Source organism: Eriocheir sinensis, chromosome 14 (assembly GCF_024679095.1).
Source record: "Eriocheir sinensis breed Jianghai 21 chromosome 14, ASM2467909v1, whole genome shotgun sequence".
In the NCBI taxonomy this organism is placed as follows: Eukaryota; Metazoa; Arthropoda; class Malacostraca; order Decapoda; family Varunidae; genus Eriocheir; species Eriocheir sinensis.
This window is the reverse complement of record NC_066522.1, coordinates 13259549-13330896: the sequence shown is the minus strand read 5'-3', so window position 1 is coordinate 13330896 and position 71348 is coordinate 13259549. Positions and strand designations below refer to the sequence as shown.

General features: G+C 43.8%; 3 protein-coding genes and 1 long non-coding RNA gene across 8 annotated transcripts in view; 3 read left to right on the top strand and 1 right to left on the bottom strand.

Annotated features, from left to right (window-relative positions):
* The window catches only part of LOC126998498 (galactose-3-O-sulfotransferase 4-like), an 18243-nt gene extending 2003 nt beyond the window's left edge, over positions 1-16240 (top strand). Inside the window, exons 2-11 of the mRNA XM_050860236.1 lie at positions 2959-3145; positions 3592-3710; positions 6039-6053; positions 6521-6821; positions 7329-7504; positions 8060-8186; positions 8928-9118; positions 10797-10875; positions 13404-13522; positions 14230-16240. Of these exons, the coding sequence (XP_050716193.1) occupies positions 3107-3145; positions 3592-3710; positions 6039-6053; positions 6521-6821; positions 7329-7504; positions 8060-8186; positions 8928-9118; positions 10797-10875; positions 13404-13522; positions 14230-14482 (1419 nt within the window). The 5' untranslated portion in view covers positions 2959-3106 and the 3' untranslated portion in view covers positions 14483-16240. The remainder of the gene's footprint in view (positions 1-2958; positions 3146-3591; positions 3711-6038; positions 6054-6520; positions 6822-7328; positions 7505-8059; positions 8187-8927; positions 9119-10796; positions 10876-13403; positions 13523-14229) is intronic.
* A 1990-nt stretch (positions 16241-18230) lies between these two features.
* LOC126998497 (uncharacterized) lies at positions 18231-35753 on the top strand. Its single transcript, XR_007752901.1, has 3 exons — positions 18231-18391; positions 29190-29342; positions 30138-35753. It is a non-coding gene; the product is annotated as an uncharacterized LOC126998497 (long non-coding RNA).
* On the bottom strand, positions 21070-26407 carry LOC126998496 (N-acetylneuraminate 9-O-acetyltransferase-like). Of its 2 annotated transcripts, XM_050860234.1 has the most exons (6): positions 26352-26407; positions 24011-24442; positions 23485-23749; positions 22753-22945; positions 21999-22171; positions 21070-21610 (listed from the first exon to the last, which is right to left on the bottom strand). In XM_050860234.1, the coding sequence occupies exons 2-6, from the start codon at positions 24307-24309 to the stop codon at positions 21314-21316; spliced, it is 1227 nt and encodes a 408-aa protein (XP_050716191.1). In that variant the 5' UTR covers positions 24310-24442; positions 26352-26407; the 3' UTR covers positions 21070-21313. The 2 variants fall into 2 exon arrangements, with proteins under 2 accessions (XP_050716191.1, XP_050716190.1); XM_050860233.1 differs by lacking the exon at positions 26352-26407 and having other exon boundaries at positions 24011-25284.
* A 6145-nt stretch (positions 35754-41898) lies between the features above and the next one.
* Positions 41899-60450, top strand: LOC126998494 (transcription factor SOX-8-like). Of its 4 annotated transcripts, none has more exons than XM_050860232.1 (9): positions 41899-42002; positions 44253-44382; positions 52860-53037; positions 54862-54949; positions 57158-57249; positions 57959-58087; positions 58780-58917; positions 59005-59368; positions 59955-60447. In XM_050860232.1, exons 2-9 carry the CDS (start codon positions 44265-44267, stop codon positions 60060-60062), a joined length of 1215 nt encoding a protein of 404 aa, XP_050716189.1. In that variant the 5' UTR covers positions 41899-42002; positions 44253-44264; the 3' UTR covers positions 60063-60447. The 4 variants fall into 4 exon arrangements, with proteins under 4 accessions (XP_050716189.1, XP_050716188.1, XP_050716186.1 ...); XM_050860231.1 differs by lacking the exon at positions 41899-42002 and adding an exon at positions 42011-42694 and having other exon boundaries at positions 44256-44382; positions 59955-60450; XM_050860229.1 differs by lacking the exon at positions 41899-42002 and adding an exon at positions 42011-42694 and having other exon boundaries at positions 59955-60450.
* The last annotated feature ends 10898 nt before the right edge of the window (positions 60451-71348 follow it).

Here is a 71348-nt window from a genome sequence, read left to right as displayed (position 1 = left end):
CATGACTGCTCTCTCTCTCTCTCTCTCTCTCTCTCTCTCTCTCAAGGTTAACTCCTCCTCCTTACTTATTTGATTCCGTGGACGTAGGAAGGGAGGGGATGACCATGGGGGGATCCAGTGTTCGGTGCCCTTCAGACTGTATGGGAATTATTGACCAGTCTTCGGGAGCTGTGGTCTTAGCCTCGTATCACCAGACGCTTCGGACTCCTGTGTGTTACGACTATTCTTAAAGGTCCAAAGAGGGGGGGAGGGGGATAGGAGTGCTTATGTCTTTCATGGCGTAGCATCCTTCCAAAACTACCGCTGGGGTCGTGGATTCGCCTATGAATACCCCTTTACAACTTTTGCGAGAGCCTTTTTAGAATATATGTCTACTAAGGTTTTGAAGCGTTTAGTAATGTGGGTCTTAACCTTTCCCGACCTCACCGCACCCTTATAGTCAGTTCCAGGCATTCCAACATTTCCTAACATCTCTCTTCTGTCTCTTTCTTGTAGTTAGTTTCAGGCATTTCAGCATTTTTTTTTACATTTTTCACCTGTCTCTTCCTTGTGGTCAGTTCCAGGCATTTCAACATTTCCTATCATCTCTTTTCTGTTTCTCCCTTGTAATCAGTACCAGGCATTTCAACATTTCCTGTCCTCTCTCACCTGTCTCTCCCTTGTAATCAGTACCAGGCATTTCAACATTTCCTAACATCTCTTTTCTGTCTCTTCCTTGTGGTCAGTTCCAGGCATTTCAACATTTCCTATCATCTCTTTTCTGTTTCTCCCTTGTAATCAGTTCCAGGCATTTCAACATTTCCTAACATCTCTTTTCTGTCTCTTCCTTGTGGTCAGTTCCAGGCATTTCAACATTTCCTAACATCTCTTTTCTGTCTCTCCCTTGTAATCAGTTCCAGGCAGTTCAACATTTCCTATCCTCTCTCACCTGTCTCTCCCTTGTAATCAGTTCCAGGCAGTTCAACATTTCCTATCCTCTCTCACCTGTCTCTCCCTTGTAATCAGTTCCAGGCAGTTCAACATTTCCTAACATCTCTCACCTGTCTCTCCCTTGTAATCAGTTCCAGGCAGTTCAACATTTCCTATCCTCTCTCACCTGTCTCTCCCTTGTAATCAGTTCCAGGCAGTTCAACATTTCCTAACATCTCTCATCTGTCTCTCCTTTGCGTTCAGTTCCAGGCTCTCGACCGTCTTACATCTGAAAAAAGACTCATCACTTGCGGTATGATACATTAGGCCCTGACGAATCGTAATGCAAGGGACAGATGCCTCTATCTCTCTCTAGTAGCCTGTCCGTATACCTGATTTCAGCATCCCCTTGAAAACCCTATTACAGCACCCCAGATCGCATGTTCCTAAGGTGTAGCAGTGTTTAACGCCCGGCCTGGTACTGGTTAGGTTAGTTATGGTTAGTTTATGTTGGGTTAGGTTAGATTAGGTGCGCTCAGGGTGATGACAAGTCAATACTAATTTTCATCGGGAAATGCAATAGAAAAAGGAGTATTTGGTTAGTTTGTGAGGTAAGACACTGTTGTACCATGAACGAGGGAAAAAAAGCACTCATGAGAACCCGATTAATCCCTCGTGTCGGCCTTGGAAATGGTTCATGTGAGAGCTGAAATCGTCTGAGAGTAAAGACCTTCATTTCGTTCCTTGCCTTTCATGTAAGTCTTAGGAGTTTGCGCCGCCTCTTTCATATACCGAGGGAAAAAAAAACCTTAAAATTTGCCGCGGGATTCATCTGTTCATAAGCTTTAGGAAGGTAATTAAGGGAACGTAGAGGGATGGCTTAGAGTTAAGTGAGGACGTGAGTATAGAGGTGAGGGAACAGACACCTGCTGGCCGTGATCTTACCTGTGTTACGAGGTGAAAAATGTGAATGGTTTTTTTTTGGTGTGTGTGCGTGTGTGTGTGTGTGTGTGTGTGTGTGTGTGTGTGTGTGCACGCTTATTAAAGACTTCTCAGGTAACTCACAGCAAACAGTTACTTCACAAGGAAAGGAAAAGCTGAAAATAAATAGATGAATGAATAAATAAATAAATAAAACTCAATTATTCCAAAGCCTACTAACAAAACTTCTGCAATCATTCGTGTCCCTGAAATAATAACAAGTGTTCCTTTTTTTGCGTTGAATTAATTATTGATGCTATTTGAGTAATGTAGTCTTCCTCCTCTTCCTCTTCACTCCTCTCTCTCTCTCTCTCTCGCACACACACACACACACACACACACACACACACAAACACACGCATCAATAAAACATCAAATTCTTCATCTTCACGAGCTAAAATAAGACACGCTATCGATGTTTTTACTTTTTTTTTATTTTCCAACATTTTTCTTCACATATCAAACTGAAAACAATACAGTATCATTTCACTCACGCCAACGGTGCCATGTCACTCACTCACTCACTGAGTCACTCACTCACGCACTCATTTTCACTCACTCACTCACTCACCCACCCACACTTTTATTCACTCACTCACTTGCCTTCACTCAGCCCCACACACTCTTTCACTCACCCACAGTCACTTTCACTCACTCACTCACTCACTCACTCACTATTTTTTTCCATTTTCCAACGTTATTTTTTCACACATCAAACTGAAAACAACACCAAAACAATACCATCTCGCTTTCGCGGCTGGCAGACACAAACAACAACAACAACAACAACACCGCCACCACCACCACCACCACCACCATTACCAAACTATCACACTCAGAACACGCTACACATTCATCATCGGCTTCACACCCAAAACCATCGCGTACTAAATATAGCCACAACCCACTCAAATAGCGACAGCCAATCAATGTTATCGTTCAAGACTATTAACTGCTGATGGTGATTCGGTATAGTTATGGATGAGAAACCGGGAAATGCAGCGTGATGACTATATAGTGTGTATGGTATAGTATGGCAACGCTAACCACCACCACCACCACCACCAGCGTGAGAACATGAGTGAGAGAGGCCGCGGCGGACGAGGCGACACGCGGGCAGGCGAGGAGAGGCGAGGTGCGTGAGACCCAGCGCGGGGGAGGAGGAGGGCGAGCTGATGACCTTGGCTACTCGTGAAGGTCAGGCCGGCAGGTCACGATGGCCCGATGGAAGGAAAGCAAGGCGTCCAGGAAGAAGGTAAGTGATGGAGGAGGAGGAGGAGGAAGATAGTGGTAATGAATGAAGGGAAAGAAGTAGTAGTAGTAGTAGTAGTAGTAGTAGTAGTAGTAGTAGTAGTAGTAGTGGCAGTAGTAGTAGTAGTAGTAGTAGTAGTAGTAGTAGTAGTAGTAGTAGTAGTAGTAGTAGTAGTAGTAGTAGTAGTAGTAGTAGGAGGAGGAGGAGGAGGAGTAGGAGGAGGAGGAGGAGGAAGAGAAAGATAATGGTAGTGTAAATAGTGAGAGAAGAAAATTACGTGACAGAAAATAATAGACAAATATAATAAAAAAAAAAGTGATTATAACTCTCTCTCTCTCTCTCTCTCTCTCTCTCTCTCTCTCTCTCTCTCTCTCTCTCTCTCTCTCTCTCTCTCTCTCTCTCTCTCTCTCTCCCTATCTATCTATCTACCTTTCTCTCTCTCCGTGTAGGATGGGGGCGGGGGCAGCACGTCGGTCATGCTGCGTCTGCTGGTGCTGCTGTGCGTGGTGAGCAGCATGGCCCTGGTGCTGCAGCTCAACCTCACCAACCAGCACAACCTCATGCTCAGGTGAGGCGAACTAACGGGATCACTAAACCGTACCGAACCTCACCTAACATACTCTAACCTACAGAGACTACATTCTTCATACTATTCTAACCTATCCTTAGCTAACGTATTCTAACCTTCGTACATACTTCATACTAACTTACCCTAACGTACTCTAACCTACATAGACTCCATTCTTCATACTATCCTAACCTAACCTTAGCTAACGTATTCTAACCTACGTACATACCTCATACTAATCTACCCTAACCTACTCTAACCTACATATACACACTTCATTCTTCATACTAAGCTACCCCAGCCTTATATACTTCATACTAACCTACCCTAACCTACTCTAACTTACATATACACACTTCATTCTTCATACTAACCTACCCCAACCTTCTCTAACCTACATGCATGCCTCATACTCCATACTAGCCTAAGTCAACCTGCTCTAACCTAAGCCAGCCTACTCTAACCTAACCCAGTCTAAGTTAACCTACTCGTATTTATACTGTCCTCTAACCTAAGCTAACCTACTCTATTCTAACCTAAGTCAACCTAACCTGACCTACATGCATGCCTCATACTTCATACTATCCTAAGTCAACCTGCTCTAACCTATGCCAGCCTACTCTAACCTAACCCAGTCTAAGTTAACCTACTCTGATTTATACTGTCCTCTAACCTAAGCTAACCTACCCTATTCTAACCTAAGTCAACCTAACCTGACTTACTCTAACCTAAGCTATCCTCTAACCTAAGTCAACCTAAGCTAACTTACTTTAACCTAAGCTAAACAAATCTAAGCTAATCTCTTCAAAACAAGAAGTAAATTATAATGAAACTCTTCAATATCTTCTAATTTATTTTATCTCGACTGCTTGTTTTCGTTATTCCTTTTTATCCATGTAATACACCTTCCTCTTTGTAATATTCCTCGATTACGCCTTCTCCTCCTTCTCCTCCTCCTCCTCTTCTTCTCCGTCGTTCCCCTCCTCCTCCTTCTTTTCCTATTTCCATCTATTCTCGCTTTCCCACCCTCCATTTTTATCTCTTCAGCATCTATTTTTTTCTTCTTTCTCTACTCTTTTGTTTTCTTATCTTCATCTCAATATTATCAAACATACATCACCTTCCAATCCTTTCATTATCTCTCACCTTTCTTTTCCTCTCTCCCAGCCTGCTCCTTCTGCTTTCTCCTCCTTCCTTCCTTCCTTCCTTCCTCCTCCTCCTCCTCCTCCTCCATAACCACCGCCTCCCATCTTCTCTCGTATCAGCTCTCTTTCGTCTTTCCTTCCTTCCCCTTTTTCCTATCTCCTTTATCGCCTCTCTCTCTCTCTCTCTCTCTCTCTCTCTCTCTCTCTCTCTCTCTCTCTCTCTCTCTCTCTCTCTCTCTCTCTCTCTCTCTCTCTCTCTCTCTCTCTCTCTCTCTCTCTCTCTCTCTCTCTCTCTCTCTCTCTCTCTCTCTCTCTCTCTCTCTCTCTCTCTCTCTCTCTCTCTCTCTCTCTCTCTCTCTCTCTCTCTCTCTCTCTCTCTCTCTCTCTCTAACCACTCTTCTTTATTTATATTTATAGAAGCAGGGCTAAGCGAGCTTTTTTGTTTTCATATGTTTTTGCCCTTGAGTTGCTTCCTTTGCAGTAAAACAATCTATCTATTTCCTATCTATCTATCTATTTATATATTCATTTATCTATCTGTGTATCTATCCATCTATCTAATTAGCTATCTATTTGTCTATCTACCTATATTTCTTTTAATGTATTTATGTGTGCATGTATGTATGTATGGATTTATGTATGTATGTATGTATGTATGTATGTATGTATGTATGTATGTATGTATGTATGTATGTATGTGCGCATATATGTACCTATATATGTATCTATCTATATATTTACCAATTTCTCAGCAGAACATTAAAAAGAAAATGTCACAATTTTAAAAGAAGCAACAACAACAACAACAACAACAACAACAACAACAACAACAACAACAACAACAACAACAACAACAACCATCACCACCACCACCACCACCACAACCACCACCACCACCACCAACAACAACAACAGCAACAACAAAATCCCAGCCCACACACACACACACACACACACACACACACACACACACACACACACACACACACACACACACACACACACACACACACACACACACACACACACACACACACACACTATTCCCCCCCCCCAAAAAAAAAAAAAACTTACCTGTAGCCAGTCCTAACCTAACCTAATAATATTAACCTGATGAATAAATAACTCCCAGTAATTATCTCACACCTTCTAACACAACTTCTCTCTCTCTCCCCTTCCACAGAAACATCAAGGGAGCGTAAGTATAAACTCTAGCCTATTATTATTATTTTTTTTTGGGGGGTGGGGTCAGGACGCCGCTATAACAGAAGGAATGCAACTAAACAACTGGAGCCAAGATTAAAACATTATTATCTTAACTTTGGACACAGTAGATGATACGATGGGCATGGCAGAGTGCTTGCCAGTGTTTTTTTTGTGGGGGGGGGAGGGGCGTATACCATGGAAGACGAGGAGGAGAAGGAGGATGCAGGGAGACAGGGGAAGTGTGTGTGTGTGTGTGTGTGTGTGTGTGTACGTTTCATTATCTAGCCTCTACCCCCCACCACACCCACTCCAACACACACCCACACACCCACACACCTACACACCAACACACCCACACAGCCACGCACCCACACACTTTACTTTTCCACTCCTCCCTTCCCAACCTCACCTCCCACCACACATCCCTTGTCACCTCTCACCTCCTCATCCCCGTCGCAGGGAGGAGCCTCGGGCATGGGCGGCGCAACCAGCTGATCCCTTCTGCCGCCCCCGCCGCCACCTCGTGTTCCTCAAGACTCACAAGTGCGGCTCGTCCACCCTCCAGAGCTTGTTCCTGCGCTACGCCGCCGCCAACAATCTCTCCGTTGCCGTGCCGTACTCCGGGGTATACCTGGACGCCGCGGCCACCGGGCAGTCCCTCAGGGTGAAGGAGCTCAAGGAATCGCCCTTCGCGCCGCCCTCCGGAAAGTATCATCTGCTGGTCCACCACACGAGGCTGAACGTCCGCGCCATGCAGCAGGTAAGGACGCAGCAGGGAGGGGAAGAGGGACAGAATAAAGGCGCAGAAGGGAGGCGAAGAGGGGCAGAATAAAGGCGCAGAAGGGAGGAGAAAAGGGGCAGAATGAAGGCGCAGAGGGGAGGAGAAAAGGATTGTCTGTGGTGGAAAGGACTGTGTAAGGACGTAGAAGAGAAGGGGTGAGGGAGGATATTTGTGGCGGAAAGGATGCATAAGGACATTGAAGGGAAAGGAAGAGGGATGTCCGTGGCGGTAAGGACAGTGGAAGGACGCAGGAGGGAGGGGCAGAGAGATGTCCGTGGCGGTAAGGACAGTTTATAAGGACGTAGAAAGGACAGGGAGAGGGACGCAGAAGGGAAGGAGAGAGCAGAGTATACCATCATAATAATCATCAAGGTTGTAACTGGATCACAATCACAATCACAACCTTCCTCCTCCTCATCATCATCATCTTCATCACCATTACGACCACAACGACACCCCCCCACAACCCCCCACCCCCTTTTTCAGATCACCTACAACGACTCGGTGTGGGTGACGATTCTTCGGGAGCCCGCCGCCGTCTTCGAGTCCATGTTCCACTATTACCGCCTCCACAAGTTCTACGGCGCCACCTTCGACCACCTCGTCTGGAAGCTCGGGGCCAGGGACGGGGGCAAGTTCTTTCTCAAGAATGCGGAAACTAGGTAAGGAGGGGGGGGTGAGGGGGTTACTACTACTACTACTACTACTACTACTACTACTACTACTACTGCTACTGCTACTACTACTACTACTACTACTACTATATACGTTTTCTGTAGGTATTTTTTATCTTATTCACACCATGTAGTGCCTAGACTTTATATTACTGTGTTTTTCCCTTATATTTCTCATCCTATTCTTCCTTTTCCTCCTGTTTTTCCTGCTCCCCCTTCTCTTCCTACTCCTGCTCTTACTCTTGATCCTTCTGTTCCTCCTCATCCTTCTGCTCCTCCTTCTCCTCCTCATTCTTCTTCTCTACCTATGATTATTCCTCTCCTTCCCCCTCCTTCTCCCTCCTCATCCTTCTGCTCCTCCTCCTCCTCCTCCTTCTTCTCAATTAACCTATTATTACTCCTCTCCTTTCCCCTCCTTTTCCCTCTTCTCATCTTCATTCTTCACCTTCTTCTTTATCCACGTCTTTGTTTTCATCGTCTTCATCGCCCTGTTCCTCCCAATCCTCCTCCTCATTCCACTGGTCGTCCACCTCTTGTCCTCAGGTATCAGGGCCGACTAGGGAGGAACCAGATGAGCTTCGATCTGGGGCTGGACGACCTCGACACCCACATGGAGTCTGTTCTTCGGGACGCCATCAAGATTCTCGACGACACCTTCCACTTGGTGCTGGTGAGGACGAACACACACACACACACACACACACACACACACACACACACACGGTACGGTAGGTGTATATATGTAATGAGAGTCAAAAGTTACGTTGTTGTTATTATTTTTTTTTTTACTTAATTTTTCAGTCTTTGTGTTTTGGCTTTGGTTCTCTCTCTCTCTCTCTCTCTCTCTCTCTCTCTCTCTCTCTCTCTCTCTCTCTCTCTCTCTCTCTCTCTCTCTCTCTCTCTCTCTCTCTCTCTCTCTCTCTCTCTCTCTCTCTCTCTCTCTCTCTCTCTCTCTCTCTCTGTTTATTTGTTTTTCTTTCATTTGGCGATATAGATTTCTTTTATGGGTCTCTATAACTCCTTTTCTCTCTGTTTATCCATCCATCTATCTATCTATTTATTTATCTATCTACCTTTCTATCTATCTATCTATCAACCACTCTATCTCCCCCCTACGTATACTAAACCCGGTATACTAAACCAAATCCATCCATCTATCTATCTATTTATTTATTTATCTACCTTTATCTGTCTATCTATCAACCACTCTATCTCTCCCCTACGTATACTAAACCCGGTATACTAAACCAAATCCATCCATCTATCTATCTATTTATTTATTGATCTACCTTTATCTATCTATCAACCTCTCTTATCTCCCCCCTACGTATACTAAACCCAGACCCAGACCAACGCACATCGCACATCTTCACCCTTTTGTACGGATCACCTCCTCCCTCTCTTCGCACAGATAGCGGAGCGCATGGACGAGTCGCTGGTCCTGCTCAGGCATCTCATGTGCTGGAGTGAGGACGACACGGTGGCCATGGCCCGCAACGTGAGGAAGGACCAGTACCGTAGTTACCTCAGCGAGCAGGCAGTGGCCACGCTGGAGCACTTCAACGCCGCGGATGTGAAGCTGTACGCGTTCTTCAAGGAAAAGTGAGTGAGTGTGTGTGTGTGAGTGTGTGTGTGTGTGTGTGTGTGTGTGTGTGTGTGTGTTTAAATGAAGGCTAGTCGCATTGTTTTGTTTTTTTCGTTTTTTTTATGGTTTGTTGTGTTAATGAGTAAAAAAAAATTATGGCTACCTGTGTCGATGTAACGATACTGATAGACAGATAGATAGATAGATAGATAGATAGATAGATAGATAGATAGATAGATAGATAGATAGATAGATAGACAGAGTGCTTGGTAAATAAATGATATAAATCGATTGCTATATAACTAGATAAATGAACATACGGTTGGATCGATTGTTGGATAAATATATAGATGGAATGATAGATAGATAGGTAGATAAATAGATAGATAGATAGATAGATAAACATGTACGAAAAATGATACAAAGTTAGTCGAAGAGGGAGGTTAGTATTTCGACGGTTATGTAATAAAATCAATAACCAATGGTGAAGAGAAAACGTTATTGACTGACAGAATGATTACAGAGGCTGATCACAAGGAAACAACATTAATTTATATAGATTTTTTTTTTTGCCTGACGTCTAAATATTCGTCACCTTCGTAAACAAACCGCCTAAGTCATTATTTTATACTTTACAGGAGATCAGAAAAGAACTGTCATCATCTCATTTGGCTTCAGATTTAGGCAGAAATGAAAAGGCCAATTCTAGAACACTCAAACCCTGAATGACGAAGGCAACTATACAAAAATGGGCGTCACGTTGAAAAATTGATGTAGACAAAAACCTGAAAATTGATGTACAAAAACCTGGAAATTGATGTAGACAAAAACCTGGAAATTGATGTAGACAAAAACCTGGAAATTGATGTAGACAAAAACCTGGAAATTGATGTAGACAAAAACCTAGAAATTGATGTAGACAAAAACCTGGAAATTGATGTAGACAAAAACCTGGAAATTGATGTAGACAAAAACCTGGAAGTTGATGTAGACAAAAACCTGGAAATTGATGTAGACAAAAACCTGGAAATTGATGTAGACAAAAACCTGGAAATTGATGTAGACAAAAACCTGGAAATTGATGTAGACAAAAACCTGGAAATTGATGTAGACAAAAACCTGGAAATTGATGTAGACAAAAACCTGGAAATTGATGTAGACAAAAACCTGGAAATTGATGTAGACAAAAACCTGGAAATCTCTGAAAAATGACTTAGGCGATTATTTTATGAGGGTGACGATATGCGTTTAAGTATTCTCTACACATCCATTTATCTGTTGTAATGGCGATGATAAAGATAAGAAGTTCAACAAACGTTTATATAATTTTGTACTGTTGTTGTTTTCTTATCTTTTTTTTTTCAAGGTTTAGTTATGTAACCGTAACCGTAGCCTAGTCATTTCTTTTCTTTCTTGTTTTGTAATTTAAGTATAAAGTCTCTCTCTCTCTCTCTCTCTCTCTCTCTCTCTCTCTCTCTCTCTCTCTCTCTCTCTCTCTCTCTCTCTCTCTCTCTCGTAATCACTGCCTTATCTATATTTGTTTCTAAGTTTAGCTACGTAACAAGTGCATTATCTTTTTCTCGTTATGTAATTTAGATATCAAAGTCTCTCTCTCTCTCTCTCTCTCTCTCTCTCTCTCTCTCTCTCTCTCTCTCTCTCTCTCTCTCTCTCACACCTCGTCATCGCCGCCTGCAGGTTCGACAAGCACGTGGAGGCCTTCGGGCGGGGGCGGATGGAGCGCGAAGTGGTGGCCTTGCGCGCGAAGAGAGACAAGGTGAGTGGCTACCCCTCTTCCCATGCTCTTTGAAGTGACCTCGCCTCCGTTTTCTTCACAGCCTCTTTTATCTTTTTATCTACTCCTTCTTCATTTTAATTATATAGGTCCGATCAGTTACATAAGCCACCAGAATGAGTTTACAAGTGTCTAAACAGAACGACTTGTGTTTATTTATTTATTTTATTTATTTTTGTATGAAGCACTGAAGATTGTTACAGAACTTTCATGAGGAGGAGTTGTCGTCTGCTTCTCTCTCTCTCTCTCTCTCTCTCTCTCTCTCTCTCTCTCTCTCTCTCTCTCTCTCTCTCTCTCTCTCTCTCTCTCTCTGCTATTACAGAAAATTAGGTGGCACGTTTTATTTCATTCTTTCCTTCCTTCCTTCCTTCCTTCCTTCCCTTCCTCTTTCTTTCTTTCCTGCCTTCTTTTCTTTCTTTCTTCCTTTCTTCCTTTTAATTCATTTATTTATTTTTTTATCTATATTTAACTGTCTATCTGTCTATCTATCTATCTATCTATCTATCTGTCTGTCTATCTATGCACCTATCTATCTATCTATATATCTGTCTATCTATCTACCACTATTACAGAAAAAGAAAAGTAGGGGACACTGTCTTCCTGCAACCAACAAGTATAAGTGGTGGTTGATAGATGTGCTGGTGGTGGTGGTGGTAGTGGTAGTAGTGGTGGTAGTGGTGGTGGTGGTGGTGGTGCCGTAACGTCTGCTTCCCAAACACCAACCAACAAACATCGTAGTAATAGCGAGGGGTCGGGCGGGACAAGGTAATGATGATGAAGTGATGGTCTGCCGGGCATTGAAGTGACGCCCATCCAGTTTATTGCAAATGATGGAGGGAAGATTATTATAGTGATGGTGGTGGGGGTGATGGTGGCTGTGGGGGTTATTACAGTGATGGTGATTGTGATAATGGAGAACGACGCATTGATGGTGATGGCAGAAGATGGGAAGAGAGACAGAGAGAGGAGATTAGAGGATAAAGTTGGGGTGAGAACGAGAAGGGTGAGAAAAGAAAGAGAGGTGAAGGAATAATACGAAAAGAAGAGAAAGGAAGGAAAGGGAAGGGAAATGGAAGATGAAGGGTGTCAAGGGAAGTTAGGGAGGGATCGAGATGGGAGAAGATGGGAGGGAATATGTGAAAAGAAAAGAAAGAAAGGGAATGGAAGAAAATAGAAGACTAAGGAAGGTATGGGAAGGGAGAAAATTACAGATAATGGGAAGAGGAGAGAGAGAAGAGAACTTGGGTATTGACAGGATGAAGGAAGGAAGGAAGGAAAACGTAAAGGAAGGGATGTGAAAAGAAAAGAAAGGGAATGGAAGAAAATAGAAGACAAAGGAAGGTATGAGAAGGGAGAAAATTGCAGATAATGGGAAGAGGAGAGAGAGAAGAGACCTTGGGTATTGACAGTATGAAGGAAGGAAGAAAGGAAAACGTAAGGGAAGGGATGTGAAAAGAAAAGAGGAAGAGGAGAGAGAAGAGACCTTGGGTATTGACAGTATGAAGGAAGGAAGAAAGGAAAACGTAAGGGAAGGGATGTGAAAAGAAAAGAAAGGGAATGGAAGAAAATAGAAGACAAAGGAAGGTATTGGACGGGAGAAAATTGCAGATAATGGGAAGAAGAGAGAGAGAAGAGAACTTGGGTATTGACAGGATGAAGGAAGGAAGGAAGGAAAACGTAAAGGAAGGGATGTGAAAAGAAAAGAAAGAAAGGGAATGGAAGAAAATAGAAGACAAAGGAAGGTATGGGAAGGGAGAAAATTGCAGATAATGGGAAGAAGAGAGAGAGAAGAGACCTTGGGTATTAACAGTATGAAGGAAGGAAAACGAAAGGGAAGGGAAGGATAAATACAATGATCGACAGAATATACGAAAAAAAGGGAATAGAAAATATCACGGGTGGCGATGAAGAGAGAGAAATGAGAGAAGGGGAAATGGAAGGGAGAGAAAGTGAAATGATAGGCTATAGCAAAAGAAGGAAAGGAAAATAGCTTGGATACCGATAGAAAAGTGAGGCTGCCTACAAAGACTTACTAAGGGTCATATTCTTAAGCACACATATTTGACAGGGTTTTCGTAGAGGTTGTGAGCATTTCCATGGGTAATTTTATGGCCCTGGTGGTAGTTTGACAAAGTTTCTGGACCATGAAGGTAAAGAAATACTCATTGGAACGCGTTTGACCTTATTATTAACCTTAAGAAACGATTTATATATGAGAAGGAAGCGTTTAAGTATACCGCCCTAACCTCCCGACCAGCGTTGCCAAATTGTCGTACTCTGAACATTGCATTTATCAATTTTAGACTCGAAGACTGCCGCAACCACACAAACAACTATAGAATATTAAAGTTAACGTTAAAACTGTGATTTATTGATGCTCTTTCTGTTTTTTGCTATAGTTACCGGTCAGAAACTACGACAATGCAATGCGATGAGTACGATAATTTGGCAACGCTGCGAGTCCCGACCCTCAACTGAACTAAAGTCGAGCCTCCTTTTTGTCGCGGCAGGTGTGGAAGCAGTGCGGCCTGAGGGAGTCACGGTCCTCGTCCTCCTCCAAGCACCGCCAGACCCCCGGCAAGGACCACCACGTCATCGAGTATCAGGTGCACGTCAACGGCTCCAGCAGGTGAGGACAGGAGGAGGGGGAGAGGGAGAGGAGGAAAAGAGGAGAGGGAGAAAAGGAAAAGAAGCGGAGGAGAAGCGAACCTACATCATACACTCCTACTGTTATATTCCTCCCTCCTTACCTTCTACACAGTGTTGCCAAATTATCGTACTCAGCGCATTGCATTTTCGTAGTTTCTGACCAATAAGTATACCAGAAAAAACGAAAACGATCAATATTTAACAGTTTTAACGATAACTTTAAATTTCTATCGTTAGTTGTGTGGTTACGACCGTCTTGGAGCCTAAAAATGATAGATGCAGTAGTCAGAGTACGACAATTTGGCAACGCTGCTTCTACATTAATTAACCCACTTCCCCTTCTGGCTATACCCTTGATATGATAAAAAGAAGGGCAGGAGGAGACGACGACGAGAAGGGAGGAGGAGTTGCTGTACTAGGAAATGGAGGAGATGAATAGGTTAGAGGAGGAGGAGAGTTAGGGGGTCTTTGGAATGGTGGAAATTGTGTAAATGATGGAACATAGGTCATGAGTGTTCTGTGCCATAAATCTTACAGTTGGATCATTTGAAGAGGAGGAGCAGCGTATTAGCGATATCCAGGAACTTTAAAGATGCAAGTTAGCAAAGGTTGTGATTGAATGACCGCAGGTGTCGTTTATGTGTGTTACATTGTTCATCTTTTAAGTTCGCAACATTGCCTTCACAGTTCGGCGCGCAAGCTGCGGAAATACTGCCAGGAACTGATCGAGTCGGGCACGGACCTGACGCAGATGCTACGCTGGAAGCAGTACACCCGCTACCATCAACGCGCCGCCCGCTCCTCCCTGGATTTGTCTTGGTCCCAGACTCTCAAGAAGAAAACAAAGAGGAAACCGCGGAGAGTCGCAGCGTTGGCAGGCCGTCGCACGCATCGCAAGGAGAGGCGTCCAGCCGCGGGCCACCGCCGCCCGCAGACTTAACGAATTTTAGAGGAACTTGTCGTCCGCTAGCTTACTGTTGATGTCTTTGATGGAGAAGAAAACTACAGTCTATCAAGCCGTGTCCATGTCACGTTCGCATATCAGCATGAATAGATATATATGGTGGCGGGTCGTGCCAGGGCCTTGGTCGTGCAGACTTGCGGAAAATACTCCTGAATGATCTCTGCGGCCCTGCTCGTCCACGTCCTTCCTTGTTGCCTGTAACCTGATGTATTTCTTGACTTTTGTAACCTTCTCGGCAGTAATTTCTCTTATACATGCATAGAGCGTCGAGCAGTCGTCGCCACTGCAGGACAAGCGTAAACACAGTCTGAACACGCAATGTATACATCGATCGGTGTTGTGCCTTACTGTGCGAGGGATGACGTGCATGCAGCCCAGCCAGGCCGACCAGCAGAGGGATACGAGAGGCTGAAAAGACGGCTGCCGCAGGTTGACGCTCACACCGACAGAGGCTGGCCATGGTGCTGGGTCTGTAGAAGTGAGAGATGAGGGTCGGACGTCATGCAAGGTTAGTATTCTTTTTACAGCAAGGGGGGCAGCTCAAGGGCAAAAAGCAAAACCAGCAACAAAAAAAGCCCGCTAAACTGCTCCAACAAAAGAAAAAAGAACAAGAGGAAGATAAATGACGCTTGTGAGACAGGGAAATAGGAAGAGGAGATAAACCAAATAAAGATGGGAAGAAGAACAGGGAATACTAATAGACAGGGTTTGTATAGGAATGAAGGATCAGCAAGTTATAAAACACAGGTCGCGTTCTTGGAAGAGTGATGATGAGGCGAAACGGCTGTATAGGTATAGCGAACTTGGTCTTGTTGTAATATACTCCGTCAGTGTCAGTCGTGATTGCTTTCCTTGGGTTATATTTGGATGGATGACCGCCAGCAAACCCACGCATTATTGATAGATGTGACTCATGATATGTCGCCAAACGTACCTGTATCTTCCACTCCACGTGAGCGATCGTGTTTATAGCTAAGAACATATATATATAGATGGCTTTATCATGGCGAAGTATGTTGATTGATAGATAAAGGCTGCATGGTTGGCACTCGTCACGCATTGGCAGTCGTTAATTACATATACCACCCCGATGAAGCACACTCTTGTTGTTCTTCAAGTCGTGATCTGCAGTTTGACGATTCCGTTGTATGCAAGCAAACTTTTGAAGCACGCAATGTCCATCTTGATATTATTATTGTGTCTGTCGTTATTATTTCCATCGACTTCTTGTGTGTTCAACTTTAGTGATGGTTGCTGTTTATGGTAATTTCCAACAAGGAATTAACGATCAGAAAGGCGTCAACACACAAGTGAAGAGAAAACGGAAACAGAGGATCCAAAACCAGGCGATAAGAGAGACGATCGATGTTTTGCAATGCACTGACGACCAAAATATTGAATAGTATATCTTGTCATGTGAACTCTGACTGATTTGTATGATTTCAGTTTGTTTTTATCAATGCAACATCGGAAAATGATAACACACACACACACACACACACACACACACACACACACACACACACACAGAGAGAGAGAGAGAGAGAGAGAGAGAGAGAGAGAGAGAGAGAGAGAGAGAGAGAGAGAGAGAGAGAGAGAGAGAGAGAGAGAGAGAGAGAGAGAGAGAGAGAGAGAGAGAGAGAGAGAGAGAGAAATATCATGTATCTGCAAATCTGATGTTTTCCAAGTCGTCTGTCATTCAAATACCATGTCAAATAAAAATAATTAAATGAATGAATCGTTTGTGTTTATTCTTTAACAAATGCGACGTTTTATTATTATTATTATTATTATTATTATTATTATTATTATTATTATTATTATTATTATTATTATTGTTATTATTATTATTTTTAGGCACAACATATAGCACCGGGAGGCGAATTTTATTTATAGTGGCTGCCGTGGTGTATGTCTCTTGCTTGGCCCATGCAGGATCAAAGGACACAAGAAACGCTACCTAAAGATGTGTGTACGTAATTTCTTTGTGTCTTAAATTCACTACAGAAACCTATAGAAGATACGATATTTGTCAATCACAGACAAAGACAATGAAAGCCTGTTTAGATTCTATTTGCGTTACCGCTCGACGTAAATACTTTCGATTTTATTTGCGTTACCGTTCGACGTGAATACTTTCGTTTTCTATTTCATCTCTCCTCGCTCCACCTGCTGACGTCATTTTCTGCGCCCCGGTTGACCCTGTGTCCTTTGATCCTGGGCCCATGCTGCCCCCCGGTGCTTCTCTTATCGAAGTCGCTGAAGTTAAGAGTTGATTGAAGATATGAGCATCATGTGGGCGATGGTTGAAAATTGTCAGCGTATATCGGTGGGTGTTGATCTTAAAGTTACAGGTGACTTGAGATTTCTCCCTGGTCAGAGTCTTGTAACGGCAGCCCATGAGAACCACTTGGCCACTGCCTCCCCGAACTTGATATCTAAGGTTGCAGGAGTGACTTTATATCTTTCAAGAATTTAGCAGGTATTTAGAATCCTGACCTGAATAAACGTGAAAGATTATTATTGCCACTGAATGCACCAAGGTTTGCAGCAGTAGAGGCTCTTAGGGGAGACATATGGGATGGAGCACTTTTAGGGAAAGACTAGTGAAGGCAACCTTGAGTTATAATTAAAGTGAGATTGGAGCAAATGGAGGATGCAAGATTTGCACGAAAAGTATACTTGTGGAATATAAGAGATGGCGAATGGGCGAATAGGCCTAAATGTGGGCGAATGATAGACAGTAATGTTATGCTAAGTAAGTGGGTGTACCGACCCTTTGAAGATACGCAGAATGTGCTTTAATGGAGAATAACAAACATAAATGGAGAGGGGTTTGAGTGGGATGTACTATAGTGGAAGAATGTGATAGATATGGCAGTTATCCAGTCTACTCATAAAACAAGCTATCGTCCCTGCACTAACTATGTGATTGCTGAGTCTATTCCATTCCCCCACCACCCTATTACTAAACCAATGCTTGCCTATATCTCTCCTAAATCTATACTTTTCTAATTTAAATCCATTACTGCGTGCTCTATCCTGCTGGCTAATTCTCAATACTTTACTTATATCGCCTTTGTTGCAACCCTTGACCCATTTGAATACTTTTATCAGATCTCCCCGCACTCTTCGTCTTTCTAGTGAATGTGAGTTTAGATGTTTCAGCCTATTTTGATATGGGAGGTTCCTCAGCCCCTGAATCAACTTGGTCATCCTCCTCTGAACTGATTCTAGCAAGTTGATGTCCATTCTGTAGTGTGGGCACCAAAACTGGACAGCATAATCTAAGTGTGGCCTAACTAACGCTAAATAGAGTCTGAGGATGACCTCTGCACTCCTGTTGGTTACCGTCCTGGAGAGCATGTGGCGTGCAAGATGTAGGCAATGATAGCTTGCCTCAAACAGTTGAACACCGACTTTTTGTATATATGTTTTGTTGTTCTTTCACAGGAGCTGCTGATACAAAGGCTGCTGGCTGGGGAGCAGCGTGCCAGATTGTCATACTCAGACTCCTATATTTGCCGATTTCCGACCACAAAACTGTTTCCTCCACTCCAATAACTGGATTCATTTATAGTTATCGTTGAAATGATTAATTATTGATGTTTTTTTGCAAGAGATAGGCGTAAAAAAACGGTAAATACAATATGGTGAATACGATAATCTGGCACCGATGCTGGGGAGAAAAAAAATAATCTCAAGCCACCTGTGACATCAAGATCAAGGTTAAGGTGGGGACGAGCTGCGCGGTGGTTCGATTTCAAGTAATTTCCCAAAAACTCCGTAAACCAGCGTGTCAAGTTCCTGTACCAGTCAGCTGGGTGAGGCGACTGGAGTGCCGGACCCAAGGAACAACCTGCCGGGAGCTGTAGGCAACGCAACGTGAGTAAATAATTTAAAACAGTTTGAAGTACACATGACTGGACCCCACACACCTCATCCTTATTTTTCTTATTTTTCTTCTTCAGTGTTTTAGGGGCTGGTCTACCATGCTTTGAGGCGAGCAGCAATGTAATAATATGTGTACACTTGCTTTGCTTATTATACTGGTCTGTGTGTGTGTGTGTGTGTGTGTGTGTGTGTGTGTGTGTGTGTGTGTGTGTGTGTGTAGCAGAAGTGAGTGGTGTCAGGGCGGGTTGTCACCTCTGTAATCGTGCAATAACTGTCAGTATCTTGAGCCCATCTGTCAGCCATCCCCGTCCTCGGTCTCTGGTGCAGCGGTAATATTTGTCTTTCTCTGCTCCTCGGGCGGTGCTGCAGGCTGTGAAGGCCGTCAGGGGGGGGCAGCACTGCACGAGTAGTAAAAGTGCTGCTGTTACTCCAGAATGTCACCCAACTCACTCTGGTGGTTGACACTCGTTTATGAGATTCAAACAGCTAATTAACCGTAGGATGAGAGGATACTGATTTATTGTCGTTAGTTTTCTACCCTTAATGACGATAAGTTAGTTTTATTGGCAGTAATTTTCTACATCTGAACAGTGATAAGATACTATTTTATTTGTGGTAGATTTGTACACCTTAGTGGCAATAGGATAACATTTTTGTAATTGTGGAAAGTCACTCCGTCCCTCCAAAATCTGGACACATGATGCACAGGGCACCCGTGCAGGTGCATAACACACATATACGATATTACGCTTTCATATTATAGTTAAGGGATGAAATACGTGTCCCTCAACCATAATATGAAGCCGCAAATACTTAAAAGTAAAAAAAAGGCCTAATCCCCTTCCCCTAACGATCTTGGGGGACCTGTGGGAAATCTGTTTTTTTGGGTGGGGGAGCATATTTAAAATACCCCAAAAGAACTTTACATAACTTAACCTCTAACAAGGGGGCTTCACCCCTCTCGCCCCCCCTCCTAACCAGGGGGGGGCTCACTTCGTGACATCCATCAAAATGGTGCTGCCCCACAGCGCCACCATCGGGGGATTTCTTTAGAAAATATATATTTTCACCATAAGTAGAGCACAGAAATGCTTAATTTCCTTCTTCAGAGGTTGTGTTTTATAGCATCCAGCCTTGAGTTGTGTAATTCTTGGTGATAAGGTCTTTTGCCAAATGTTCTGGAGTTATTGATGAGAGCCATTGGCTGTGCATCATTAATCAGAATCAGAATTTATCTCTCAAACATTGAATTCTACTGAGCACCTATGCATGGTGCTAAATTCAAAGAATAGCTTTGGTTGAGATGTGATGGCACATTTATTATTAAGTATACTCCAAAATTTATGATGGTGAGTTTGTCTCAAACTAAAAATATAAACTCAAGGAACCCATCTGTGTGACTTATATACATTGTCTATGAATTAATTTGACAGTTTTGGTCACATTCTTTCAATAGATGGAGGGGGATATTTCATTAGAGTGAGTATACCAATGCCATTGCAAAATTTGAAACAAAGGTGACTTGGGTTTACTGGTTTGCACATGTACCTGTATTCTTTATAAGTTATAATGGTATCTAATAATTGGGAGAACTGTGACATGTGACACTTCAGACTGTATAGTGTCACCAATATTCAGTGTAGAGATTCTAATTGGCTTTTTAATTAGGTAGTGTTAGGGGGTGTAGGCAACTAGCATCTCCGTCACCATTATCTTACACCTGTTAGCCCATGGGGAAAATAACTTCTTTCCTCATGTACATTATAAAAGAGGATATGAAATATGTTTGGCTAGAGCAGGGTTGGCAATGATTAAATCAAATTGATTTAATCAAATGATTAAATCATTGATTTTTTTACTTAAAAAAAATCATGATTTTTTTGATTTTTTTGATTTTTTTGATTTTTTTACTAAAAAGTATTCCATAAGTTAAATGATGTGCTCCAAGGATGGTAAAAATCAGCCTCCTTTAGTCTTTACTAACTTGGGATTCAATGTATCATAATAATAACCAAGGTTAGCAACCAAACAGTAACAGAATAAAAGTAGATATTCTTCTGTGTGGTAATAATATAAAATGCTGTCATGAAAATAACTTCAGGCAACTCTGTCTGTCCTAAACCTGGTCACCAACTACACAAGTATTGAACACATGTATCAGGATCCTTGACTGTGCTCACACACACGCCCTAAACTCAAACTTAAAGTAACCTATGGAGATTTTATAATTATATATATATATATATATATATATATATATATATATATATATATATATATATATATATATATATATATATATATATATATATATATATATATATATATATATATATATATATATATATATATATATATATATATATATATATATATATATATATATATATATATATATATATATATATATATATATATATATATATATATATATATATATATATATATATATATATATATATGATTGATTTTTTTAAAAAAATCAAAAAAATCACCAACCCTGGGCTAGAGTATCATAGGAGTGCATTATGTCATGTCCCTAGAACACATTAATTTCATAGCTACAGACTTTGCAATCGTTCACTTAATATGATGCTTGCTGGCTAAAATGCACAGAAACAGTTTGTACTTTGTAACACTTATAATGTAGTGTATTAGTTACTAAGTTTGTGGCAAGTGAGTGATCTTTTAGAATGTTACTGAAGCTCAGTACCTCCTCCTCAAAAGATCACCATTGCTTTTAAAACAATGAATTATCCTAAATTTAAAAATCTATTTGAAATGGATGAATCAAACATGAAATAATTTTTAAGGATAATTGCATAACTCCATATTTTTAATTTTTTATTCATTACACTCATTCAGAAAGCAAAAATGTACAGCTCCAAAGTCAGCACAACATTTACAATTTTACTAGCAGTAGCCAGCTTCCAGATCTAAAAATGGGTTACAAACGTCATTCATTAGCATGTCAACATACTTTTCCACAATTACGTACCCACTGTGCATCGGGTCGGCACAGTTCCAAGTCATGTCGTACGTTTTCCTGTGGTTGTGTTTGCACTGTTTGTGATACATGTCTGAGAAGGGAATGTTGCTGTCCCACAGTATGATGTCAGTGCCAGTGATGTAGAAGGAGAGGAAGGTGTTGTACTGGTCGATGTTGTTGTTGGAGTAAATGTTGTGGTACTCCTTGAAGATGTGGGATTCCTGGAGCAGAGAAATAAAAAGTACTCAGTTTATATGATACAAGAATGAAAGGGGAAACAAATTTATAATGATGGTGTGCCTGTTAAGACATGAATCTAATACATGTGGATTCAAAACCGATTCTGATTAGGGATACTGTGCAGGCATCAGAATTTCTCTCTCCTATGCCTGAGGCCATTTGCAGCTAAATGTATGCTGTCAACTTTACCTTTACTTTATCTGAATTTGTGGCTGTACAGCCCAAAAGGACAGTGCACATGAAAAAATGCAGACTAGCTAAACCATTACTGAAGAAGGAGCAAGTCAGTAGTCATGTGGAGGGACCCTACCTGTGCTTTCTAGGGTTCCCGTACCAATACCACTAAACCACACTACATGTTGTACTCACAAGCACATGATCTTGCAGAAGCAAGATGGTCTGTATTGTCTTTGCCTGCTGTGCCAGGAGGGGCAGGAAGGAGAGCATGTGCTGCCTGTACCTGCCAAGGGTGGGGACCGGCAATTGGGGGCTCTTGGGGGGTGAGGGTGAGATGGCTGACTTCATCCAGTGGAGGGCTGATCCTGAGGTAGGGGAGAAGAGCTTTACATTCATTTGTGGAATACAGATGAAAGCAATTATAGACTTGTTACAGCCAACACCACTGCCACCACTACATTGTGCTTTGGGTTTCCTATGATCATCATAGGTCTTCAAACTATTCTTGGTTTAAACATTACCCTCATGACCCTGTTTCAGTGGATGACTCCTACATTCAGTATTTATTTATCTTTCTTGGAGGTTACAACCCTCCCTTTGAATAACCATGGTCAAGCCCATTCATAAATAGGAGCCTTATCTTCATGGATGTCATTTGTCCATTCTAGGATTGTGAAGTCCCAATTATTATTGAGGCCCCTATGTGAACTAATGAAAGGTGCTGTGTCTATACTGTTATATTTACTTTCATCATGTATTATATTTTTCTTAAGTACTCTTTTTTGTAGTGCTAGTGGTAGAGTCCCTTTTCATAAAGTACCCAAATCTTTTAATTTATAGTACATAGTAATTGCACAGATAAGTCATTCTGTAATATTTCTTCACCTTACTGTGCAACGGTAGCTCTACATGTTGGCAGTGAATAATCAGTCACCAGGATACTTGCCTATCAGTAAGAGGGCTGGGCGGTGCTTAGTGTTGTCCTCCCACTGGCGGAGAAGCTGTGGCAGACGTGTCAGTAATGGATCCCAGTAGAACACGAGTCTCAGCGAGGCATCCAGATGGTACACCTCAATGTCCTCGTGGAGCTTCCCCGTTCGCAGACTCTCAGTCAGCTCGTGTATGCTGCGCCACTTACCCTGAGACACAAGACTCAAATTAGGACATCTTCATTGACATATTAAGGCTTTATATGTGATTGCAGTGATCTGCAGCTATTAATATTAAGTTATCAATGATCAGCTCCAGTTATTATAAACGTAGCTATTTTTTATGCTGTCGACTGGGTATTGCTAGTGGATATGAGAGTTTTAAGAAAAGGATGATGGTGGTACTATATTGTAGTGGTAGATGCACCCAGCTTTGCATGTCAATGTCTCAATCTAGACGGCGGGTGTCGAAGGGGGGGGGGGGGGCGAGGAGCGAAATACCCCGTAGGAGGTAGGGGCCAAGGTGGGCTGTCGGAGGTAAGCTTAGTTCAAACCATTTCCATCCTCATGTTTCTCAGGAGATGCAGGCGGGAGGGGCGGTGCGGTAATGCCTCGCCCCCATCCCCTCACACTTAAGAGGCAGTTATACGTATACGAGTAGGCGCTGTTGGGAAGGATAAAAAAAATCGTACGCCCCACCGCTGAGGCCTGCTTGTAAGCATCTTATGTAGGCGTGTAATGGGACTTACCAGCGTGGAGGGCTTCTTGTACCGGAGTCTGGGCGAGGCGAGTCTCGTCACCAGGCCGCTGAAGACTTGCCTCACGCGGGAGTCCCCCACCACCGCCCACGTAATGTTTGCTGGGGCCCTCGCGCTGTCCAGAGGGAGGGGCGAGCCGGGCGACGAAGAGCTGTTGGATGAGGCGCGGGAGGCGGCGCGGTAGAAGCTGATAAGGTACTCGTTAGGGCTGTGGATGCTGGTGCTGGGCGTGGCGGCGGACCGTGGGTGTCTGCCTCTGCCGGGGAGGAGCTTGTGCCTTGAAAAACTATTCTTAACAAAAGTCATGGAGTCATTGTAACATCTTGTGTATGATATATGTAACACAGAAAATCTCAACCTATTATTACATTCCGCGTGCCTTGTAAATCTATACATACTATGCTTATAATTTTTTCCTGCGTGTGTGTTTAGTAATTGCCACACCTTCGAAAACTTCATGCATATAGATCTGCTATAACTTATTGCCCGCATCGTGGCGTGTGTCTTGATCGCGTACCTTGGATTGTGGGCTGCGGCGGCGCGGATCCTCTCAGCACAAGTGGTCACGTTCTGGCCGGTGTAGTTATGCATGCGGCAGCAGGTGTTCGCGAGCTGCAGACCCCTACCGCCGCCCCCTGGGTAGCATTCCCGCGCCAGGGCCGGGTGGACGATGTACGGGCGTGTCTGCAGCACCACCACCTGAGTCGTCACCAGCAGCATCCAGGCCCCCAGCAGGCAGCACCATATAGTGCGGCCGCTCCAGCCCCCGCGCCTGCCCTGCCACCACAGCCACGCACTGAGCCGGGTGGACTGCATGGCCCTCCGCGATCTCCCCAGACGCCCCAGGGTGTTAAAGGATGTTTACGGCGCCCCGCCAGACACGTTGATCCATTCCCAGAATCGCCAGTTCATGCCTCACGTCTGCCTTGGGTCCTTATCTTAAACGACTCTATTAACATGAAAATTATTGTAGCTATTTACCATTACATTTTCAATGTATTCGATTACGATTACGATTACTTAAAAAAAAAGAGGGTAATCGATTACGATTATGATTACTTGAAAAACTGTAATCGATTGTACCTAATCGATTACAATTACCCCATGCCTGGTGTTAACTCTGCTCAGAGTACTGTGCGTTCATTTGTGAAAGTATCGCTTCGAAACACTAAGGTATATCAAAACGTAAGTGAAGAAAATGCCGATGTATACTAAATTGTTTTCACTTGAATTTCTTTCCTGTGTTTCAGCTCCAAAAGTTTATTTTTATTGACGCATCATTAAAGGCAAGCATCCCCGGGGCCACGGCTTTTTTCACACTTTATTTTCAGGCTTATTTATACCTTTGAAATTTGTCTGTATTGCACGTATGCCGACGATGTATAGTACTTACTGTCTTTGCAGTGGAAGGAAGCAATGTTGGGATACGACTGGATTCAGCAAGTGTAAGTCAGAAGTCGACTGCACGTTTATCGATTCGGGAGTGACGCTTTCTGTCTTAGCGACGTGACTTGAGCGTTCCCCAGATATCAGGCAGTTCAGAGCACCACTTTTTCTCTTCTTAAGTAAGCCACATTTCTCATAGGTATAAAAGTAAATGGTTCGTGATCTAAAACTATATCGGCGTATCGGGAGATTTTCATGCAGTAAACTTCCATTTACAACCATCTTGAGTCTGTGACGTTCCATAAAGGATTGTTTTCTCAGTTACCTTTCTCGTAGCGATGTTTTCTCACGAATAGAGTTGCTGTAGGATGCCTTTGCGTTTCAGTGTGTCGTTCGCAAGTAGCGCAGTGTTTGTTTGAACTTCACAGTCCACATCAAATATTTGTAACGTCGGTCTCGCTTGTCACTTGTTTATTCGCTTGTCACTTGTTTCTTCGTTGGTGTTCATGGCGCTGTATACCCGAGACTCATTCAGAGACCATTTTTTTTTTTTTTTGGTGTGGAGGGGGGGGGCGAGGGGAGGAATGGAAGAAGTAGACCATCCCTTAACACTACCGAATATGTCTGTCTCTCAATGAATAATGGGAAAGACACAGTTCACAGACCAACGAATATTCACCTACAAACTACGAATGGTGGACGTTGTGGTGTGTGTGGTGGGGGAAGGGAGGAGGAGGAGGCGAACAGAAAACTTATCACTTGAATGCAAACGACAACAGCTCACCAGACTAATAATTATCACATGTTCTTAGGTTGTAATGATCACATCTGGATGAGCACCGAGGCCACGCGCAGTTATAGCTTTAAGGGTTGTTCTCATTTGTTTCTTGTTCTTGTTGCTGATGATGGTGAGTAATACCGTCGTCCTTTGGTGAAATCTACCATAGCTCTGGAAGATCGTGGACACGTCAGAAAACCACGGAAATATGAGAACCACGCCAGCGGAAATCGTGGTTTGACTGAAGATCTACGAAAAATTTGCCCAGTGTAATTGCCCCTTTAGATGCCCCCAACTTTACCTTATCTTACACTTTGTTCTTTCGTCGGGTTGTGAGGGAGCAGCTCGGGGGTTGGACAATGATATGCCGAAGGATGGAGGTTTTTCTTTTGTTTAGTATTCCCCGTACTCGGTCGTGCGTGGTGAGATACAGGTATAGTTAGCTAATGAACCGTCGAGTACAAGGGAGGCTGGGTGTGGGCAGGATCTCTCGTATGGGTCCTGGGTGTGGGTGGTTCAACGGCCCTTATTCTCAGACGCATTCGATTCTCACAACAAATATTTCCAAAAGCCACACATAAGATTAGTTGGCTTCCCCATGAATGGTTTTCAAGTTCAAGGTGCAGAAGCATTGTCAAATCACCACTAGGCTCATAATATTACCCATGGAAATGCCCACAAGATCTACAAAAACCTTATCAAAATGTGGGTGTGTAAGCCCCGAAGTGTTTGAGAATACGGTCCCTGGGTGTGGGTGGGTGGGGGGGAGGGAAGGGGTGTTTTCAGTACCACCAGCTGCCTGTCACTGGCTGGCTGGCTGTACGTTCCGCTTATCCTGCCCCCGTCCCGTTATTTAGCCAGCTTTTCCTTGTACTATACCTTGTTACGTACTCGCGGCCGCCTCGTGAAGTTTTTCGGCACCTAATTCTCACTCACACTATCGTTTCATCTTTTATAGTGTTGCGATAATGTATAGTATAAAGGATCGTATAGTGTATTATGTGCCAATCAGACTAAATAATCCGCTATGTATATATGAAGTGACATGGCATACGTAGGCTATCATTGTATCGTAAATATAACAACAGCAAACCGATCGATATACATAAATGAGAAGTGTATGTTGGTAGTTGTGGAGTGAGGCCGGGTATAGCTAATAAGGCCTCAGATGTATGTCGCCAGCCGTGGTATTACCCAGAGGAAAAGAGGAACGAGAAAAGGCGCATCGACAGGAAAACCAAAGTATAATCATACCAAGTATGTACACGCGCAGGAGAGGCGTGGCAAAGAGGTGGCGTCATGGTGCCTCGGTGGGTCCAAGGCATGGAGGTAGAATTGGTGGAATCGACACGGCCCGCTAATTCCGTCTCATTCATTATGATGGTGTTTTTGAGTACTGTACATTTATTGTTGCGGTAGATTTATTTCATAAATACCTGACCTGACAACACCTGGCAGCTTGGTCGAGCCCATTAAGGGGCAGCCTTACCTGACACCTGGCAGGTGTCCACAACCTTGCGGCCCAAAAAATGACAGTTCGGCGGATTCACTTTTTAGGGCTGATGTCGACCACAAATTCTATCTCCATGGTCCGAGGACAGAAAACGGAGTAATTGATGGGTGACTTGTATTTTTTTGTCCACTGTACGAGTATACTACCTTTTCAGTCATTCTATTATTTCTTTATTAACTCCAAGTATACCATTCTTATTTAACTGTGAAAAACAATTCCACGTTTGTGTTTATAATTGGATGTGCAGTCACCTACAGCACATGTATTAGGCATCCTGATCCATGTCAACGCTGTACACCCGACCCCGTGTCGTTGCGAGCCCGACGAGATTTTCGCGGAAAGTGACCAGACTTATTATAATTAGATTTTGAGGAAAAGTAGGCGAGATGTGACGCGGCGGCTGAGCCCAAGAGCACGGTTGGTGTTGTCAGACGCTTCCACCCCTCACGTCAACTACTTCCAAAGACCAACACGGAGATTAATCGGATTCTAATGAGTGTTCTTTTAGGTTCGTGGTACAGAAGAAGGGCCAATCTAACACTAGGGTTATAAAAATGCCCCCAGAAATGCAATTAGCTCCTCCGAAAGCGTTGTCAAATATGTGTGTTTGGGCGCCGAAGTGTTTAAGAAAATGACTCCACGCATCTCCCAGCAGCCTCGCCCTGCCATGCGCCATACTAGATTATCGTACTCAGCGAATCGTATTTCCTTGTTTTGACCCATAATTAGTGCAAAAGACATCAATAATTAGCAGTTTTAGCACTAACTTCAATTGATTATCGCCATTTGTGTTTTGTGTTTTGGATCTGAAATCGTTAAATGCAATGTTGGTCACGTAACAAAATACTTTCCCCTGTTCGTAAAGTGTAGGTAACGTTCTGCATGCACCTGTTCTCCGTTTGGGAAAGTGTAGGACACATATCAAAACACATTTTCTCTGTTCGGTAAAGTGTAGGTAACTTTTTTCACCTTTTCTCTGTCCGGTAAAGTGCACAGGTCACGTTTTCCACATTTTCTCCGTTCGGTAAAGTGCACATGTCACGATTTGCACCTTTTCTCTATTCGGCAAAGTGCACATGTCACGATTTGCACCTTTTCTCTATTCGGCAAAGTGCACATGTCACGATTTGCACCTTTTCTCTATTCGGCAAAGTGCACATGTCACGATTTGCACCTTTTCTCTATTCGGCAAAGTGCACATGTCACGATTTGCACCTTTTCTCCGTTCGGCAAAGTGCACATGTCACGATTTGCACCTTTTCTCCGTTCGGCAAAGTGCACATGTCACGATTTGCACCTTTTCTCCGTTCGGTAAAGTGCACATGTCACGATTCTCACCTTTCTCTGTTTGGTAAAAGTGTACAGGTCGCGTCTTGGCCCTTCCTCGGCGCCACTAAGCTCCTTGACACTCCCGCAGCCTCTCCACCACCCGCTCCCTTGCGCAAATCTCAGCAGCTGCAGCTGTCATTAGGTCATCCATCTCAGACGTTATGATATTAATTAAAAGTTGATTGCACCTCTCTCTCTCTCTCTCTCTCTCCACTCTTCTTTATTTTTACAGGAGCAGGGCTTAGTGGAGTTTTTTTGTTTTCTTTTGTTTCTATTTTCTATCGATATTTTCATGCTAACTGCTCTTCTGAACTTGCTAATTGCATGCCTCCCCCACTCCCGCGGCCCCGCTGCACACGACTTTCTACTCATGCTCATCCCTATACTGTCCAAACCCCTTATGCAAGAGTTAACAAGCATCTCCATTCTTTCATCCCCTTCACTGGTAAACTCTGGAACAGCCTTCCTTCATCAGTATTTCCTCCTGCCTATGACTTAACCTCTTTCAAGAAGAGTGTATCAAGACGCCTCTCCACCCAAAATTGACCTCTCTTTTTCCCTACTCTTTACTATTATCTATTATGGGAGCGGCGAGTAGCGGGATTTTTTTGTTCTCTTTTTGTTGCCCTTGCGCAGTGTTCTTTGATGTTAAAAAAAAAATGTTAGCTTATGTTTATCTCATCCCAACAGACTGGCAGTGGAGACGCGGCTATGATTTCTGGGCAGCAAGATGAGACTAGAACACCATTCAGGAAATGAAAACAGTCTGACCTTGTGTACCTGAAGATGAGATGAGGCTGTGATGATGAGACTTAACACAGAATAAGGAAGGAGCATAACGTGGTATGTGTGTTATAGGTTGTTGAAGAAAAATCTCTCTCTCTCTCTCTCTCTCTCATTTATCTATCCGGTTCAGTTTATTTCTTTGATTATCATTCTGATCTAATATACTTCTCTCTCTCTGAAGATTTATGTTGTGAGCAGAAAATTTATTGATAAAAAAGAAATAATAGACTTCAAGGTGGCACACACACACAACCAAATTCGGTAAGTCCCTCCTCCACAACCCCCGTCATAGAGACCTACTCCCACCCGCCCTCCCTCCCCCCACTAGACACCACAATATTCTCGTCCCGGTCAAAACTCGCACGGACAGATATCGGCTTAGTGCGATACCGACACTTGTGAGGGTCATTAACACCTCCATGATCACATGACACACACACACTAGATCAGAATGATAATCAAAGAAATATACTGAACCGGATAGATAAATGAGAGAGAGAGAGAGAGAGAGAGAGAGAGAGAGAGAGAGTTTTAGTGACAACTCTTTCTGGATTACCAAATAGCTGGGCAGTATTCATTAAGGTCTGCATTAATTTCTTTAGTTATCCCTCTCAGACACAAGGTTGGGCAGATAGATAGACAGTTCATGCACAAATTTGTTTATTTCTTTACATTTTCACATAAGTAATAATTGTGGTAATAATACTAATAATGTCTTCTCAATTCGGTGATGTTGATCTCACTTTGGTTGAACAAAAATCTTACTCCGTTCAACAGATAGACAGTTCATGAACATATTTAAGTAGTAATATATGGCTTCTCAGTTTCCTAATGTTCATCCCACTTCAACAGACTGGCAGTGGAGATGAGGATTCCTGTCCAGCAAGATCAGACTAAGACGCCATCAAACAGGATATGAGGCAAGAAGTAACTCAGTGAAGGAGTGTAATGCAGTGTATACAAAAGGAAATATTTGTTGTGCATGATGCTATTTTGTACATGTTGTTTGTATTGGTTAGGTGGGTACTGATGAGCAGACTCTGCAGCCATTGCAAAAAGCCAAGAAATAACTGTGATAATTCAATCAATCAATCAGTGGGGTCATACGTCTGGGGGTGCATTGCCTTGCCCACCCTACGATGCCAAGCCTTGGGGTCCATCCAGGCGAGTCTCCATGGAGGCCCCCTTCCCAACCTGAGTACCTCCCGGCAGGATCTATTGACTTGCTCGAGCCATGAACTCCGTGGGTGTCCCCTTGGCCTCCTCCACTCAGGATTGTCTCTTACAGAGACAACTCGATGAGCAGGATCAGCTTCAGGGTAACGTGCCCGTATAGCCGGAGTTGGTGTTGACAGACTATGCAGGTAATGTAAGTCGAATTAGTCTCATGGAGTAGTTGCCGGTTTGACACAAAGTCATTCCAGCGATATCCCATGATTCTGCGTAGACATTTATTACCAAGGCATCAATCCGCCTCTCCAAGTCCCCAACCATAGAGTAAGATAGGGAGCACAAGGGACTTTAAGATCTATATCTTTGTCCTTCTGCACAGGTATTGACAACGCCATATACTCGTGTTGAGCGAGTCCATAACACTGTGGGCCAGGCCAATCTGCCGTAAGACTTCGCGGCCAGACTCACCGTTGTTATGAACCACACTACCAAGATACGTGAAACTTACCGAGATCTCACCGTCCTCGCCACAGGCATGAACAGACTGTACTGTTTCATCTAGCAAGCCTCCAAACACCTTTACCTTTGTCTTGGCCCAGGAGACCTGAAGTCCCAAGGGCTTCGCCTCCTCAGCAGTGCCTCGGGAGCCATCACCAAAACCTCCAGCAACTCTGCCAGGATTACTGCATCATCGGCAAAATCAAGGTCAGTGACCCTGGTATTGCCAATGGATGCTCCGCAATGACTTTGGTCCACAACTCTGCCCAGTACCCAGTCCATACAAGTGTTGAAAAGCGATGGGGCAAGGACACAGCCCTGCCTCACTCCCGCATTCATGGGAAAGACAATGAGTGTGTCCCTGGTCTAATACAGAGTCGAGTTTGGTGTAGAACATCTCCTCTTCAGTTTCACGCATCTCATCAACCGGAGCAACCTCAACCACAAATGGCAGCAGTTGGCTGGAGATGCCCATAGCTACCCCCTGACATGGAAGCCATTGCTCATGCCGGACAAGTAGAAGGTGTACCCCCCCTTGCTGATCTCGTCACTGCCAGGCCTCCTTGTCTCAGAAAGTGCCACTATGTCCACCCTCAGCCTTCTGAGCTCATTTGCTAGATAAGGCAGTCGATCATTGTTTGAGAGGCTAATAATTGTCCCTTTTTTTTTTCAGTTTCCACCGCCTTGATAAATTTTTCTGGCTGGTGGTATTTGGTGTCTTGACTCACCCACATTGCCTGGCTGGCTTCCTCATTGATTGTCCAGAGGCCATCAGGAAAGGTTTTGTGAGTGTCACTCCAACCCCGACCCCCCCAGTGCCCGGGATTAAGGAACTATCAATTTATTTGTTCATCAAACGTTAAATATGGACGGTGCACATCTCTTCAATGAGGAGAAGGCCCGTATTTTAGCGTGGAGGCAGGAAAGTGTCCCCATCAAGGAAATTTGTCATTGTTGTGGACGTGGGACGCGTAATATTTGCTGGCTGCTGCTTGTGTCCTTCCCCCAGACACCATTCCAGACAACAAAACCATCCCTGGCCGCCCCTGCAAGACGTCTACAGCCACAGATAACCTTCTGCAATGAGAAGTGACTGAAAATCTCTGAGTGACAGCCCCCCAGCTCCAAGAAAGCCACCCAAGTTTGCAAGAAAACGTCACTGTCCTTACAATTCAACACCAGCTCCAGAAAGATCTGCTGCTGTGCAGCCGCAGAATACTTAAAGAATCCAAGTCACAGCATGCTAAAACTGTACATATGTAGTGTGTGTTGTGATGTGGTCCCTCACTTTTTTTGCAGTGACTAACTATTGATACCCACCTAACTGACATGACATCAATCGGTTTCTCTCAAATTCTATTCCATTGACCCAAGAGTGTTTGATACTTTTTTTTATGACTGTCTCACTATCTCTCTGGGTGGACAGATACAGTTCATGCATCTAATATGTATATTTCTTGACAACAATAATACTAATAGCCTTCACAATTTGCCGATGTTTTTTTCATATCAGCAGATTGGCAGTGAGACAAAATGAAGATTCCCAGGCTGCAAGATGAGACTACAACACCACCCAACAGGAGAAGGAAACTGTCTGATTTCTTATACCGGATGAGAGGAGGCTCTGGGGATAAGATACAGTATGCGCGGAAAGTTTGGTCGCCAAAAGGCCAACATTTTTTTGGCGTTAAGTGAAGGCGGGTCATAACTCCATAAGATATCACCAACAAAGGTTAAGTTAGAGGCATACACTATTACTGTGTGGGGCCTCGGTGCTCATCTGACACATTTCCCCTTTTAAGCCCGTGATGGGTAAATTTGTACCTTAAGAACCCATTACTCTGGGACACAGAGCCAGTGTGACATATGGAGGGCCACAGTTTACCTTCCCCAGGTTTCCCCAATTACACATTTATTTACCAACCTGAAAAGGAGGATAAACAGCAGGTGAACTGCACGCTGACTACCCAGGCTGGGATTCAAACCTGAGCCTGCAGAGTCGTAGCTAGAGTGCTAACCATGGAGGTTATCACCAAGAACTACGTCAAATTTGCTTCTTCCTTCCAGTAATATGTCAATTATACTCAGGACCAAACATTATTGTTGAAACTTATGTCTATTCTACTACCATACTGCTAACGTCAAACATTTTCGGAAGTTAAATCACTAATAACTTCCCAATATGTTGTGACACTAGCAGCATGGTAGTAGAATAGATAATAAGTTTCTTCAATAATGTTTGGATTCTTGAGTATAGCCAATTTATTATTGGAAGAAAGCTGCAAACTTGACATAGTCCCCTGGTTGCAGCCAAGAATACATTTGTAAAGAGTGTCAGCCAGTGCCTCCCTGGTGTGGTGGCTGAGTCGACAGAGTGACGGCGCCGCGTTCAGGAGGACGCGAGTTCAATCCCCGCCCGGTACCACCAAACTGGGATTTTTCAGCCGCTGCCGAGTGGCTTAAAACTACCCACATGCTGTCCAGAAGACCACCTATCAACCCGGACTCTAGATTCAAGGATTAAAGATGAGCTCCGGGAGGGCAGCATGAGCCAATGCAAGATGGCGCCACTATAAACACTCGCCAGAACAGGCTCGGCCGACCATCAGGCCCCACCGGGAAGAAGCCTACCGGCGCAATAGGCCGTGACGTAAAAGAAAAAAAAGAAAAAAAAAAGTGGTTAGTGTCCCTAACTATGAATCTTCGGATCTGGGTTTAAATCCCGGCCTGGGTAGTCAGTATGCAGCCCACCCAGCTGTTTATTCTTCCTTTTTGGGATGGTCGATAAATGGGTACCTGGGGAAGGTAAACTGTGTATGCTGTATGTAATATGGTAAGACTGACACTGGACAAGAAAAGAACTGTTCTTGTCTCAGTGCTATTACAGCAACAAAGGGAACAGTAAGAAATATATGCTGTTGGTCTGCTTAAATTTGAAAATCAAAATAATGCCAGCAAGCTGGACTCGGCAGTGTTTACCTAGGAAAAATTTTGTTACTGGTTTGGAGGTGGATTGCTTTCCATAAATATATGTAATTCAATAGTGTTGGCACTGGACTAGGGGTTTGTGTGGCATGCAATAAGAGCTAGTTTTCAGGTATTTCATAAGGATAGGTGGAAGAAGGGATTACACTTTGTTAATGCTTTGTTAATAATTCAGTTCAAACAGACTCAACTTAGGTTTTGAGGGTGGGTGTGCTTAAAGGAAAAGATAAGTTGACACCAGTTGTTAAGTACGGGCTGCCTAACCTTAGGGCAAACAGGAGTAAAAATGTCTGCAAAATGGGAGAATCTAATTATAAACACAGATTGGGATAGTGTAGTGGATGCAACTAAGTTCACATAACTAAAAGGTATGAAATTAAAGCTAGCAACAAATACAGCTGAGCATATTATATCTCGATGTAATGAGAAAAATGTTTAATGACTACATCCTCAGTCCTAATAAGAAAATCTAGTGACTATTCCAGAAGGGGTCCAGGGTTATGCTGTCAACTATAACTGCTTTTAAGTTTCAAATGGTAATATGCATTATGTGTTTTTAACACCTATTGCTTTTCTTGGCAGATGGCAATGTCAGGACAATCTTATTATTTAACAAAATAATTTGAAACTCAAAATGGTTATAGTTGACTGTATTAATTATTATTTACCCAGGACACAGGGTCAGTGTGAAATCTGAATTACCACAGTTTACCTTCCCCAGTTACCCATTTATCAACCACTGAAAAGAAAGCTGGGTGAGCTGATTGCCCGGGCCAGGATTTGAACCTGGACCCGTGGATTCGTAGCTAGGCACGCTAACCACTTCGCCACGAAGAAATTCCCATGTGCTGGCTATCATATTATCCATGAAATTCAACAACTTGTGACTGCAGGTTGCCAGAGCACGTTAATGCACACCTCAGAATCGTGTGCTGAGAATACAGTCAGGAAGAGGTGCTAGTTATGGAGGGAGTGGCCATATGATAAGGACATCACCAGGGTTTGAAAGTTTAAATGGAGGGTGGGGGATGGTAGAGAGACCAGCAATAAAATGGGTCAACAGGATTGATGAATAACAGAAGTAGTGGGACTGGGTGTGTGAATGTTGCAAAAAGTGAGTGTGACCAGGGGGAACTTGATAGTATTCTGCCATGGGCAGCCCCTCGAGGGGACTTCCTGAGAGAACAGGTCATCAGAGCTAATCCTTTTACCTTTAATGATTCTCTTGATTGAACCTATGGCCTTTTACTTCAAAGTGCAGTCCGTAGTGCTGGTAAGCTTTCTTGAAAGGCTACGGTAGTTGGCCCCATCTTCCTAATGGCGTGGGTGAACTTTTTTTTATAGTGGCTGCCATGTAGTAGGGCTATCTTGGGCCAAGCTGCTCCTCTTGACCTAAGTCACTGAATTCAAGGTTGACTGATGGACAAACAGCATGTGGGTAACCTCATGCCACTCTGCAATGGGTGAAAATTGTTAGTCGGTTGTGACAGGAAGTGAACTCTTGTCTTTGGAACCATCACATTAACGTGCTGACCATTCTATTCTATCACTGCCAGTCCTCCCTTCACTGCCCTTACATTTGCTTCTCCCTCCACACTCTCACACCTAGAACTGTTCCTTGATATCAAAACCCCTCCACTTCCTTACCCACCCGAATTACCTCATCTTTTTACTCAGGCTAGCACTCAAGGATACTGAATTATGAATGTTGAGAACCAATATTCCAGAGTATCGTCTCAGCACCTTCCCAGTTTAGAAAGGTATGTATTTATAGTCAAGGGCTGAAACAAATAAAGCCTTGCTGAAGATTAACATGTGTATCATTAAACTTTTTCACATACGCAAAACAATGAACAAACATAACTGAAATCAGGATCATACAACAGGTGTAATAGATAATGTACTCTAGAAAAAAAAAAACGAAAAAAAAGATGTAAATGGAGAAAGTAATGTTAATGATGTTTGAAAATTCCCTTGTCAGTTATAGAAATCGGTAGCTCTCAAAATGTAGTTGAAGAATATAGTTAGTTTTCTAAATCAGTAGCTCTCAAATGTAGTTGAAGAATACGACTTTAGGAGGAATGGGCAGTCGAAAATAAGTAGGCTACGTGTGAAGGCGCAGGAAAACACTTCAGCCAGTCAGCTCGAAGCCCCAGTGCCCGAAGCTTGGATGAGGGAGTTAAAAAGTAGTTTTGTTTAGTTCAGCTGACGAGCCACGAGTCTTTCCTCCCCTGGCCACGCACCGCAGAGGGGGAGTTTACTTCTCGGTGATATTTCTATATGTGATCATCTGAATTAGACATTATGGAACTCGACTGCCTCACAGGTTGTAACAAGGAGATAAAATTATACTGTGTCCTTTCATGTGCTCCAGACAGTGTAGTTTTGGCGTCAGAAGGATGATTTAATGGGCTATTACACTGGGCAAATTTTCCTTGGATCTTCAGTCAAACCACGATTCCCGCTAGCGTTGTTCTCATTTGTTTCTTGTTATTGCTGCTGCTGATGGTGAGTAATATACCGTCGTCCTTGTTTGAAATCTATCGTAGCTTTGGCAGATCGTGGATTCGTCAAAAAAACACGGAAATATGAGAACCACACCAGCGGAAATCGTGGTTTGACTGAAGATCCACGGAAAATTTGCCCAGTGTAATAGCCCCCTTATATTATCAAGAAAGTCCGCAGTAAAAATAAAATAACGGCACAGTAGACAGAGGGCGTTTTTGTGCTACCAATAAGGCAAGCAAATGAAGTTATAGCTCGCAGGGCGGTGGAATCATCTCCCACGCACACCTCGTCAACCAGGATCTCATGTCGTCAACGCTCTACCCCGAACACCCACCGTGCCCTTTCCCGTGCGGCGTTGCGATGGGCGGACGGGGAGTGAAGGGGCGAGAGAGGAGGGAGAGCAGAAGAGGGGTAGGCGAGGAGGCAGGGGGAGAGGATGAGGGGAGCATTTAGCTTGGCAAGGCCGGCAGGGGAAGTGTAGAGGATGGACTTATTTTTTTATTATAGCTAAATTAAGTATTAAGAATAAAGGAAACAATAATATGCAAAATTAATAATAGAAAATAACTCTGTAATAGTATGGCGCAAAATTAATAATAGCAAATTACTTAACGTTTGAGTTTGTTTCCGCCTGCCCCTGATCTCATATAGATTAGTAGTAGGCTATTATCCACTTTTTTCTGTAATTGATTAAATGTATACTGGGAGTTGGCTTAATCTATGTGAGTATTACTAGTGGTTCATCAGTCTTCTGCCATGCCAGGAGTTATATTCTAATTCATATTGTTCCCTTATGAATATATTTGAAATTAGCTTTTCCTTTCACTTTTGTCCTTTTTTGTTCTTTCACATGAGACGCTCCGCGACAACTAACGGCTAACTTATGAAACCAAACCAAAATGCAAATCTGATCCAGTAAATTCACCTTGGATAGTGGTACAGTATAATAATCAAGGTGAGTACAGCAGGACCGGATGCTGACAACACTCCCCTCCGTGCACCGCTTGTTCACCTCTCGCTCTCCCGCCCCTCCCCCCTCACTCCCAGCCCAGCCGAGGCACATAGCCGCTTTGAATGTAGGGTGGACTGATACCATGCATACAACTGAACAGGAGTAATTGGAAAGGAAGGGAGGGGTCAGAGATATCTTAATAAACAAAAGTGATGAAGTAATCCCCCGAACTTGGTAGTTAAAACCATATAGTTAGACAAGAATTACAATAGAGCGCTGCCTCTTACCAAAACGTCAGCACAGGTTTGTGTCGATCACGGAAGGGAATAGTCGAAAAAAAATCTTCCTTTTTACATGCAGTAGAGGAAGCAGCTCAAGGAAAAAAGGACACGCTCAGCGGGTACTATACTTTAGGGCAGGAAGTAGGGACTGGTTAGCTTAAAAAGACCAGAGTCGGAACTGCGCCTGAAAACGATGCAGTTCTATTATCTACAACATAAAACTGCCTGTAACTCTTCCCTCCCCTTATACTTCCACCACAGCGTAAAACAACGATCATCAACGGAGGCGAGGGGTGGCATACCTTCCTAACAATCTCCTAGACAACCCAATACTAAGCGGAAAAAAAAAAAAAAAAAAAAAAAAGCACACTCACCGGACCAGCAGACGGCAGGGACGAAGGCTGTGAGGCAAATGGAGGTCCCCGCAGACATGACCCTGGACGGCCACTCCGCTGAGCCTTGCTTCGGAGCTTGGTCGAGCCTCCTGACCCGCCCAAACAACAGCTCGGCACGATGAACCGCTTCTTTACTGGGGAAAAACAAATACATTACGGTTATGGTAAAATACAACGTAAAATACAACTGAAAAAAAATGATCACTACACATTATCAACGCCCAAAACTGCCATCGTCAATTACATACGATCGTAATATTTAAGACTTGCCATGGACTACGTTTTTCCTCCACCCAAACTATGTAACAAGGTATAATATCCCAAAACAAGTACATGGTAGGTAACTCTTCCCCTCTGTGCTTCCCTTTCCACTATAGTTCCCCGTCTACAAGCCTCTTCCGTCTATAATATTTTAAAGACATACCACGACCTATTCTATCTTGCCACCCAAACTATGTAACAAGCTACATCCTAAAACAAGTGTTCATGCCACGTAACTCTTCCCCCCCTTGCCTATCCTTCCACTATAGTTCCCCGTCTCCAAACCTCTACCGTCTGTAATATTTTAAAGACTTACCATGAACTATACGCCTTTCCTCCACCAGTGCTACACATACTCGATCGTCTCCAGTATGCCCGACACTTGTATTAGTACCTATTAAGAGTCATGTGGCTAGTTTGGCTTTTTTACTTCATTTTTGGAACAGCTAGAAATGCTGGATATTCACAGAGCTAAGTCGAAATACTGAAAACTCGTGAAATGCCATAAAAAATGATACATAAATTCAACAAAACCAACTAACCACGCCTTGAAAATTGATAAAATATAAAAGACAAATCAGCCAAAATAACTTTAATAAAGACTAACTAATACGACGTTTAAAAAAATCAGGCGTTACCCTTCACGCACGAGCATTGGTCCTAAACAAGCATTTTCGTAGACATCAACCATCTAGAGAGGGAGTTCCATATCCCAGTGCGTGTATGCCTTTTACCAAGTCACAGATATAGCACGGGATCAAGCTGCTAACAGGCTCTTACAGGACGATCCCTTAAACACAACATACTTCGCTTTAAAGTCCATATTCTTAAAGGTAACGGACCCCTTATACGATTATTTTCCAAGCCCACATATATGATTAACCGGGTATTCATGAGTGATTTTAACCCGTCCGCTGCGATTGGCACAGCTTCGGCTTTCAGTGGTAGCCTGGTAACATATACTCCCAGGTCTTTCTCTGCCTCTCTGGTGGATAGTGGAGTGTTTCCCATGTGGTATTGGTATGCTATAGATATCTCCTCCCAAGGTACATGACTTTAAATTTTTCTTCATTGAATTGTAGCAGCCACTTTTTGTTCCATTCCTGTAGCTTGGTGAGGTCTTCTTGTATAGGAAATCCACAGTCAAGAGGTTAATAGTCATCGCTTAAATTTTTTGGTCCATATTCTTAAACATATCGAATTCCCATTAAGACTATTTTCCAAGACCACCGAGAGGATTAACCGGGTGGGTGATTTTCCTGGTCCTCGCTTAATTTTTTTGTCCATTTATCTGACTCCCATTACGACTGTTTTCCAAGGCCACAAAGATGATTAACCGAGTGTCCGTGGGTGATTTATCTTGTTCATGGTGCAGAAGTCGGGTAAAACTATCACTACGATCACGAAGCACTCCATGAAAATCTCAGCAATTTCTACGACAGGCTTTTCAGGTAGGCGAACACAACACAACGCAACACATTTCTGGTTCCTATGATTAACCGAGTTTCCCTGGGTGATTATCTTGTTCATGGTGCAGAAGTCGGGTAAAACTATCACTACGATCACAACGCACTCCATGAAAATCTCAGCAATTTCTACGACAGGCTTTTTAGACAACGGAACACATTTCTGGTTCCTATAGGCCGGTATTGTCAGACGCTTCCAACCCTCACATTACTATTCCACTGAGGTGCATGTCGATAAGTTTGAGAATGAGGCAAAGAATTTTTCAGTTTATCAGATGCCGCGGCACATTTCTGGTTCCTATAGGTCGATCGGTATTGTCAGACGCTTCCAACCTTCACATCAGCTATTTCCAAAGGACGAAAAGGAGATCAATCACGTTTTAATTAGTGTACTTGTAGGTTCATGGCACAAGAGAATGGTCATGCACACTATACCAGAAAGGCCATAAAACTGCCCCTGGATATGCCCAAAACTCCTACACGAAAGAAAGCCTTGTCAGATATGTGTGCTTGGGCGCTGAAATGTTTAATAATACGGCCGTTAAATTGAGTCGTGTGGTAGGTTATTACAGGTTTAAGTCTTTTTCTTCTACAACCACCTATAAGACTAATTTCGTGTGGTGGGTTATTACAGGTATGTCTTTTTCTTCTACAACCACCTAAAGGACTAATTTCAAGACGGGCACAGTACCTTGATGCCTTGGTGATGAATGGGCACACACAGGATCACGTAGACGACGCGGAGACTCCAGTGCACCAGTGTCATGGACTTCGACTAATGACATGACTCGTGTTGACCGTCTTCAAGAACCTTAGAAGCGGTGTCTCTGTTCTGCCACACGATCCAGAGACGCTTCTGCTTCCCACAACCACTCTTTCCCAAGGCCATGAAGGAGATTACTCGGGTCCTCATGAGTGTTTTCCACGTTCACAGTGCAGAAGCCTCGTCCTACTATCACTAGGCTTATAAAATTACCCGTGAAAATACCCACAACCCCTACGAAAGCCTTATCAAATGTGGGTGTGGAGGCCCCGAAGTGTTTGAGAGCATGGTCGGTATTATAAGACACTCGCTTTTCAAATCAGCTATTTCTAAAGGTTAAAGAAGGGATCAATCGGGTTCGAATGAGCGCTTCTTCAGGCTCATGGTACAGAAGAAGGATCAAAGTACCACCAGGGCCATAAAACTACTCCTGGAAATGCCCCAAACTCGCACGAGAGCCTTGTCAAATAGGTGAACTTGGGCGATGAAATGTTTAGTAATACGGCCCATCTAAGGGTTGTATTATAAGACATTTCGCCGCCCAAGAACACATATTTGACAAGGCTTTCGTAGGAGTTGTGGGCATTTCCAGGAGTAGTTTTATGACCCTGAAACACTTCGGCCCCACATTTGATAAGGCTTTCGTAGGGGTTGTGGGCATTTCCAGGAGTAGTTTTATGACCCTGGTGGAAGTTTGGCTCTTCTTCTGTACCGTGAACCTGAAGAAACACTCATTAGAACCCGACTGACCCCCTCTTTGACATTTAGGAATAGTTGATGTGAGAAGCGAAAGTCTTATAATACCGACATGAGTCCTGGAACACCAACCATTGCTGCAGTCCGTCTTCCAGCCTGCCTTCCCCTCAGCCGTCGCCGCAACATGGCCGCGCTGCCCTCCTCGCGGCCCTCACCACTCGTGCAGTCGTCGTGATAGCACTCGGGAGGACTTGCATACTCCCCCTCTTCTCCTGACAGGACAATGGAGGCGCCGCAAACCTGTGTGAAGCAGCGGGGAGCTTGCGGCGTCGCGGGGAGTCGCCTGGGCGTGGCCACGAGCCGTAACTCCTCCCACGGGCGCCCGGCTCCTCCCCCGCCATCTCCCCCACGTTCTTTTTGTCAGCCGATCCGCCACAGCCGCCTGCCAAGATCGGTCTCGTCCATATTTTGCGTCTCTTTCCTCTAATCTGGTGACAGCATCGGGGGCTTCAGCTTGATGCATCGCCCAGCAGGAGATAAACGTAGACATAACTCACCGCGGGGAACAATCAGCCTCACTTCGCGGGACACCTGGGCGTGAGGCGGGCACGGGAGGGCGGGGGAGGGATTGACGAGGGCGGCTGTTCCAGTGGGCGAGCGTGTCTGTGCCTTCCCCGCCCCTCCCCACCCCTGCGTCGCCCCCACAAGAGCGCGCCCCGTGTTCTCCCCACACAGTAAGGTATTCTCCGCCGTAATCAGCGCACACAACCTTGCCGTATTTACCCGACAGGCAGGTATATTGGGGCGCTGTTGTGGCGGGAGCGGCGTGCCCCTCGGCGACGCCACAAACCCCGCCATTGAGACAGCGCCACAAAGAAGCGTTTTACCCTCGGGGCGATAGAGATTTCCCCGATTTCCCAGTGAGAGAGAGACGCGCGAGATCTGGTGATAGATAAGTGCGGTGGGTGCGAGGAGGCTGTGTCTGTGGCGTGTGTGGTGTGATTGTCGGCGAAGATTGGTGGCCGCGGGGAAGATGGCTTATCACGAACATCACTTGTCGGATCACCTTGCTGGAGGCGCGCATTATGGTCCCAAAACCACATCAATAACCCGCCTGTGTGGCCCTTTGTCTCCCCCGGCGACCCGTTAAGTCCTCCCTCAAAACAAGGTTGGCCGCCGAGCAGTCAACACGCATACAGGCGCAGGAATGGAGAAAAAAATCAATGGGACGCCTTTCCACGACTATACGGGAGCCATGAGCCGTCCCGAGCATGTTCAGAAAAGAGTACAGTGCCGCGTCCAGCCGAGCCTCCGAGGGCCTAGTGTGTGTTGCAGTGACGGTGATGCGGGACGGTGTGGCGGTGAAACGTCCACTCGTCTGTATACCAAATGAAGCGACCGAGGAGTTTTGTAAAGTTGAGAATCGAGAAGGTAAAGTGAGTGGAAATCGGAGAAAATGTGTGAGTGAGAGAAGTGGAAGAAATACTCACGAAGAAAGGAAACTTGGAAATATGTATCACGTGAGAAAAATGTTTGTGTATGCATCCGACTTTTTTTTTTTTTTTTAAAGTCACATTAGATACAAAACACTGCAGAACAAACGACAAACTTTAGCCATGTGAGGCCAGACTGGCTTACATTAGTGACGTGTGTCTATGAAGTGTAATGTGGAATCCTGTAAATTTTTCAATGTGGAGAATGTGTGAGAAAAGCAACCTTATTGTGGCGTGCACACACACACACACACACACACACACACACACACACACACACACACACACACACACACACACACACACTTCTTCCGCATTATTTTAATTACCGCTACTACTACTACTACTACTACTACTACTACTACTACTACTACTACTACTAATAATAATAATAATAATAATAATAAAAATAATAATAATACGAAGAGGAATTTAAATAATAATAATCACAATAATTATACTACTTCCATTACTACCTGTATATTTCTGGTAACCCACATATATCACTCTTGCCCTGCGTTCCGGGGTAATGCGTTCTTACACACCACAAGCTCAAGAGCCAATGCGACGAAGATGAGCACCGAGGCCACGCGCAGCTGTAGCTTATGCCCTGATTTTTACTTATTTACTACTACTACTACTACTACTACTACTACTACTACTACTACTACTACTACTACTACTATTACTACTACTACTACTAACCATCAAAACTACACTACCACCAACAAAATTATGCAAGTGTTTCAATGATCCACCAACACGAGAAAAACACGAGAAACGAGAAACAAAACTAAGACGACGAGAAAACAACAACCGCACCATCAGCATAACAAAGGACCCAACCCTTCACCACCACCACCACCACCACTACTATACACCTCCACAAACACCACCAACACTAAACAGTAAACACCACCATAATCACCACCACCACCTCTTTATACACTCCACCAGGGCTTCTCAACCTTTCCTCCATAATTCACCCCCTCGGCCTGGTCTATCTCACTGTTCACCGCCTTACTCCCATACAAAAACTGCATTGCCATCATAAAGGTACAGAAAATTAGAAGAAAGGAAAGCATATCTATTATTTACCTTTTGCACACAATATACTAATATACTTTTACACAGAGAGAAATTATACAGGCCATTCATATCACACACACACACAAAAAAATAATTCTTTAACAATTATTGCAGTCATTTACCTCATGCCATTTAATTTTTTTCCGTAAATTTACCCCTGGTTGAGAATCACTGCACTACACCATCACCACTAGACAATAAACACCACCACCACCACCACCACTATACACACACCATCAACACTACCACAATCACCAACACCACTGAACACCAACACCAACGTCACCAACACTACGAAAGGAAAACAATGAAAAGCAACATTGATAGCGAACCCCAAGCCCCATCGCTACGTTAATTAATCTACCTGACGTTACCTTTTCTTCCCCTCTCGCCTTCCCTTCCCTCAGCAGCCGACGACCATGGCCAGCGATCCCGCCTCCTCCTCGGCCCCGCCCTCGTCCTCGTCCTCGTCCGTGCCCAGCCTCGGCCAGGGGAAGCACGGCGGCCTGGATGACGCTGTATCAAAACTTCTGGAGGGTGAGTCATCCAACCTTAACATCCACACACATACAGGAAGAGAGGGAGGGTAGGCAGAAGAGGAGAGAAGGGAGAGGGGAGAAGACGAAGAGGAGATAGAAGAATACATGAATGTACCGACGTACACATAATATTATACACACACACACACACACACACACACACACACACACACACACACACACACACACTCAAGTGTGTGTGTGTGTGGCCGGATTCTTTTCCGTTGACTAGGAGTGGTTACTGTCCCCCCTTGAGCAAGGGGGATGGGGTGTGTGGTGTGTGAGGTCCTGGCCCCTTTATTACCTCCATGGTCCTGGCAGTACCCAGAGATCGACGATAATGAGCATGCACTTGCTCGTGTCGGGAGGGTACCTGCTGGCGAAAGCGAGTCCAACTCGTGATAAGGCCGTGGTGAATTTCACACACACACACACACACACACACACACACACACACACACACACACATGACAGCTCCATTATTAACCTGCAATATGATCCTAGTGATTTGTTTGTTTGTTTGTTTATTTATTTATTTATATTTATTCATTTATTTATTTAGAGTAAAGGAGCTGAAAGTCATTTTGGTGAGGTGCATTTGAAGGAGTGGAGGAGTTTTCATCTTTATCTTGCAAACTTTAGTCCCATTTTTATGCCGTGTCGTTTTTTTTTTTTTTTATCAATTAAGAACGACAATTTTAGTTTTGCGATGTTTTTTTTAATTCTCCGCCAGATTTTTTTTCCTGCCGCCAAATCTTTCCCACTGAATTTTGTCCGAGCATTATATTTATTCTCTCCAATTCTTTACGTTTACGCAGCTTTTTACGGGAACATTTTTTTCCTCTTATTAATCACTCGTAACTCCTCCTGCCTTGTGTTTGTAGGACCAGTGCTTTGCTTTATTTTCTTGTCAGTTTGTTTTGCCCTCGAGCCGCTTTTGTTTGTTGTAAAAAAATCGCGTGTACCTCCTTGCTGTATATTCGTGGCGTTCTCCCTACATTCCTTGCTTAAAGTATAACAGCAGAACAGGCCTACCCGATACATACATCTGGCTCTTTTGTTTCCTGCTTTTGTTACTCTTGAACAATACATACATACACACATACATACACACATATACATACATATCTAAATAAATGGGTGTAAGTCGTATTCGTATATATGTGTGTGTGTGTTAAGGCTCGCGGAAGGCCGAATGAGAGCATGTTTTGCAGCATTGTGAAAGGGGCCTTATCTGTGAGGCGAGGGTCAGGCGTGATGCGAGTTAACCCTTAGTTCAATGTGGGAAGCGTCGTCACCAGCTTTTCTCATATAACAAGGCTGCTCAACTGGCGGCCCGCGGTGTGAATCCGAACCTTCTGAGAGGACAGGAATGTAAATGTCAAGCTCATGGAGGAGTAATTTGTGTGTGTTAAGACAGTTTATTTATTTTTTTTAACTTATCAAGAGTTTATTTTTTTTACTTAATTTTTACTTATCAAGACATCTATTTATTTCCTTATATTTACTTATCAAGACGGTTTATTTTTTACTTATTTTTTTACTTATCAAAACTTTTTTCTTTTTTTTTCATTCATTCACCGCTATTTTACTCATCATTGTGCGTTCGAAGATCGACTATTTTTTTCTGTCTTTTGTATATTTTTTTCTGTACTCCGCAATTTATACACCACAGAGATAACTTAAATAATAATTAGTCCTCCTTTTACGTCAATAGATTCACGATTATGTTGAGTATAACAAGTTGTGTAGATCCATCGTTAACCCAATATTAACACACAAAATTACTCCTCCATGAGCTTCACATTTATATTCCTGTCCACATTGTACTATTTTTTTTTATAATTTATCAGTCATCATAATTTATCAGTCCACCAATCACATGTATCAATTTATCAATCTATCTATCACATTAATCTTTCAATATATCCCACTAATCTATCCATCAATTACATCACCCAATCAAACACTCGCATCTATCACTATCAGTCAATCACTTGTTTTTTTTTTACACTTCACAATCTAATACCGTATATACACAGAGGCTTCCTGCAATATTATTTTTATGACTGGATCTTTTTCGCTTGCACTGACCGAAAGGACAGAGTCGGTCTTATATGACAGGGCTACTCAACTGTTATGAGCGAAGGTCCGGTTAGACAAGTTCAAATGTATGCAGAGATCCGGATTAGTATTATAATTGGACCCCATGCAGGCTCCGGGGATATAGAAAAATATAATTAAAAACATGAATTTCCTGGCGATGGATTCTTGCAAGTCTTTTTCCTCGACTGACTGTTGGCCCTATAAACAGTCAGTCGAGGAAATACACTTGAAGAATCCATCGCCAGGACCTTCATGTTTTCTAAATATATTTTTCTACTCATGGAGCCTCGGGTCGACTACTTTTTTCCTGTCTTTTGCCTATTTTTTTCTGTGCTCCACAAGTATACATCACAGAGATAACTTGAATAATAATTGGTCTTCCTTTGCGTCAATAGCATCGTTATTAGGTTGAGTAGAACAAGTTGTGTAGATTCTTCATTAACCCCATATTAAGTAAAAAGAAAATAAGCTGTCTTTATAAAGGTGTTTTGGTGCCAGTTCTGTTGTATGATGAAGCTTAGCGCTTTTTTTTTTTTTCGTTTTGTTTACATGTCCTTGAGCTGCTTCCATTGTTGTAAAGATAAAATATGGAGTGAATACGAAAGCTGAACATGTTGGGTCAGGTCAGGCCACGTCAGGTCATGTTAAGTCAGGTAGGCGGTGCGTTAATCAGTGTTGCATGAGAGGACTGGAAGAAAAAAAAAGATAAAGAGGTGACGGATAAATACAATTGGGCATGACTGAAGACCCAGGGCGACCAGAACAGGATTTTTTTTTTTACATCTTATCCGGATCTCTGCATACATTTGAACTTGTCTACCTGGACCTTTGCTCATAACAGTTGAGTAGCCCTGTCATATAAGACTGACTCTGTTCTTTCGGTCAGTGCAAGCGAAAAAGATCCAGTCATAAAAATAGCATTGCAGGAAGCCTCTGTATGGATTGTGAAAACGGCAAAAAAAAAAAAAAAAAAAAAAGCCAGTTACTCGCCGCCCCTCTAAAAGATAAAAGTAAAGAGTAGCCAAAAGAGAGGTCAGTTTCGGATGGATGATTAAAGAACATCGTCACCTTCATAAACAAACTATATATACCTATAATTTTTTTACTTTTGGGAGATCGAAAAAATATACACTATCTCAATTTTCAATGCGGCATAAATGTTTAGGATAATCTTAAACACTCACCCCCTTTTAAAAATGTGCGTCATATTATGGAAAAAGTGATTAAGCCAAAAAAACTGAAAATCGTCGAAATAATGATTAGCCAGTTATTTTATGATTAACGAATATGATGCGGAACTCAACTAATTAATTATCAATATATACTCAGCTACGTGGTAAGCTAGGATGGGAGTTGTCGCTAAACCTGAGAGTATATTAACCAAGACGGAAAGACACTCTGGTCGTATACTGCAGTCCTTGGGCGGGTTGTGAGACATCTTACATAGAGAACCAACCTGCGTATGTGTGAAATGAGCTATAGGTTCGAGTGATGATGATAATGATGATGGTGATGATGAGAGAGAGTGCGAGTATACCTATAACCTACTCTCACTAATTTGCGTTGGAAGTCAAGTGCTGCATCGCTAAATTTTCGGCCACCTCTTTGGATTCTTTTTAGGAGCAGCGAGTAGCGGGCTTTTTTTATTATTGTTTCCTTTTTTTGTGCCCTTGAGCTGTCTCCTTTGTTGTAAAAAAATGAATGATAATAATAATAATAATAATAATAATAATAATAATAATAATAATAATAATAATAATAATAATAATAATAAAATCGCTGTAATGGCTTCTCGATAACTGCTTCTGGACGCTCGAAAGCCCAACACACAACAACTAACATAACGGACGCCTAAATAACACCAACACGTAATACTCAGGCACTAACTCGAGCTGAACATTCATTTATTATACTCCTGGCGGTGTTTCATAAGTTTTCTGTACCTCTCTAAGTTAAGCGGTGCATGGCGGTAACGGAGGTGGAGGCAGCGGAGACAGTACACGTGTGGCCTAGTCAACAGCCAGGGAACGGACCACCGATGATTGCTCGTGACGATAGGAGGTGATTTGTGTGGTCCGTGTGACGTGCGGGGACGATAGAGGCGGCGGTGTGGCGGTGACAGCGGCGGGCGAGGCGGCGGGGCGGAGAAGGGGCGTCGGAGGGTAGGAGGCGCCAAGACCGGAGCTACGTGTTTGTTTGGGCTCCCGAGTTTGGTCACTGTTTAACTGCGGCTTAAACACCATCTATTAATATTCTTTTTCATCGCCAGCCGTCAAAGTGGGGCAGAGGGAGGGGAGGAGAGTGGTATGGCCCGCAATATTAACCCGGGGCGCAGAGTGAGGGTGACCGCGCCTTAAACACTTGTCACCCATCGCCGCAAAAACCCCGCCGTCACCGCGCCAACCCTCCCGCGGCCGCTGTGATCCTGACGGTGTTTATCCCGCCCCGCTGATGCCTCGCTCTCACTTCCTCCTCACTTTACACAAGCCCTTAAGTCACCTATTAACCCCGCGGCGCTGACCTCTGATCCGGCAGGGCGTGTGTTGTGTGCGGGACGGGGGCGGGAGAGGGCGGCTGAGGAGGGGCGGGGGTGGGTGGCAGGAGGAGGCTCGGGGCGGACAGGCGGACGTGTCTTCAAATAATTGCTGTCAGGCCTGTCGCTTCTGTCTACACCGAGGAGCGTCAGAGGCCGTTTTTACTCGCCCTTCCCTTGTGGCTCGTCTTCCTTTTGTTTAATACTTTCTTGGCGGACGTTTCAGTTTCTTTTTTTGTTGTTGTTGATTTGGTACTGCTTCTAATTTATCATCGTGTCTCAGGGTAACTTGTCTCTCTTGTCTTTCTTTCTTCCTTTTTTTTCTTTTCTTTTCCTTCTTTCTTTCCTTCTTGCCTTCTTTCTCCCTTTTTCCTTTCTTTCTTTCTTTCTTTCTTCTTTTCTTTTCCTTCTTTCTTTCCTTCTTGCCTTCTTTCTCCTTTTTTCTTTTCTTTTTTCTTTTCTTTTCCTTTTTTCTTTCCTTCTTGCCTTCTTTCTCCCTTTTTCCTTTCTTTCTTTCTTTCTTCTTTTCTTTTCCTTCTTTCTTTCCTTCTTGCCTTCTTTCTCCCTTTTTCCTTTCTTTCTTTTTTCTTCTTTTCTTTTCCTTCTTTCTTTCCTTCTTGCCTTCTTTCTCCCTTTTTCCTTCCTTTCTTTCTTTCTTTCTTCTTTTCTTTTCCTTCTTTCTTTCCTTCTTGCCTTCTTTCTCCTTTTCTCCTTTCTTTCATTCTTTCTTTCTCTTTCTTCCTCTCTTTCGTTCTTTCTCTCTCTTTCTCTCTCTGTCCCCACACCCAATAAAATTCAACCAAACATTACAATAAAGAAAACTACACTATCAAAAAAAAAATATATATATATCGAACTGGAATACGACAATTAACCATACGATTAAAAAAATATATAGAGAGAACATTAATTAACAGAGAGAGAGAGAGAGAGAGAGAGAGAGAGAGAGAGAGAGAGAGAGAGAGAGAGAGAGAGATTCAGGGTGGGCGTGCGGGCGGGCGGGCGTGTTCACATCCAAACAAATACCTCGCGGGGAATACCTAACAGAGTCCGTCCGCCCAAACTCCAGGTGTGGCCGCTGCGGGGAGGGAAGGGCGACTAAAAAAAGGCCTGACGGAGGGACTGACGGAGGGGCGGCGGGTCAGGGTATAAGGGACGATGACGGTGTTGGTTGGAACGATAACCCTTCGCTCTGTATCAATAAAACCAATACGTACAGTCTCTCTACGGATACACATTGCGTCTTCTCCGTATATCTTAAACGCTTTCGGCTCTCATAACACATATTCCCGAAGCCCACAACAAAGGAGATTACTCGGGTTATCATGAGTTTCTTTTTACGTTCATGGTGAAGGAGCCTTGTCAAATTATCACTATAGGCTCGTAAAACTATCAATAGAAATACTAACACAACCTCTACGAAAGTCTTCCTTGTCAAACTATAGGTAGGCTCATAAAATTACACACCATGGAAATGCCTACAACAACCTCTACAAAACCCTCTCCTTGTCAAACTATCACTATAGGTTCATAAGACTACCCCTGGAAATACTAACACAATCACTACGGTAGCCCTTGCTGTCAAAATATCACTAGGCTTATAAAACTACCCACCATGGAAATACAAACACAACAACCTCCAAGAAACCCTTCCTTGTCAAATAATCACTAGACTCGTTAAAATACCCATGGGAATACTAACACAACTTCTATTCAAAAAGACCCGAAATGTTTGAGGATAGTGACCTGAAGATACTACAACTTTTATATGATCGATTAGGTTTTAGGTTACGGCGTGTGTTGTTATGCATTGCCGATCGAAGGTAGTTGCGGGTGGCCGTGGGTGATGAAGGTGTTGGTGTCTGAATGCGCAGGTGGAGGTAATCAATTGAGGCTCAGGTGGTGGCGGGAGGAGTCGGCGGCCAGGTGGTATAGGTAAGAATGCGGTATCTACTAAGTTTATGGTTACTGAGTTTATAGTTACGCCGTCTATAGTTACTGAGGGTAAAAAAATAAGGTGCCCACTAAACAATCCCTACATCAGTACAGTTAACGAACCTCCATACAACATACAATTATACACTCCTACACTGCATTACCTTTTCCCCCAACTGTATCTTTTTCATTGCTCTCCTGTATACTGTCTTTTCCTCTTCCCCCAACTGTATCTTTTTCATTACTCTCCTGTATACTGTCTTTTCCTCTTCCCCCAACTGTATCTTTTTCATTACTCTCCTGTATACTGTCTTTTCCTCTTCCCCCAACTGTATCTTTTTCATTACTCTCCTCTACAGTCTTTCCTCTTCCCCCAACTGTATCTTTTTCATTACTCTCCTCTACAGTCTTTCCTCTTCCCCCAACTGTATCTTTTTCATTACTCTCCTGTATACTGTCTTTTCCTCTTCCCCCAACTGTATCTTTTTCATTGCTCTCCTGTATACTGTCTTTTCCTCTTCCCCCAACTGTATCTTTTTCATTACTCTCCTCTATGGTCTTTCCTCTTCCCCCAACTGTATCTTTTTCATTACTCTCCTCTACAGTCTTTCCTCTTCCCCCAACTGTATCTTTTTCATTACTCTCCTGTATACTGTCTTTTCCTCTTCCCCCAACTGTATCTTTTTCATTACTCTCCTCTACAGTCTTTCCTCTTCCCCTCTGTAGCACGTTTTCCATTACACTTCTATTGCCTTTCCTCCACCCCTAACTGTATACCTTTTCCTTTACACTCCTACTGTTTTTCCTTTCCCTCCCGTTGCTGTACCTTTTCCATTCATCCAATTCCTCTTCATGCTATTCCCTTGATTGGAAAAAAATTGCAACGCACATTCATATATAAATAATTAACGAAGCTATACCATACAACGGCACACTCCTATACTGTCTATGTTATCTTCTCCCTGCTGTTGTAGTGCCTTCCCCATTAAACCCTCTTCCACTTCTTGCTGTACCCTTAAAAAAATAAAAAAAGTCTGCACCACGTATGTATAGGAATTGTTTATCGGGCACCTTATTTTTATACCCTCAGTAACTATAGACGGCGTAACTATAAACTCAGTAACCATAAACTTAGTAGCTACACACATCAGAACAAGTAACGAACCTAAACCATACAATTGAACACTTCTAGAGACAATTGTATTACCTCTTTCCCTTGTTGCTATACCATTACCCATTATCCCACTTCGCTTTCTTCTTATATTCCTTTGACAAGAATGAGACTGTGGGGTCCTGCCTTCAATAACAATAGTGTGTGTTCGCTAAAGATCACTCACTATCGTTAAGCGAGCACGGACGATTCATGCGCTGGGTATCAATGTGACTCTCGATCGTTATGTCGGTGGCGCGGGGCATCGAGGGTAGGAGGAGACAGGCGAGCAAGAGAAAATACAAAATGGTAATATAATCTGATCGAGCCAGTATAGAGGGGAGGGGAAAGGGTGGCATCCAGGGCCTCTCTAGATTGTACGAGGGTAATGAGAGAGATGGATGAACGGCTGCTGGTGGATGAATGAAAGAACGGGTAGTGATGGTGATGGATGAATGGCTGAACGGGTGGTTGTGATGAACGAACGAACAGGTGATGAAGGAAGAGCAAACATACAAATGATACTGAATGAATGAATGAATGAATGATGCACGAATAATAATAAAAAAAAAACAGTTGGCAATTACACACACACACACACACACACACACACACACACACACACACACACACACACACACACACACAGGTGGCAATCACGTATATATCCAGGTGATAAATGACGGCTAATAAACCTCCAGGTGTGAACGCAATTAACTCCCCTCCCCCCTCCTGTATGACTCACAAGCAGGTTACGACTGGACGATGCTGCCCATGACGCAGAAGTCCTCGCTCAAGCACCGCGCACACATCAAGCGGCCCATGAACGCCTTTATGGTGTGGGCCCAGGCGGCGAGGCGGCGTCTGGCTGACCAGTACCCGCAGCTGCACAACGCCGAGCTCTCCAAGACGCTGGGCAAAGTGTGGAGGTGAGGCTGTGTGGAAGGGAGAGAGGGAGAGAGAAATTGTATTGGTAGTAGTTATGAAGTTACAAGGATATCTGGTGCTGTAGGAGTTTTAAAAGACGATGGACAAAGTGTGGACTGTGGAGGTGAGGCTGCGTCGAGGGGGGGGGGGGGGAGAGAGAGAGAGAGAGAGAGAGAGAGAGAGAGAGAGAGAGAGAGAGAGAGAGAGAGAGAGAGAGAGAGAGAGAGAGAGAAATTGTATGGGTGGTAGTTATGAAGTTACAGGGATATCTGGTGCTGTAGAAGTTTTAAAAGACGGGGGAGAAGGAATGCATGTTATGAGTTGGTTAGATATGACCAACTTTCACTTTCTACGGCTCTGGATGTTACGGAACTATATGGACGGTTGATGCTTTCTCTCTCTCTCTATGACCCTGGGTAAAGTGTGGAGGGGAGGGAGAATATGTGGTATGAGATGGTTATATATGCTTGTTACATGGTTATAAGGATATCTGGTGCATGCTTTATTCTCTAAGACCCTGCATGGGAAAAGTATAAAAGTATGGAGGTGATAAGGACTGGGTGTTGTGAGGTAGTTACGAGAGGGTTCGGAGGGTTGGCGTTCTCTGTAGGCTGAGGGTGAGAGATGGAAGAATAGGTATAAAGAGTGGAGATGAGAAACTCTATGAGGGAGAGAATGGGGGAGGTAAATATGCAGGTGCTGTTCCCAGTTGTTACAAGTTCTCCGTAAGCCATTCCCTGTGATATAAGTTTCAAGAGTATCCGTATATATATAAGCCAAATCCCGCTTCCAATACGAGCTCCCTATGACCGACTCTTGTGGGTTAATAATGGTATAGCGCAAACAGGTCAAAAAGTAATTGGAAGTAAAGTATAAGAATTTTCACAAAGATGAAAAACGTTTAGAAACTGTCGGTGGTTTTTGAGTTGGTAATAAATTACATATATATTGAAGAGCGTGGTATACCGCCTTTTTTTTTTTTTTTTTTTTTGAGGTGACTGCCTATAACGCCGGTAGGCTTTCTTCAGGGGTCTCTTCGACGACCCCAGCCCTTTCGTGGCGCAGGCGAATTTTATTTATAGTGGCTGCCGTGGTATATGACTCTTGCTTGGCCCATGCTGCCCCCCGGTGCTCCTCTTGAACGAAGTCGCTGAAGTTAGGGAAAGTTGGAAAGTTTCGTTTAGTCGGCGCAACATCTGTGGTCATATGCCAGAGAGAGACATGTGCAGGAGGGGAAGGAATTATAGAAGGGAACAGATCCCAGGAGACGGGACACAACCCCCGATTAATACCTGGTACCCATTCACTGCTGGGTGGACAGGGGAGTAGGGTATCGGAAAAGCCGCCCAAATTTTTCCACTCCGCCCGGGAGTCGAACCCGGGCTCTCTCGGTTGTGAGCCGAGTGTGCTAACCACTGCACCACGAAGCCCCCGCGCTGAAGTTAGGGTTGATTGAAAATCTGGGCAGCGTGTGGGTGATCTTTCGCCACTCGGCGATAGTTTGAAAAATCAGCCGATGGGATTCGATCCTGGGTCCACAGGATCACCACGCCCGCACGCTGACCACTCGGCGAAGGACAGTTTAGACACTTTTTTTTTTTGAGTTGGTAATAATAATGGACATATCTTAGTGAGGGAAAGCTTGGAATATAGCCAAGCGAGTGTTATACCATGCAGGGTGTTGGTTGGCGGGTGTGGATGTGGATGTACTATAAGCTTGGCGGGTGTGGGTGGATGCAGGTGTATGGTTATTTAGTTCCATGTCACCCTTCAAATTCGTCGCTTATTCCCGCCTTGTCTGTTATCCTTCCGCGCGTCACCTGTAGGGTTCTGAGCGAGGAGGAGAAGCAGCCCTTTGTGGAGGAAGCGGAGAGGCTGAGAACGCAACATAAGAGAGATCACCCGGACTACAAAGTGAGTTAGTTAGTTAGTTAGTTTCTTTCATATCACTCATTCACTCACTACTCACTCATTTCTCCCTCTCGCCTTTTCCATGACCATTTGCACCTTTTCTTTCGCATCTCTCACTCACTTATTAGCTCACTCACTCGCTCACCAACTTTCTTACAAAATCGTTTCTCCCTTAATCGTTTACATATTTTTTCTTCTATCACTCCATTTTTTTCTGTACTTATTTTCCTACCTCTCAAAACAATATACTATCTAACAACTTATATCTCTGTATCTCTCATTCACATCGCCCTCCTACCTATATATTTCTTAATCGTTTATATAATTTTTTTTTCTATCACTCCCTTTTTTTTGTACTTATTTTCCTACCTCTCAAAACAATATACTAACAAGTTATATCTCTGTATCTCTCCTTCACGTCGCCCGCCTACCTATATATTTCTTAATCGTTTACATAATACTTTTTTCTATCACTTTCTTTCTGTATTTATCTCTCCCTTCCACAAACAACGCATTGCTTTATTATAACTTATCCCTATGTATCTCACACACTCACTTCTCCTAATTCCTTCCTTCCTTCCTTCATTCATTCATTCATTCCTCAGTCCTATGCTCCTCCCACTTCTCATCTTGTTCGTATTAGCTTGTTTTTTTCAGCTTTCCAACCCTCCAACTTTCTTTCACTTCCTCCATGCACTCCTTTCACGCTCGCTGCTCCACCTTTCCACCTTTCACCGATTCCTCCAAGCAGTCACTCATTCTCACTTTTTCCGTCCTTCAGTTTCTCAACATACCATCTCTCCCTTCCTCGCTCCCTCCTGCCTCTTCCCTAGTTCCTCCTCTTCCTCTCTCTCTCTTCCTTCCTTCTTCCCTCCATGCAGTCTCTTCCCTAGTTCCTCCTCTTCCTCTCTCTCTATCTCCCTCCTGTCCCTCGTAATCCATGTTTTATTTCCTTCCTTTCTTCCTTCCTTCCTCTCTCTCTCTCCATTCAGCTTCTTTCACTCGTTTCTCGGCTCTTATTTCCCTCTCTGTACAATTAATTTACTCTATACATCAATCTATACATCTGTCAACCTATCTATCTTTCCCTCTCTCTGTTTATCTATCTTTATTCATCAACCAATCAACCCATCAATCTATCACCTATATTTCCTTATCTATACCTATATACTCATTCATCACTTTACCAATCTCTTTCTTTATATCAACAATCGGTCTATCTAGTAATATAATGCTTTCTCTTTTCTTAAATACCTGAAGCCTTCATAACCTATTTCCTCCAGGTAGTTGTGTTATTTCTTCATCTATCTGCTTCTTCAACAAAACATCTATCTTTTAATGCATTGTTTTCCTCTAGTTGTAATATGTGTGACCACCTGACACCATATATACAAATTTTCAGACCAAGAAGTAGTGTTATCTTTTTTATCTATCTATTTCTTTATCAAATGATCTACCTAATAATACAGAACAATCTATCCTCGATTTCCCGGACTAATAAGTGGGGAGCATATTTCCGAGAACCACAAAAGTCTGGGAAAGGGAAATTACTATAGTCCGGGAAAACGGCCCATTCCCGCGGCCCCGCTGCACACGACTTTCAACTCTGGCTCATCCCTATACTGTCCAAATCCCTTATGCAAGAGTTAACCAGCATCTTCACTCTTTCATCCCTCACGCTCGTAAACTTTGGAACAATCTTCCTTCATCCGTATTTCCTCCTGCCTATAACTTGAACTCTTTCAAGAGGAGCGTATCAGGACACCTCTCCTCCCGAAATTGACCTCTCTTTTGGCCACTCCTCTGAACTCTTTTTATAGGAGCAGTGATTTGCAGGCTTTTTTTTACATTATTGTTTCCTTTTTTTTTTTTTTGCCCTTTACTGTTAAAAAAATAATCACAGATGCTTACATTATTCGGTCCGGCAATAGCCAATATTCACATTTTTCCGGCATATTTAAGCAACACATCTAAGAGAATTATCAGAATAAGTTATCTAAAGACTTGCATTACATCTCAACAAAGGACGCAGCGGATATCAGATTTCCCGGACAAAATCATCATCGAAAAGCATCTCTCAGTGTTAGTATTACGAGGAACACAAACATGAACTGCATACCAACCACATCACTCACTCAACCACTCTTCTTCCGTCCCGTCTCTGCCCCCATCCCCTCCATCCTCCCTCTCCTCCTCTTTCCGCCCCTCCAGTATCAGCCCCGCCGCCGCAAGCCCCCCAAGACCCTCACGAGCCTGATGGAGGGAGACGCAGGGCCGCCCTCTCTGCCCTACCGCGTGCAAAGGTAAGTGAAAAAGATGAACAGGAGTTGTGAATGGGGAAGGAAGGATAGAAGGTGATGCAAGGGATGAAAACTGATGCTGTATTTATAGAAAACGATGTATGGGATGAAAACTGATTACGTATTTATAGAAAGCGATGTATGGGATGAAAGCTGATTATGTATTTATAGAGAGCGATGTATGGGATGAGAATTGATGATATTTTGCTGTTCTAGGGATAAGAAACGATTATATAGGAGTTAAAAGTTAGAGTTTAATAAGAAAAAAGTCAATACCACGAATTAAGGTAAAAGAGAAAACAGAATAGGAAAGCTTGTAAAGGGAGTGTGTGTAAACGAGAGGGGAAAACAGATAAATAAAACAAGGCAACATAAGTAAACAAGGAAATAAATGTACTGTTATGAAACGGGGAAGGAAACAGACTGAGATTAATCATTAGAAAAAAACAAGAAAAGCCAAAATCGATTATGAGAAAAAGGTGAAAAAATGGAAATGTGAAAAATAAGAGAAATTTGAACAGGAGAAACGAAAAAAAAAGAAAAAAATGTCAAGCTGTATAAAATAAAAAAAATTGAGAACAGTTAACTGGATGAAAAATTAAACAGACGAGAGAGAGAGAGAGAGAGAGAGAGAGAGAGAGAGAGAGAGAGAGAGAGAGAGAGAATGGAATAATATGGTTGTAATGATTCACCCCCTTGCCCCCACCCGCAGCGGCCTGATGGGTGGGGGCGGCGGCTACTGTGCGGGCGTGGGCATGGGCGTCACCCTCCCCCCGGCAGCCCACACCCACGCCGCGCCGCCCACACCACCCAAGACCCCGCAGCACCAACTCACTGCTAGGTACTGTGGTCTTACTGGTCTGTTTCTATGGTCTAAAGTCCGATACGTATATGAAGGGAGATTATGTAAATGTTAGGATGAACCACTCACGGCGGCTCCTGGGGGAAAATGTAATCGGTTGACGGTGGCGCCCCCAGACAGAAGTGTTGAAGATTCTCCCTTCCTCCTTTGTGAACATGAAAACTCCAACCCTCTCCATGCACTGATTACATTCTCTCCCCGTCTCCCCTTTTCTACTTTCCTTATTCAAACCTTTTCTTTCTTCCGTCCTAATTCCTTCTTTCCTTCCTTCCTTCCCTCTTTCCTTTTCCCTCCTCGCATACATTACAACATTCATTTACTAGGGAGCTTTTTCTTTTCTCTCACTCTCTCCCTTTTTTTACTTTCCTTATTCAAACCTTTTCTTTCTTCCTTCCTAATGCCTTCCTCCCCTCTTTCCTTTTCCCCCCGTCCATCCCTCCTTTCCCCTCCTCGCATACATTACAACATTCATTTATCGGGGAACTTTTTCAGCCGATTACAATGGGAAGCCTCGGGGCGATACATCTATACCATTTACAAGATCTCTGGTAATATATACATAGTGGTTGTATAGTAGTTAGAGCGGTTGATTTTATTGTTGCCGTTTGTTGTCTCACGCTTACCCCCTCTCTCCTCACTCCCCCCACCCCCCCCCGTTCGTCCACCTTCAGCAGAGGCGGGCCGTGTGGAGGGAGTGACGGAGGGCGGAGTGACTGCAGCTTCAAGGCCGCCTCATCCACCTACCCCCGGGAACCCCACCACCCTCACCACCCCCACCACCCCCATCACCACCACGCCCAGCTCTTCAGGTAGGTGGCAGGACACACTTACACACACACACACACACACACACACACACACACACACACATTAACGCTCCCATCTCCTCCTCACAGCCAGGGCACAAACAGCACCAGCAGTAGTACCAGCGGCGGCGGCGGCGGCGGGGGAGGCGGAGGCAGCGGCGGCGGCGGCAGCGGGGGCGGGGGCGCCGGGCCGATCGCGGGGGGCAGTCAGTTCATGGGAGAGACGATGGTGGGGGCGCGGATGGAGGCGGCCATGGCTCTCCAGGCGGCACGGGGGAACTTTCCTTCGTCCTCCTCCTCCTCCTCCTCTTCCCCCTCCGCCCCCTCAGTCGCCGCCTCCTTCCCCGCCTGCGCCGCCGCTCCAGGTGCCTCCTCCTCCTCCTCGTTCTTCCGCGACGAGTCCAATATGGCCGCCTCGCTCATGAGACCCAGCCTAGGACAGGACTTCTTCCAGGTGAGATAGACAGACAGATAGATAGAGAGATAGAGATGGATCGATAGAAAGATAATGAAAGAATGAATGCGTGAATGAATAAATGAATAAACGAATGGATAGATGGATAGATAGAAAGATAATGAAAGAATGAATGCGTGAATGAATAAATGAATAAGCGAATGGATAGATGGATAGATAGAAAGATAATGAAAGAATGAATGCATGAATGAATAAATGAATAAGCGAATGAATAGATGGATAGATAGAAAGATAAAGAAAGAATGAATGTGTGAATGAATAAATGAATAAGCGAATGAATAGATGGATAGATACAAAGATAATGAAAGAATGAATGCATGAATGAATAAATGAATAAACGTATGGGCCTCTTGCAGACTCTTTATGTATTTTTTCTCTTATGTGAAGAAAAAAAAACACTCCTGAAAGCCCAACTCATCTCCGTTGTGGCCTTTGGAATTTGTTAGTGAAAGCCGAAAGCGTTTGAGAATACTTATACGAAAGTTCATGGGTGACTAAATTAACTAATGAAAAAAAAAATGACGTGTAGGAGTTGCATTAGTGTTTGTGTGTTTGCGTGTTGCAGGGGCACATGTTCGGGGGGTCCCAGGGCGCTGTCAACCTGCAGGGCGCCCAGAGCTTCTACCACTACGGGGCTCAGGGCCTGCACCACTACTACATGACCCCGAGATAACTCACACTTCCCCGCCGCCACCACCGCCACCTTCACCGCCACCTTCACCTCGACACGAAACTCTGGATACCTATACCCCATTATTATTATGCTGCTGTTGTTACTACTACTACTACTACTACTACTACTACTACTACTACTACTACTACAAATACTATCCCCCCCTCTCTCTCTCTCTCTCTCTCTCTCTCTCTCTCCATATGTACAGAGTATAGGATTATGATGTTCTTGCGTGAGCCTTGCGTGAAGCGTGTACATAACGCGTTTTCCGTGTGTGTGTGTGTGTGTGTGTGTGTGTGTGTGTGTGTGTGTGTGTGTGAGAGAGAGAGAGAGAGAGAGAGAGAGAGAGAGAGAGAGAGAGAGAGAGAGAGAGAGAGAGAGAGAGAGAGAGAGAGAGAGAGAGAGAACGTTGTTTTTTTCACTTGCATGCTAAATTATAATCATTGAAATAATAAAGTATTTAATACCACGTGGTCTATACATCCTTCACCCTACACACACACACACACACACACACACACAAATCATTACCCGCTGACATCTCAAGTAAACAGTTAACACCAGTACCAGAGGAGGAGGAGGAGGAGGAGGAGGAGGAGGAGGAGGAGGAGGAGGAGGAGGAGGTTATAAGACTTAGTTTATTTACTTTGGTTCTAAGAGAGGTGAAGGAAGAGCAGAACTTGGAGGAGTGGATCGAGCAGAAAAATGTGGAGAGATGCTGAGAGGAAAACGAAGAGGAGAGGGGAGCGGAGGAAAACTGAGTAGAGGAAAAGAAGAGCAAGAAAGAAAAGAAAAGGGAGAATGGTGAAGAAAAGATCAGAGAAGCGTCGAGAGAAGGAAAATTAAGAGGAGGAAAAAAAAAGAGGAAAAAAGCCATAAAGAGGAGGAGGGACGGTGAGTAAGAGATAAGAAACGAGACGAGAAGAGGAAAACTGAGAGGAGGAAAAGAAGAGCAAAAAAGACAAGGGAAGGAGGGATGATGATAAACGAGTGGAAAAGAATAAATTAAGGAAGAGGAGAAAGGAAGAAGAGGAATGAAGTTGGAGAGAAGGAAAATGGGGAGATGAAAGGAGAGTAGAGAAAAAGAGGAGAAAGATGAGGAGATGAGAGAAGAGAGAGAAGGAAAATGGGGAGATGAAAGGAGAGTAGAGAAAAAGAGGAGAAAGATGAGGAGATGAGAGAAGAGAGAGAAGAAGGAAAATGGCGAAAGAAGAGTCGAGTAGCGGAAAGGAGGGGAAAGGGTGAAGATAATGATGATGATGATGATGATGACGGTGGATATCCATGAGGTATAAAAGTTGACGGGAGGAGGAGGAGGAGGAGGAGGAGGATGGAAGACTCGAGTAAGCGTCACGTCTCATAAACAACAGGGGAGGTGGAGGAGGAGGTGGAGGAGGTGGAGGAGGAAGAGGAGGTTAAAACGTGCAAAAACGGGGATGAGAGAGGAGGAGGAGGAGGAGGAGGAGTTGGAGAACGAGGAGAAGTTGGAGGAGGAGGAGGACGAGGGAAGAGGAGAGTTGGGCCTTAAGACAGGTGCGGTCCATCTCCTCCTCCTCCTACTTCTCCTCCTCCTCCTCCTCCTTCTCCTTCTCCTCCTCCTCCTCCTCCTCTTCCTCCTCCTCGACGACGAATGTGGCGCGACGACTCCGATAACATCACAAGCGTCAACGGCCATCAAGGGAGCGGTCTAAGTGGTGACTCTCTCTCTCTCTCTCTCTCTCTCTCTCTCTCTCTCTCTCATAAACATTAACGTTCTTCTTCTTTTCCACTCTCTCTCTCTCTCTCTCTCTCTCTCTCTCTCTCTCTCTCTCTCTCTCTCTCTCTCTCTCTCTCTCTCTCTTTCCATATTTTCTCTACATTTCCAAGTTAATTTTCAGACAGACAAATAGACAGACGGGTACTTTTCTCTCCCTCTCCCTTTTTTTACTTTCCTTATTCAAACCTTTTCTTTCTTCCTTCCTTCCTTCAGTCTTTCCTTTTTCCCCCATCCATCCCTCCTTTCCCCTCCTCGCATACATTACAACATTCATTTACTGGAGAGCTTTTTCAACTCCGCTTTTTTCTCCCTCTCCCTCTTATAGTTTTCCTCCCCTTGCCTGCCTCCTATTTTCCCTCTCTTTCTCTTTACCTTCCTCCCTTTCTCCATCAATCCCTTCTTTCCCTGCGCATACGTTAACATAATCATTTACCGGAGACCTTTTTCAACTTCACTTTTACCTCTCTCACTCTCTACATTTTCTTCTTCTTCTTCCTCCTCCTCCTCCTCCTGCTACTTCACTTCCTAAGCCCATTGGCACTTCCTACTCAAGATCTTTTACTAAACATAAACATGCATCCTCCCTTCCCTTCCCTTCCCTTCCCATCACTTCCCGTCCCTTCCTTTCCCTTCCCTTCCCTCCATTCTCTTCTCTTCCCTCCCCTTCCCTTCCTTTCCTTGCCCCCACGAGCTAGCCAGAAATAACTCACGTGGTCGAAGAAGTTGTTTTTATCACAGCTGACACGGGAAAGAAATGATTCACAGCAGGCAGGGACGAATTAAGCTTAAGCAGGTTTAGGTTGTGTGTGTGTGTTTCCGGAACTGAGATGAAGTGATGGTTGTTGTTGCTGTTGTTGTTGTTGTTGTTGATGATGATGATGTTGATGTTGTTGCTGATGTTGATGTTGATGTTTTTGTTTTTGTTTGTGTTGTTGTTGTTGTTCTTGTTCTCGTTGTTGTTCTTATCTTCTTTTTTTTTTGTCTTTCAGCTGCTTTCTTTACTACACAAATAAAAAAGATAAATAAAAACTCATGCATCACAGCGAGAACTAACCGGCCTATGAATGAGAATAATGAGGAAGATTCACTATACCCTACATCGGGGCTACTATTATGAGCAAAAGTCCAGTTAGACAAGTTCAAATAAATGCAGAGGTCCGGGTAAACACTGCAGCTGGGCACTGACTGGGCTCTAGGAGTAGAAAAATATAGTTAAATATACCATGAAGGTCCTGGCGATGAATTCTTGCAAGTGTATTTCGTCAGTCTAGGAAATACACTTGCAAGAATCCATCGTCAAGACATTCATGTTATTTAGTTATATTTTTTCCGGGGTCCAGCTACAATAATCAGAAGGTCAGGAATCGAACCCCGGGCCGCAAGTTGAGTAGCCCTGCCATAGAGCTTCAGCAACGTTTGTATATGGTGGGAACGTATGTGAAATATATAGGTCTTGTGTGTGTGTGTGTGTGTGTGTGTGTGTGTGTCAGCGTTGCCAAATTGTCGTACTCTGCATTTATCATATTTAGGCTCCAAGACCGTCGTAACCACACCAATAACGGTAGCAAATTAAAGTTAGCGCTAAAACTGTAAAATATTGATGGGTTTCGCTTTTTTTTTTTTGCTAGTTATCGGTCAGAAACTACGAAAATGCAATGCACTGAGTACGATAATTTGGCAACGCTGGCGTGTGTAGAGCGAGGCAAGATCCAGGCAAGGCAAGGCAGGCACGTCGCGTCACGGTGTGTGTTTGGCGGACGGCCGCGTGGCAAGACAAGCGGGGAGAGAGAGAGCGAGTGACAGAGTGCCTGGCAGCGGTGCTCTAGTGACGGGGGAAAGGGGGGGAGGGGGGAGGGGGTGGAGGGGACAGTGTTTACCCATTACATGCTACAGGACCTCTCTCATTTCCTCCCTCGCTCCATGACAAGGCGGGAGGGAGTTATGACACAGTTAATTGTTCGAGGGGAGGCGGGAGGGGAGGGGGGGGGGAGGGTACGCACAGACAGACAGACAGGAAGGAAGAAGGACGGACGGGGAGGAGAAGAAAGACGAGGAGGAGAAGGGAAGGAGGGAAGGACGAGGAAGACCTGGTGAAGAGCTTAGGATCGTGTGTGTGTGTGTGTGTGTGTGTGTGTGTGTGTGTGTGTGTGTGTGTGTGTGTGTACCCTCAACATACGGGTTCAGCCACATTTACATATAATTGGTGTATTTCACGCGTGTTGGGAAGGCAGGGTGGAATTACAGCATGAACGATTGCATTTTAATTAGTCTGCCTCTCCCTCTCTTGACGTCCGCAGCCATTATCACTGCAACATCTGTATCAACGAGTGAGGAGAGAATGGCTAGCAGCTGATTCGTTCGCAGCTACAACAGAACCTTTAAGAGCGAGAAGTGTGGGAGATACGGACATTATAACTCAATTGGTGTTCTGAAGTCATAGAAAATAGTGAATATACAACAGCAACAATGATGAGGACAACAACAACAGCAAGAACTACCACGATAAAGATATGGAAGACGAAAGATAACATACTTTTACTACAACAATAACAACAAAAACAACAACAAAACACTAACACGATGATGATGACGAAGACGAAAAATACCACAACATCAACAACAACAACAAGAACTACCACGATAAAGATATATAGACGAAAGATAATATACTTTTACTACAACAATAACAACAAAAACAACAACAAAACACTAACACGATGATGATGACGAAGACGAAAAATACCACACAACAACAACAACAACAACAACAACACTAATACCAGGATGATAACGAAAATGAAAAATAACATACAACAACAATTACTACTACTACTACTACTACTACTACCACGACTATATACTAATCTTCATACGATCTCCTCGGCCAGATAAGTATCACCCTTTGTTCCTCTTGACTTCTTTTTCACAAGGCTCTTTACACTTCCTCGCCCTTCTTACCTCCTCTTTCCGCTGTGCCTCTTATCGTGTTTCCTCTCCGGTTTCCTCTTTCCCTCCCTCTCTCTCCTCTTTATCCCCCGCCTTCTCTCCTCCTCTCTCCTTCTTTTCTTGCTGCACCTTCTTGCTTCGTTCTCGCCCTGTAAAAAAGGAGAGAGCGAAAAAATTAGCCCACCTCGTAAATCAGGAGGAAAAAACGCCCGGCAGCCGCGGCACCGCTAATTACAGGTCGTGCTGCTGTGCTTTTGTCACCGCCGCGCCGCCGCTGTCCACATGTGTTGCCCAGACCAGCCAGCCAGCCACTCAGCCAGCCACTCAGTCAGCCAGCCAGTCAGTCAGCCAGTCAGTCAGTCAAACCAGTCAGTCAATTACCCTGCCAACCATTCACTCAGCCGGCTATATAGTCACTCAGTCAACCAGCCAGTCATAGAGCTAGTTACTCAACCAGTCAGTCAGTTACCCGGCCAACCATTCACTCAGCCGGCTATATAGTCACTCAGTCAACCAGCCAGTCATGGAGGTAGTTACTCAGCCAGTCAGTCACTCGTTCAACCATCTATCCATCTAGCCAGTCAGTCACCCACTCAGCCAGTCACTTCGTCATTCATCAACAAGCCAGCCAGCTAGTCAATCAGCCAGCTAGTCAATCAGCCAGCTAGTCAATCAGCCAGCTAGTCAATCAGCCAGCTAGTCAATCAGCCAGTCAGTCAGTCAGGCTTGTCCCTTCATGCTTTCTTCCCTTCACCTGCACCTTCCCCCTTATTCTGTATAGTCATGACAAGGCAGCTTTCAGTAGTTTAGAAGTTGCATACGTTACTCTTTTCTCCCCTTCATGTGCATTTTTTTTCATTCCTAAGTATCCTGTGCAGTGTTAAGCCAAAATGTTTACAAGGCAGCGGATCAAGAGCTAATGCAACGGATATGAGCACTGAGGCCACGCGCAACTGTAGCTAAGGCCCCCAATCTTTAAGCGCAACTATAGCTAATGCCCCCAATCTTTATTCCCAACTATAGCTAATGCCCCAATCTTTATGCCCAACTATAGCTAATGCCCCCAATCTTTATGCGCAAATATAGCTAATGCCCCCAATCTTTATGCCCAACTATAGCTAATGCCCCCAATCTTTATTCCCAACTATAGCTAATGCCCCAATCTTTATGCCCAACTATAGCTAATGCCCCCAATCTTTATGCCCAACTATAGCTAATGCCCCCAATCTTTATGCCCAACTATAGCTAATGCCCCCAATCTTTATGCCCAACTATAGCTAATGCCCCCAATCTTTATGCCCAACTATAGCTAATGCCCCCAATCTTTATGCCCAACTATAGCTAATGCCCCCAATCTTTATGCCCAACTATAGCTAATGCCCCCAATCTTTATGCCCAACTATAGCTAATGCCCCCAATCTTTATGCCCAACTATAGCTAATGCCCCCAATCTTTATGCCCAACTATAGCTAATGCCCCCAATCTTTATGCCCAACTATAGCTAATGCCCCCAATCTTTATGCGCAACTATAGCTAATGCCCCCAATCTTTATGCCCAACTATAGCTAATGCCCCCAATCTTTATGCCCAACTATAGCTAACGTCCCCAATCTTTATGCCCAACTATAGCTAATGCCACCAATCTTTATGCCCAACTATAGCTAATGCCCCCAATCTTTATGCCCAACTATAGCTAATGCCCCCAATCTTTATGCCCAACTATAGCTAATGCCCCCAATCTTTATGCCCAACTATAGCTAATGCCCCAAAATTTATGCCCAACTATAGCTAACGTCCCAATCTTTATGTCCAACTATAGCTAATGCCCCCAATCTTTATGCCCAACTATAGCTAATGCCCCCAATCTTTAAGCCCAACTATAGCTAATGCCCCCAATCTTTAAGCCCAACTATAGCTAATGCCCCCAATCTTTATGCGCAACTATAGCTAATGCCCCCAATCTTTATGCCCAACTATAGCTAATGCCCCCAATCTTTATGCCCAACTATAGCTAATGCCCCCAATCTTTAAGCGCAACTATAGCTAATGCCCCCAATCTTTATGCCCAACTATAGCTAATGCCCCCAATCTTTATGCCCAACTATAGCTAATGCCCCCAATCTTTATGCCCAACTATAGCTAATGCCCCCAATCTTTATGCCCAACTATAGCTAATGCCCCCAATCTTTATGCCCAACTATAGCTAATGCCACCAATCTTTATTTCACTACTAAAGTTTTATCCTATCACCTTCAGTTTGCACCTTTTCTCACTGTATATGCATCGTTCTCCTTTAAATATATACACCTTTATACCTTTTCTTAATGTGCTCAGTAAAGGCATAAGGTTTACTAGGCAGTCTGAAATTGAGTTGTCAGCGCCCTATCGACTTTAGTTTGCACCTTTCCGCACTGCTCATCTCTCTTCCTTAATGTGTGCGCTTTTACCTTTCTTAATGTGCTCAGCAAAGACAAGGTTTACTAGGCAGCCTAAATTAAGCTGTCTCATCACCTTCGTTTTGCACCTTTCTACACTTGGCATCGTTCACCTTCTTAATGTATGCAACTTTCCCTCTCTTAATGTCTTCTGTAACACCATGAAACTAATTTTACGAGGCAGACTCAATTAATGTCCTATCGCCTTCAGAGTCCACCTTTTTATCTCTTAATGTCTTCTGTAACACCATGAAACTAATTTTACGAGGCAGACTCAATTAATGTCCTATCATCTTCAGAGTCCACCTTTCCTTAGTGTACACCGATCGCGTTTTTAATGTATGCAACTTTCCTTTTCTTAGCGTGCTCTGTAGACCATGACACTTACGAGACAGCCTCAACTAATGTCCTATCGCCTTCAGAGTCCACCTTTCCCTAGTGTATACCGATCGCTCTTTTAATGTATGTATCTTTCCTTTTCTTAGCGTGCTCTGTAAACCTTGGTACTTACGAGACAACCTCAATGTGTCTTTTATCACCCTCGGCTAGCATGGAAATTATACTCACGTGGGTTGGTGGTTGGCAAACGTACTAAGCATATGATAGTGAACGTTCTCTGACTTCAGTGGGCCGCATATCACCCAGTGTGAGCTTTTAACTTGCTTTCTGACGCTTAGAAGTAGCGGGCAATATGTCGCGGCTAATCTTTCGACAGACAGCTTAAAATAATAGCAGCCGAGCCGAAGCTTTGGTGATGCTTTCGTAGTGTTCGTTGTACAGGCACTCACTCTGAACGTGAAGGAAATGTAAAAATGAATAAATGAATAATCAAATCTCCGGTGGATCCCATAATGATTTCAGTTAGATGATGATGATGATTATTGGAGCGTTCATCTTGGCGCCACAACTGCTGGGTCACAGGCGCCGAAATTTACCCCAGAACTATTATACTCTAAAACAATAAAACCGGAAAACAACACCAATAAAACTATATAAAACCACTTAAAAAAAACACGCTGATTTCAGTCAGAGCTCCTAAGAATTTTCATGCTATTCCAACATTTTTTAGGTGAAAGATATTGTGTTCCTCAAAAGCTTAAGATATTGTACTTTATTTACGGGAAAGCTATGATACATGATCCTGAGCAGACTTATATTATTTACCATTTGTGTTTTTACTTGTTGTTAACCAGAGGATGAGACAACTGTAAACTCGTCCATCACTTCGCTTGCCTTCACTGCTTCCCAGAGAATAAAAGTACAACATCGGAGCTAAAAGTAAGAAGTCTGCACGTGCAAGAAATAAATAAATATAAAATAAAATAAATATATGAGTGAATAAAATAAATGAAAACGTGAAAGTGAAAAATGCCTGCATACTGTGAATAAGCAGTGATCACCTTTCTCTCTCAAATTTAGCTGCAGGAGGATAGTTAAGCCCTTAAATAATTAACAGAGTCTAGTTGCCAGTATCTCCGACTTAGCTATTCCGATGGACGCATGGTATGTACAAGTTTGCCTGGGTAGAGAATAATCCTAGTCTGATTTTGCGTAACTGGATGTAATCTCTTCGTATTCCGTAACATTTTAGGTGCAGACAATGGCGATGCTTCAAAGTTATCAAAGGAAATAGTAAGTTATTCCCCACAACATTACGGTCCCTGTTTCAATCGTTCATTTGAAATTTTTTGAGGTCAGAAACAGAATGAAATCGGCGCTCGGTGAAGGTGGTTATGGGTTAGTTGTGGCTTGTGGAGGATTGTGGGGAGAATGTGTGTTAAACCTTGGTGTGGTGAGAGAGTGTACTGAGGCGTTTGTGAGAGATTGTGTGTGTGTTGTATTGGCGTGGTGACGGAAGGGACACTTTGACGTAACTTGTGGAGAGATGTGTGTTATTTCTGTGAAGTGGAATCTGTAACTGTTCTTAACCCGGTAGCAGCGACGGGCCAAATTTGTGACTTTACCGTGTAGCAGCGACGGGCCAAATTTGTGCCATGATATAAACCCCCAAAATAGATGATGCATAAACCGATCACAAATGCGTTGATATATATATATAATGAAATGGTTTGCGTGAGTGATGATTTTTTCTCACTATTCTCGCGTAGAGGGGCCTTTAAGAAACATGATCCCCGCAGCTACCAGGTGAATTCTAAATAAGAAGATTAACACACTATCCTCACCTGCATTCAATTATACCATGCACTTGCTCACGAAACGAAGGGAAAAAACAAATAGAAAAAAACAACAACTAATAACAGCATCCCTTAGTAACGATCTATCACCACAAGAGGAATATCAAGTTTCCCTTCCACTACTACGAGCGTTGAGCGAGTGTTGATCTTGTGTGTGTGTGTTCTTCATCACCAACACACACACACACACACACACACACACACACACACACACACGATAATAAAGCTCACCAGTAATATTAATAACCCGCTAATGAGTCTTCAGCACAGCGCCGTGACAGCCGAACAGAGCGCGCGTTTTAGGGCACCAAAGACCGACCACGAAATTTGTTGATGTTTATGAAAGAAAATGGGACGCGAGGTTGAGAGAGGCGCCGCAGAGGAGGAGGAGGAGGAGGAGGAAAGGGGAAAGAGGGAAAAGGGGGGAGAAGGGAGACCGGAGGCGGCGAGGCGTGTGATCGTTGGGTGTGACTGAGGAGGAGGAGGAGGAGGAGGAGGAGGAGGAGGAGAAAAGGAGATGAGAGGAAACTAATAATGGATGGATATCAATGGGGGTCTCTCTCTCTCTCTCTCTCTCTCTCTCTCTCTCTCTCTCTCTCTCTCTCTCTCTCCACACATTCCCTCCTCTCCTCTTCAGTGTTCCGGGGCATGATCAGAGTTACCGCCCTCCTCCTCCTCCTCCTCCTCCTCCTCCTCCTCCTCCTCCTCCTCCTCCTTCCCATCCTCTTAATTTTCTACAACTCGTATTCTTCTATTTCTTCTTCTTCATTCTTTTCTTCTTGTTCTGCTTCTTCAACTATAATATCTTCCTTTCTTCATTTTATTCATCTTTTCTTTTCTTCTTTGTCTTTTTCATTTTCTTCTTCTTCTTCTTTTTCTTCTTCTTCTTCTTCTTCTTCTTCTTCTTCTTCTTCTCCTTCTTCTTCTTCTTTTTTTTCACTTTCCTCTTCTTTGTTTCCCTCTCCTCCTCCTCCTCCTCGTCCTCCTCCTCCTCCTCCTCCTCCTACTCCTCCTTCACTTCCTTTCGCAGCTGACTTCCACACATGAGGTCGAGGGAAGGAGGGAAGGAAGAGGAAGAAAGTTATGGAGAGGAAGGAAAGGAAGAGATCAGTCAATAATGTGAGAAGCGAACACATTACTTAAAGGAAGCCAAATATTCCCTCCTGCTTTCTTTGTTTCAACTTAATTATTTTTCTATTCCTTCCCGTGACACATTTATTGATTTTGTTTTAAGTACGGTTTCGTTTTTTTTTATACGTCTCTGGTATACCTCCTAATTTCATTTCCCTACGTTCTCCTCCTTCTCCTCCTCCGCCTCCTCTGGTCTTTTTTCTCCCCCTGCTGCTCCTCCTCTCTTTTCCTCTCTGTAAACCAATTATTCCTGTTATTCCTCCTTTCATTTTTTTTCGCTTCTACTAATCTCCTTTTCCATACAAACTTAACCCAATCCTTTCTTATACGCTCTACCTTTCCCCTTTTCCCACTCTCTCTTTCTCTCTCTCATTTTCCCATGCAAACTTAACTCGATCCGAACCAGGTTCGGGTTAAACCCAGACCCGGGTCTGGGTTCTTGCGCCGTAAATGGAACGCATTTAGGCGGATATTTTGTAGTAAACATTCTTCTTCTTCTTCATCTTCCTTCTCTTCTTCATCTTCCCTCTCCTCCTCTTCTTCCTCGTGGCTTAATTGGGAGCGACGCGGAAATAGGTGCGTCGTGAGTTCATTAACAGACTACCTGGGGCGGGGCGGCGCCTCACCTGGGCAACAGGGCGCCTCTTGTTCCCTCCCCGCCCGCTGCCAACCCGCCCTTCCGACCCATCAGCTCGCCTTCCTTCCTCCTCTTCTTACTCGTATTTCTGCTTGTATTTTCTTCCCCACTTCCGCTTCTCCATCCTTCTCTTCTATTCCTTTCTTTATTTCGTCTTTTCTCTCGCCTCTCCATTCCTCCCTTCCT

What these genes read in the sequence shown, in the direction of transcription:
- LOC126998494 (XM_050860229.1), top strand. Translation starts at nt 42,653, where the DNA reads ATGAAGCGACCGAGGAGTTTTGTAAAGTTGAGAATCGAGAAG. An exon ending in CAGCACCAACTCACTGCTAG is followed by an intron (nt 58,088 to 58,779) that starts GTACTGTGGTCT and finishes GTCCACCTTCAG; the next exon opens with CAGAGGCGGGCCGTGTGGAG. An exon ending in TAGGACAGGACTTCTTCCAG is followed by an intron (nt 59,369 to 59,954) that starts GTGAGATAGACA and finishes TGCGTGTTGCAG; the next exon opens with GGGCACATGTTCGGGGGGTC.
- LOC126998496 (XM_050860234.1), bottom strand. Translation starts at nt 24,309, where the DNA reads ATGCAGTCCACCCGGCTCAGTGCGTGGCTGTGGTGGCAGGGCAGGCGC. An exon ending in GCCGCAGCCCACAATCCAAG is followed by an intron (nt 23,750 to 24,010) that starts GTACGCGATCAA and finishes CCTCCCCGGCAG; the next exon opens with AGGCAGACACCCACGGTCCG. An exon ending in TTCTGCAAGATCATGTGCTT is followed by an intron (nt 21,611 to 21,998) that starts GTGAGTACAACA and finishes TCTCTGCTCCAG; the next exon opens with GAATCCCACATCTTCAAGGA.